Source organism: Molossus molossus, unplaced genomic scaffold (assembly GCF_014108415.1).
Source record: "Molossus molossus isolate mMolMol1 unplaced genomic scaffold, mMolMol1.p scaffold_m16_p_10, whole genome shotgun sequence".
Lineage (NCBI taxonomy): Eukaryota > Metazoa > Chordata > Mammalia > Chiroptera > Molossidae > Molossus > Molossus molossus.
Genome location: NW_023425345.1, coordinates 63,449,814 through 63,521,902, shown reverse-complemented (window position 1 = coordinate 63,521,902; position 72,089 = coordinate 63,449,814). Strand labels below are relative to the sequence as shown.

Here is a 72,089-nt window from a genome sequence, read left to right as displayed (position 1 = left end):
TCGAACCAGCCGCCCCTTGGTGTTTGGATGATGCTCCGACCAACTGCGCCACAAGGGCTAGGGCTCTATTTGTCTTTTCATCCTTTGATAGAGCCTTTTGCAGAGCAAGAGTTTTTTATTTTAAAGTAGTCCAATTTATCTGTTTTTCCTCTTTTTTTTTTTTTAATCCTCACCCGAGGACATTTTTCCTTTTTTGTTCTGGTAGAGTGGGAGGGAGAGAGGAACAGAGAGAGAGAGAGAAACATCGATGTGAAAGGGACACATCGAGTGGCTGCCACCCACACAACCAACCAGGGCCGGGGACAAACTGCAACCGAGGTACGCGCCCTTAGTGGGAACCGAACCCGGGTCTCTCGGGACTGCAGGTCGACGCTCTAACCGCTGAGCCAAACTGGACAGGGCTGTTTTTCCTCTTGAAATACGCTTTTGGTGTCAAGTATAAGAACTCTTTACCCAGTCCTAGGTCTCAAAGATTTTCTCCTATTTTCTTTTCTATAAGTTTTATAGTGTTACATTTAAGTTCATGATCTATTTTTAGTTTAGTTGTTTTTTTTTTTATCCTCACCCAAGGATTTTTTTTTTTCAATTTTTTTCCCCATTTTTTGTTCAGATAGAGTGGGATGGAGAGAGAGGAAGAGAGAGAGAAACATCGATGTGAAAGGGACACATCGAGTGGCTGCCATCCGCACGACCCAACCAGGGCCGGGGACAAACTGCAACCGAGGTACATGCACTTACGGAAACCGAACCCGGGTCTCTCTGGACCGCAGGTCGATGCTCTAACCACTGAGAAAAACCGGCCAGGGCTATTTTTAGTATTTTGGGTATAAGGTATGAGGTTTACGTTGAGATTTATTTATTTATTTATTTATTTATTTATTTATTTATTTATTTATTTTTGCCAATGGATGTCCAGTTATTTTAGCACCATCTCTTGCAAAGGTTATTCCTCGTCTGTTGAATTGCTTTTGCAATTTTGCCCAAAATTACTGGGCATATTTGTGTGGGTCTATTTCTGGGCTCTCTAGTCCATTCCATTGATCTATGTGTCTTTTCTCTCCTTTAATACATTACTATTGATTACTGTGATCAATTTTTTTCTTTATTTTCTTTTATTTTTTCCATCACCATTTATCCCCCAATACCCTCTTCCACCTGTGATCAGTTTTTAATATTGGTCTTTCCGATTGGTATCTTTTATTGTTTATTTTCGCCTCAAATCTTTCTAAAATTAACTAATAATTAGATGCCATGACAGTAACAAATTTTCAGATTTCTCCCATTCTTATTCTGGTAGGAGATTGATAAATCTATGATAAACTCTCATGTTGTCCATCTGGAGTCTTGGTTTATTCAGACAATCAAGAGGGTCTTATAAATAAGTACTAATGAAATGTGATGTATTAAAAGTCTGGAATGTTTCTCAAGTCTATTAAATTCATAGAATCATGAAATCATACCCATAAGCACTTAAAATAGTCTTTAGCACAATGTAAATGCTCAATCTATATCAGTTTACTTGGGCTGGTTACCTTATAATAACTTGTTTTTATTATTTAAAGAGGAGAATGAACTGGGGAGGGGACGATGACTATTTCTTGACTATTTAAAAGTTTCCAGAATCTTCATTGTATGGTTTCAACAAAGCTACAAAGTGAACATCAGTACTCTCATTTTATAGAGGAGGAAGCTGAGCTTCATGGAGAATGAAGAGCTGGCCAGGATCATAGAGATTAGTGCAGTTTTTGTTTTTGTTTTTATTGGAGGGTGGGAGAGGTACTTAGACAAATAAGTCTGAGGCACCTAGAGCCAAGTTTATATCATTCCCAGGAACTGTGGATCCTGATGGGGCTAAATCATATATGGATAACCTTTTCATGGTAGAGTGAGGATTTAAGGAAAAATATTTATCCAGTACACGGTGTCCTTCCTGCTTTGCCATCCAGAGGTGCTTTCCCAGGGAAGGTCTCGCTTGGCTACATTAGTGGAAAATCGTATTTGATCTTCTATAAGCCCACATTCTTTGTCAAGGAATCCAAGGATACGTACTCAGTTCAGAGTACCTGTCCTGTTTACTTTCACTTCATCCTGAATCTGGACAGCCCAGACAACTCAAGAAAAGGACCTGTTATAGCTATTGGCACTGTCGCTAAGCCTCAGTCCTTCTTGAGGAGAGGTCAGCAGACTAGCCCTTTCACCATCAGGAGCCAGTTACTGAAGCACATGGGAAGCCTAGTTAGGGAGAACAGATTTTCTCTTTGTCTTCTCTGTTGCGGATGCTGGTGCACGGTGACCCATGAATGGCCTCTTATGGGAGCTTCAGACTGGGGCCCCTCTCTTTCAGCCCCAAACAGGCATGTCTGTCCTCCAACAAAGCTGGCTCCTTCCAGACTACTTTTATTTCCTAGTCTTGTCCCCACAATCTCCACCAGAGTCTAGAAGGGCCCCAAATTTATCTTTATTGTTGAAAGTATTACAGATGTTCCCCTTAGAAGGTCCCCCTCTTAATGGGGCTGTCAGCCTTACCCAGACCGAAAGCATCAAAATGTGGCTATGACAGAAAGATACAAGGCCTGGATCACTGAGATGAAGAATAAGAAACAGAATCATCTTTCAGAAGCTGCCAAGGTGAGAGTGGGTGGACCAGGAAGGAGAGACCAGGAAGGCTCATAAAGCCCGTACCACTGTGCCCAAAACTAGGGTCATGTGCCCAGTGACATTTATAAGATGACGAGAAGGAAAACTGATTTCTGTGCCCAAAGATGCTTGGTAATCCAGGATAAAAATAAGTACATCTCACCTAAATTCAGGATGATAGTTCGTGTAACCAACAGAGATATCATTTGTCAGATTGCTTTTGCCCATATAGAAGGAAATATGATAGTTTGTGCAGCCTATGCTCATGAACTCCCAGAGTATAGTGTGAAGGTGGGCCTGACACATTTTACCGCAGTATGTTGTACTGGCCAGCTGCTGGCCCGCAGGCTTCTCCGTAGGTTTGGCATGGACAGGGTCTGTGAAGACCAGGTGGAGGTGATGAATACAATGTGGGGACCACTGATGGTCAACCTGGTGCCTTCACCTGCTATTTGAATGCAGGTCTTGCCAGAACTACTGCTGGAAATAAAGTTTTTGGGGCCCTAAAGTGAGCTGTGGATGGAGGCGTGTCTATCCCTCACAGTACCAAACGATTCCCTGGTTATGATTCAAAAAGCAAGGGATTCAAGGCAGAAGTACGTCGGAAGCACATCATGGGTCAGAGCGTTGCAGATCATATGCGTTATCTAATGGAAGAAGACGAAGATGCTCACCAGAGACAATTCTGTCAGTACATAAAGAACAACGTAGCTCCAGACATGGAGGAGGTGTGTAAGAAAGCTCATGCTGCTATACGACAGAAGCCAGCCTATGAGAAGAAGCCTAAGAAAGAAGTTAAAAAGAAGAGGTTAAACCGTCCCGAAATGTGTCTTTCCCAGAAGAAAGATGGGGTAGCTCAGGAGAAGGCAAGTTCCTCAGAGCTCAGAAACGGCTGCTGGGAGCTAGTAAACCAAACCACAACTTTCTACAGAGATTTTTCAAATAGACAATAAACATAAAATGTGTGAACTTTACTAAATGTAAGTTATACATCAGTGAAACAGCAGCAGCAGCAGCAACAGCAAATAAACAGACATTCAAATTCCATGATTTGAAGAGGGGGAGATTTGTAAGGAGAAAGACATGTAATTTCAACAAATTAGGCAGTGAAAACTTCATTCACCAAGAATTTCTAATCACACATAGGTAGTGGCTCTGGTTGGATCTCAGGGATTCTTACTCAGTCTGACTTCTCCCTTCCCTAATCCTCATTGTCTATATTTATTTCAAGAGATATAATGGAATTTTGTTTTAATTGTAATTTCTATGTATTGTTATAAAAGTTAGAGAAATCAAACTCTGAATGCCTCACTTTCCTAAGTTGGGAACTTATAGCTCCAATCCAGACCCTTTTTTCCGAGCTGAAGGAACTCAGGATCCATCTGCCTACAGGGCATACTCGCTTGGGATCTCAGACACATGTTCCAGATTGGATTTGTCATCCATCTCCTACCTGCCCTGTCCTCCTCCAAGTTTATCTGCCATCCCGCATTCCTCACAATTGGCCTACGAGAAACCCCCAAATCAAGCCAGCTTTTCCCCTCTACCTTACATCATCCCCATCCAAGCAATCAAAACATTCTGCCAATTCTAACCCCTTGCTGTCTTTCATCTGTCTCCTCCTCTGTGTATCTCCTGCATTTTTCTGTCTCAGCCTCTCATCATTTCTCTGTAGACTGTAATTGCAATTTCTCAAGGAATGATTTGTAGTCCACAGTCCTTCTAAGAGATCATGAATTGATAAAAAAAAAAAAAAAATGAAAGCTTTTTTCTCTATGTTTATGGACTAATGATGTACAATTTCATATATTTTCATTTGTACATGCAACAAAGAATTGTTAATAACCACCTAAGTGAATTGCTAAGGATTACTGAGATTTTGTATTATTAAATTAAAATGAGATATTGGTAGGATTTATTAGTTAAACTCCATTCTACAAAGAAGTCTGGCCGAATGCAATGTTACTGCACATACATAGTTGAAATTACCCTAATTTTCAAAAAGGATGCCTGTTACCAGTATCATGGTTTTCAGTTCCTGCTTTTTAATGCTTTTTAATTCTAACTTCCCATAAATATAGATTTATACCATGGTGAATTAGGTTTATAGTTATTCTTAAAGACCTATATACATTTTGATTCAAATATTAACCATTCACAACTCTAGTGCTAGAGTAGATGTATATGTAATCCCACCAAACCTTGGTTTAAGAAAATGACGTTTCATTGCAATGACTCATTACTTTTACCTCAGGGAAGTGGCAATGGTAGAGTAAAGTGGCTTATAGGATCATGTCTTCCCCCGAAAAGTGGACCACAGTCAAGAGTTTGAAGATCGCCCTGGCCAGTTTGGCTCAGCGGTTAGAGCGTCGGCCTGCGGTCCAGAGAGACCGGGGTTCAGTTCCTTCTCAGGGTGCATACCTCGGTTGCAGTTTGTCCCTGGCCCTGGTTGGGTGGCAGCCACTCGATGTGTCCCTTTCATGTCGATGTTTCTCTCTCTCTCTCTCCCACTCTATCTGAACAAAAATGGAAAAATATCCTCGGCTGAGGATAAAAAAAAAAAAGAGTTTGAAGATCACTTCTTTATTAATCATCTTGCCTTTAATTCCTGCCTGCCTTCTGCAATCACACACACACACACAATCACTTTAGACTGTACTACCAAAGGGTGATTTTTTTTTTATCCTCACCTGAGGACATTTTTCCATTTTTTTGTTCAGATAGAGTGGAAGGGAGAGAGAGAGAGAAACATCAACGTGAAAGAGACACATCGAGTGTTTGCCACACACATGACTTCTCTTCCTGGCACTGGAACCCTGAGCAGGGCACCTGGTGTGGGGCGGGGACCCCTCAGTCCTCAGGAAGGACCTTCCCAGCTGAGGTGTCCTCCTGATTTTTATCCGCCACATGTGGGTGTGGGACCAGCCCGTCCGCCTCCGCCCTCCTACCAGTCTGGATGTGGCTGCTGCTTTAATTCCGTAGTTGTAGGACTTCCATTCAGCTTGATTTCAGGCAGTTTTGAATGATGGTTGTTCTGTAGTTTAGTTGTAACTTCGATGTGGTTGTGGAAGGACCCGAAAACACGTTTACCTACGCCACCATCTTGACCGGAAGTAGAATGACCCTTAATTTGGATTTTTCTCATGATTAGACTAGGGTTATGTGTTTCTAGGAGAAACATATCATATCATATCTAGGATACAAACTATCAACATAATGTATCACTGTTGGCATTGACCTTGGTCACATGGCTGAGGCAGTGTTTATTAGATTTTCCCACTGTAAAGTCACTCTTCGCCACCTTTTCTATACTGTGCTGTTTGGAAGAAGTCACTATGCACAGTCCACAGTTAAGGAGTTGAGAGTTATACTCCACTTCCTTGAGGGCATAGTGTCTACATACATTACTTGGAATTTTTTTTTACATGGAGATTTGTCTATTCTCCCTCTATTTTATTTTTAAATATGTTTTACCTCTATTTGAAATGCTGGAATAACAGAACAATCCCAAAATTTCAATGGCTTCACTCATGCTTTATTTCTTGCCCATGCCACAATGACTATCATGGTTCAGCAAGTGGTCGGCTCCACATGTCTCTCAGGCACCCAGGCTGATACAGGTTCCACCAGCGGGTAACTACACCTTCTGATACATCCAATTTCACCAGTTGCCAAGGCAGACAAAGAGCAGTGGAGTATTTTGCACTAGCAATTAAATGCTTCAGCTTAGAAGTGACACAAGTCATTTCTAGCTATAGCTCATTGTTCAGATTTAGTCACATAGCTCTGCCTGACTATAAGGGAGTGGGGAATGTAATCCACCCCTGTGCCTGGAAGGAGGGAAACCCAGACATGGGTGTGCACTGAAGTCTCTACCACAAGTCTCCTACCCCAGCTGCCTACCAAACAAAATTCTATTGTTCTTCCAGTCTTCATTCAGCTGAAATGCTGTGAAGCCTTCACTCTTTCTTTCCTACAGAATTAGGGTTCCCTCCATGCTCCATCAGCACTTTGTAAAGACCAAGGTTATAGCAACTATTACATTGGATAGTAATTGTTGATTTGCATGTCTTGTAGGGAAAACAATCATGCTTTTTCACTTTGGGATCATCCTCAACATTAATACAGTGTCTCTTACATAGAAGATAGTCAATCAGCCCTGGCCGGTTTGGCTCAGCGGTTAGAGCGTTGGCCTGCGGTCTGGAGAGACCCGGGTTCGGTTCCCGCTAAGGGCACGTACCTTGGTTGCAGTTTGTCCCCAGCCCTGGTGGGGTCGTGTGGGTGGCAACCACTCGATGTGTCGCTTTCACATCGTTTCTCTCTCTCTCTCTCCCTCTCACTCTATCTGAACAAAATATCAAAAAAAAAAGAAGATAGTCAATCAACTTTTTTTTTACTTATTGAATTAATTAATGGACAAATTACTAAACTTTATAGCCAGGTGTTACAGAAGACCTTCTTCCATAATACAATTACTCATATATAATTTCTTGGCAATTGAAGTAGAAAAAAATTTTCCCCTGCTAAGTTTAAATCAAGTGTTGAATTATACATTCAAAAACGTTTTACGTACATTGTATTAAGGAATCCTGTGTCTTGAACGTGTGATCTTATTTCTAATTCATTCCAGAAGTCTAAGTTAACTTCGTTAAAAAATTATCCTCTCTTTTTTTAAAAGTCTAGGCTATCCTGTGCAATTGTTTTCTGATATTTGAGAAGTGCTTCCTTCCACAATTTGTGGTTGGTTTTTATATGTAACTTTGCTTTACTTTCTTGCATCATTTGTAATGTCAGAGTCCTATTTTAACACAAGTGGTCAAGAGAAGAGAGCAACTCCTTAATTGTAGGTGAAATGCATTTTTTACTTCATGACTTTAGCAATTTTGTTGAGTGTCTACATCTGAGTGTGCTTCTCACTGAAAAAGCAGAGGAGTAGCTTGAGCAGAGTGTAAGCCTCAAAGAGCTCATAGTGATGAACATAAGGACATTATGACAGTAAACCACAGCAATAGACAATAAAGTCTTAGATGACATGTGATTGATGTGTGTTCTAAATGCTGAGTTCTCTGTGTTCAAGGCCAGCATGGTCTAGGTGCAGAGAGCATTGGTGGGGAGAAAACTGGAGATAAGGAGACTACTTAGAAAGCCATGTCAATAGTCCCGTCATGAAATTCAGGTCTAAACAAATCCCATACACCACAGTACACAGATGATATCCAACTTGCAATGTGATTGCATTTTTTTAATATACGGAAGATAGTTTAAATGTCATTTTGCAATTTTTGAGTATTTAGGTTTATTTCACTCCCAAAATCAGTACTCATGTGTATATGTGTCTATGTGTGTAAACTTTCCTATTTCAGAACATAATGCATTTTTTAAAAAGAAACAAACATTCATTTATTTTTTTGAAAGCAGTTAATTTACCCGTCTATATTTTTATAACACTGCTAATTTACTAAGTTACTCTTTAGTTGAAAATTATCTTGAATCAGCTGTCAAATAAACTATTTTACAAAATAAATGTTTGAGAAACTGGTACCGGTCCCCGTCATCTTTGGGTCAGGTCATTGTGAGACCTGTGTGTAAATGGCGCTATGTTTGTGAGTCCAGTTCCTAGTCGACAGAGTTGGAAATAGACTATTCCTAGGCCAGCAATCAGTCACCTCACAAAGGTATAATACTGACCTGAGGTGGTGGGAGGGGGAAAGGGAAGGGTTAAGAAGATATTGTGGCTACAATCAACACAACTTGACATGATGCCAAAGAGAGAATAGCATCATCTTCAATGAAATGTGTACATATAAATTATTGCTAATGAGAAATTAAGCGTATTACCCGGCTGGTGTGACTCAGTGGTTGAGCATCAACCCATGCACCAAGAGGTCACCGGTTCGATTCCCGGTCAGGGCACATGCCCAGTTGTGGGTCCGATCCCCAGTGGGGGTCATGCAGAAGGTGACCAGTCTACGTTCTCTCTCATCAATGTTTCTATCTCTCTCCTTTTCCCTTCCTCTCTCTCTAAAACCAATAGAGAAAAAAAATTAAAAAGAAATTAAGCATATTATCTTATTTGTTTGCTAAGGATAAAAAAAAAGTTTCTGTTTGTTGAGAGGGAGAAAATACAACCTAAATATATTATCTTATTCCCCTATTTTCAACCATTTCTTCTCTCCTCCAATATTTTGTGATGTTATCAAGCTAATTTAAAGATTGAAATGAGTAATTTCTAGTTCAATGAAAGGTAATTTATGAATATACAGTTGCACTGGCACAAATGAAAAGAGCATAGAGAAACTTACACCCACAGATCTTACCTAATACAAAAATGAAATCCGAAAACTTCTGAAAAGAGGAAATTAAAACGGGAACATTTCCATCTCTTTGCAAACAAAATTACATTTCATCACATGTTTGAAAAATCTGTTAGCTGTTTCATTATGGTTTCTCAATGTTGAATGTCCAATTATTGTGCAAATTAAGAAGGGATTTTGTAACTTGACCAAAGTGGGAAGGAAAATATTTGTTTATAATGTGCGAAGGGGAAGTGAGATCCAGCCAAAATTCTAATCCTGGAAGCTTAAAGATAACATAAATAATAAAGTATTCAGAAAGTATTCACAAAGAAATCAAAAGCCATCCGGAATCACTTTATCAGTTGCTTGCACACCAAGCATATTGATTTTTTAAATAGTCTCTAATTGCTCAATGGCATTGCCCGGTGTTAGACCAACCTCTTAGAGAAAACTCACACTTTTAAAAATATATATATGTTTTTATTGATTTTTAGAGAGAGAAGAAGAGAAAGGGAGAGGAAGATAGAAACACAGATGAGAGAAACATCGATGGGCTGTTTCCCACATGCCCCTGCTGCATGTGCCCTGACCGGGAATCAACTAGCCACTCCTGGGTGCATGGGAAGATGCTCAACCACTGAGCCACACCGGCCGGGCAGAACACTCACTCTTTTAAAATAAATATATTAAAAAGGGGTTGCCCAACTATATCAGGAATTAAAATCAGACAAGAGGTAGGCAAAGAAGTTATAGTATGTAAATAGAATGTCTTCTCTTTCACTTCAATTTTACAAGCTAATGTGGTGCACTGAGGAGACTCTGGAATGGCCCTGAATCTGAACCCCAGCTCTGCCGCTTACTAGGTTATATTTCTGTGGGCAGATAACTCTTCTTCTTGGGGACATATGTTTTTTCATCTGTAAATGAAAATAATACCTATCTATGAGACCCCTGTAAGAATTATAGGTAATATTTGTTTGTTTGTTTGTTTGTTTGTTTATTTATTTATTGTTAATCCTCACTCAAGGATATTTTTTTCTATTGATGTTTAGAGAGAGGAGGCAGGAGGGAGGGAGAGAGAGAGAGAGAGAGACTTTGATGTGAGGGATCAACATTAATTGGTTGCCTCCCATACATGCCCCAATGGGGGACTGAACCCACAGCCTAGGCATGTGCCCTCATGGGGAATAGAACTGGCTACCTTTTCGTGTACAGGAAATGCCCCAGCCAACTAAGCCACACTGGCCAGGCTACTTGTCCCTTCTCTAGCAGCAGTCCCTGAATCCAATCTAGGGTGATTTAAAATAATTTTTAAATCCTGTTACTCTCCAGTTTCATATTTATGAATAGTTTCCCATTGTCTTGGGGATTATGTCTCAAATCACTCTGCCCTGCTCACCCCCCAACCTCATTTCTCTTTGCCAGTTTTGACCCAACAGCCTAGCACTTCTTACAGTGTCTGCTCGGCATATTGAGGAGTGAAGGCAGAGCAGAGGGTGAGCGCAGGGCTAACGCCAGCAGGCGTGACGTAGCTAACTGGTGGGGAAGCGCATGCAGATTTTCCAGGCTAGGACTGGTCAGTGGGCTTAGTGCTTGAGTGGTAGTTTTCAAACACGGTTACATATAGCTCTTGCAAGAGACTCAGTAGCACAGTATTGGTTGGCACTATAGTAGAAATAATTCCTCTGGTGTATGTTAAATCATATTATTTTCTCTCAGTATGAATCAGTTACCTGACTCAAAACACAACAACAGCAAGACCATAGAGTAAAGTAAATGCACAAGTTAAATGATCTCTGGATTTTGGATGGTGTTAGGAGACTCAGGAAATCAATTGTCTTGCTATTTTGCAAAAAGCAGGAGTTTAAAGTACAGGGATATTGAGAGCCAAAAGAACAGAAAGTGATCACTAATGCTTGGGGGGAAATACACTGGTCTGTATTAGGCAGACCCCAATTATTTACTATTTGCCAGCATCCCATGCATTCCAGGGACCAAGAGAATTTTGCCTTCAGATGGGGGTCAAGCCCTGCTCCTGAGGCAGGAAATGTTCCCACCAGAAGTCACTCTGACCCTCGGCCAGGCTGCTGAAGTTGCAGGGAGCAGCTGCCCGAGTGCTGGTCTTGTTTCCAAGGCTGTTACACAGCTAGGTGAAGGGCAACAGCTCCACTAGTTGAGTGAGGAATGACTTCAACTTGACCTCTTAGCGCCTGGAGAGCTAGAAGGTGTTTTCCTCCTCTACCCTCGTCCCCTACCCTCCCAACTCACCCACCCCTGCGTATTCTCCCAGGAGCCCTGCTGCCAAACTCCACAGGGACGGGATCAGCACAGCGGCCCTGACCACGGTGTCCCAAGGTTCTCAATGGCTCCAAGGAAACGACACTGCTTCACTGGCAAGTGATTATTTCTGCTCTTTGATGAAACCCATGCCAATGCCTCTTTCCATTAATACAATGTTGATCTACCAGTGTCTGTTACCTTAGAAGCCCTTTTCTTTGGTACAGTTTCCTTGTCCCCCATACACTAACACACAGATATTTTAGTTATTCAGTGCTAATAGAGAAAACAGGATTGCAGAAACAACCACAAATAGTGATGGCATACATTATTGTGAAAAAGACTATGAAGACAGAGAGGTCTGTCCCAATTGTCGGTCACTGAAACCAGAACACTAGGCTTAACTCCGGGGTTAATGGTGACCTGAATCATGGAACCAGAGTCATGTTCAGGAAACTAGTTTTATCGCGAGGGCTGCCAGGATCCATCCTATGTCCCACTCTCCAGTCACATTCTAATCAGAGCAGGCAAGTCTAACTCTGATAGTCTAGATCAACAGTGTAGTGGGTATAAATTTGCTATACCATACATGGGTGCAAAAACATCATTTTTGCCCTGGCTAGTTTTGCTCAGCGGTTAGAGCGTTGGCCTGCGGTCTGGAGAGACCCGGGTTCAGTTCCCCCTAAGGGCATGTACCTCGGTTGCAGTTTGTCCCTGGCCCTGGTTGGGTCGTGTGGGTGGCAGCCACTCGATGTGTCCCTTTCACGTTGATGTTTCTCTCTCTCTCTCTCTCCCTCTCACTCTATCTGAACAAAATATCAAAAAATGTTCTTAGGCGAGGATAATAAATAAATACCAAAAAACCCCTTCATTTTGCTTTATTTTTCTAAATCAAACAAAATGTATCTCGAAGCCCCACTTCCCTGAGTGGTGAGGCAATAAGGTTTTTTTTTAGCTTCTTTAGCTGATCCATTTTTAACACACATGGAACTGCCTTGGAGCTTCCAAGCACCTCAAGAAACTACAAAGTCCGGAAAACTTGGGGAAGACCGTAGAACGTCAGTACATCGTGGGCATACCTGAGATGGTCATACAGAAGTCAGTGCCCAAGCTGACGTGGTTCATTCAAGGCAAGCTCCTTTCCCGAGATTCACTGGCTCCCAAGGCAGGGCAATGAACATTGACTTTTCCCAGCAATTACATGCCATCCAGGAGACTCCTTGGCATTGCTCTGGGCCCCACATGGAAATGGGATGCAGGGCCCTGACACCCTTTGAACCAGGAAGTTCAAAGATCTGTCATCTTAGATTTGGCCAAATTGGCCTCCTCAGTACCCACTGCCTCAGTGAATCTCCTCCCCAGTTTATCTTCCCCACCAAAAGAAAGCCTGCATGAGATGTAGTGTTGCAGGAGCTTGGCAACTTGTGTTTCATTCCAAGAACTATAAATGCTATTCTTGTAAGAGCTTTTGTTAGTCTTTTTTAAAAATTAATTATGCAATAAAAATGATTCTATCAAAACAGCATTGTACTGAGATCATTCTCTCAAGTTACTTTGTTGTTGTTAATTCTCACCCGAGGATATTTTTCCATTGATTTTCAGATAGACTGGAAGGGAGGGAGAAAGGGAAACAGCAGTGTGAGAGACAAATCGATTGTTTGCCTCCTGCATGACCCCATATCGAACCTGCAACCCAGGGTATGTGCCCTTGACCAGGAATCAAACCCATGATCCTCTGGGCTGACACTCTGACCGCTGAGCCAAACCAGCCAGGGTTCTCAGGTTACTTTCTATAAAGCTTATATGCCATTTTACTGTTTAGTTAAAATTAATATTTAACTCCTTTCCTTTGAAATTTGAGAGACCACTGATCTGGGTACAGATGAGCTGCACAGGAGAAAAATTATGATAAAAATAAATGCAAGAATGTTTCTGATAAATATGACTGAGTTCATACATAGAGAAATATTGAAGACTTCAAAATAACCACCCTTTTTTAGTGATTCTGCACATTCTTGTGTGTGTCTAATTATTTATTATTTCGCTCATTGCAAAAGTCACATATGCCGAACAAAGAAAACGTAGAAAATGCAAAAAAATACAAAGTAAATAAAAATTTTGAGAGGTGGCCCAGCTGGTGTGGCTCAGTGGTTGAGCATCGACCCATGCACCAAGAGGTCACCAGTTCAATTGCCAGTCAGGGCACATGCCCAGGTTTTGGGCCCAATCCCCTGTGGGGGGCGTGCAGGAGGCGGCCAATCGATGTTCTTTCTCATGGAGGTTTCTATCTCTCCCCTTCTCCCTTCCTCTCTCTCTAAAATCAATAAAGAAAAAAAAAATTAAAAACAAAATTCTGAGAGGTGTTTATAAATAACCACTGCAAACACTTGGGTGTATGTCTTTTATTTCTTTCTCTAACGTATTTTAAAAAAAATTTTTAAATCACAAAATACATATGTATATTTAAAAATTCAAATAAAGTGTTATAAATTTGATGGTGAAAAGTAGCCCTAATCTTTCTCATCTAATGCCCAACATTAGAGGTAATTCCTTTTTCACTTTTCTAGCTATTTCTTCCAGTATTTACTGCCATATATTCTCAAGAACATGTTTATTCTACTATTTCTTGATTTTCAATCATAGACATTTTCTATGTATTTTCACCAATGGTTGTTTCTCTTTATAAGCATTCACATTCACAGATGAGTATAATATGATAGCATAATTTGGTCATGTTTCCATTGTTAAGTGTTTGAGTTTTCTTGGTATTCATAATTGTTTTTCTGTTTGCTTAGCTTTCCACGTACTTATTCATGGGTTGATTGATTATCCAGAGTCTCAGGCAGAGCTGTGAGCCCTGCAGCGGGCTCAGACACTCCAGGCAGCTCTGCTGGTTTCCCCGTGGAGCCCACTCTCCTCGAGCCCTGCTCTCTCCTGCTGCAGTCTGGGTCGGCTTCCCCTAATTTTATTTATTTATTTATTTTTATTTTTTAGAAAGAGAGGAAGGGAGAGATAGAAACATCAATGTGAGAGATACATCAGTCGGCTGCCTCCTTCATGCCCCCCACTGGGGATCGAGCCCACAATCCAGGCATGTGCCCTGACCGGGAATCGAACTGGGACCTCGCAGTCCATGGGACGATGCTCAATCTACTGAGCCACACTGGCCTGGCGGTCGGCTTCCATTTAACCTGCTGCACAGCTGTCATCACTGGACAACACTTCTCTCTTCCTTTGGTAATTCCCTTCCCTTCTGTGTTAGAACCTTGTTTCCTTTCTTACCTGCTCTTTTTAAAAAACAGAACACACCCTTCAGAGGCTTTCTGATAACGGTTGCAAAGAAGAAAAGCTTTTCTGTCCTTCCACATCTGAGAACGTGTTTCTCTTCCCTCCTCTCACACTTGACTGTTTGACTGGATATAGAATTCTAGGTTGAATATCATTGTCCTTAAATCTTAAATTTTCTCTTTGTCCCTGGTGTTCGGACACTGTATGATGTTGTGTATTGCTGTGGATTTTACTCCATCCCATTGTACTGGGCACTTCTGATCCGGAAACCTGTGTCCTTCAGTTTTATAAATTTATCTTTCATTTCTGTTTCCTCTGTAATTTCTCCTCCCCAATCTCCTCTCCACCACCCCCCATTTTAAAGACTAGTTCATTGATTTCTTGCGAGAGAGGAAAGGAGAAAAGGGAAACATCATTGGCTGCCTCCCACACATTCTCCACCATGTTCGAGCCCCAAACCAACACCCTTCAGGGCAGCAGACAACACACAATCAACTGAGCTACACTGGCCAGGGCTCTGTCATTATTGTTATCTCTTTATTCTCTCATCTTTTCTCTCCTGTTTTGTTTTTTTTTCCCCCCCTTTTTATGCTACATCTAGGAATATATCTCAAATTTATTATTTAACTCTTCCAGTAAATGTTTTATTCATCTCAGAGGTTCCTTTCTTTATTCTCTGATTCTTTTTTTTTTAAATGTTTTTATTGATTTTTAGAGAGAGAGGGAGAAATAGATAGAAACATCAATGAGAGAGAAACGTCATTGGCTGCCTCCTGCATGCCCCAAACTGGGGATTTGGCCCACAACCTGGGCATGTGCCCTGACTGGGAATCAAACCAGCGACCTCTCAGTGCAGGGGTCGACGCTCAACCACTGAGCCACACCGACCCAGCTGATTATTTCTGTATTATAGCATTCTTGCTTGTTCCGTGGATATGATATTTCATTACATCTCTGAGATATTCTACATGTTCTTTAGCATTGACTTGGAAAGAATATAAAGAGAACCAAAGATTACTTCTTTTAAATGAGTTTCTCTTTCTTTGGGTCCTGAAAATCTGTTCCATCACTTATTATTAAAGAATTAAAATTAGGCCTCGCCTGAAAAAAGGAATTCTTAATTTTTTATTAAATCACAAGAATCAAGTAGTCTCTTAGAGTCATACTAGTGAATAATCTTAGAAGCCTGCAGAAGAGACTGCAATGGAAAATAAGGGTAAGTACAAGATGATCGCATTTGTGTGGCTCAGTCTTTTTCATAAACAGATACGGAAGCACGATTTCTTCTGAATTCGGCCAGCATAGATATTTAAAATTGCACAGCATCCTCAAATGACCATTTTTAAAGGTAGCATGTTGGCCCTGGCCAGTTTGGCTCAGCGGTTAGAGCGTCAGCCTGCAGTCCAGAGAGACCCGGGTTTGGTTCCCAATAAGGGCATGTACCTCGGTTGCAGTTTGTCCCCGGCCCTGGTTGGGCCCGGCAGGAGGCAGCCACTCGATGTGTCCCATTCACGTCGATGTTTCTCTCTCTCTCTCTCTCTCTCTCTCTCACCTTCCCACCCTATCTGAACAAAAAATGGAAAAATGTCCTTGGGAAGGATAAAAAAATAAATAAAATAAAGGTAGTATGTTGGAAATACATGTTTAGGTAGTGTAGAGGAGGAAAAAAACCTTGTTTTTAAATTTTTTTTGTTTTCTAAGACATTCCAGTACTGTATTAAACAAAAAGTCATTAAAAAGTTATTAAAAACTTCATCAGTTCACGTAGTCTCATGTAATTAATTCTTATTCTGCTTGATTTGGGATTAGAAGTTTCAAACGTTTTCACAGAAAATCAGAGTAAAATAAAAACTATTATGATTGACAAAAAACTTTAAATGGTGTGGTTAAAGATCTGAAGATCTGATGAGAGTTCATTTAAATACAATGGCCAAAAAAAAAATTTGGTGATTTCTGTGACAGACAACATTTTAAGATAACTGGAATTATGACAGATAATGTTATATAACAGGACATCAAATTTCAGAAAATTTACACAGTTTCTGGAACACTTACATTAGTAACATATACAAATATAACTCAAAAAACTGTTAGACATCACTTTCATTTGACATTTTTCCCATGTTATTTAACATATCAAATAAACCTGATTAGTTTAACGTTTCCCTATTTATAAGGACAAAGAGCTAATCTTTGAGATTTTCCACAGGCCGTTTCGGAAATCTCAGTCAGTTTAAGGTCCAGAAGACTTTATTTAGACTATGATTTGGGGAAGCTGTAAAAAAACGTTAAAAGTTTTGAACACTGATTAAACAGGATCATAGGTTACTATGAAACAATACTTAGTTACTTATTTAACCAAAGTGACAATAAAAAAATTTCAAAGGCAAATGCACAATCACCTCCAGGCCTTTTGGCTAATAACAAGTGTAGTATCAAAGGCAAATACAGGAAGGAACACACTTGCGGAAAAAACCTTTATCTGTTTGAATATTGAAAAGACTAATTTTCTTAAGTAATCAAAGACCTGATAAAGAGCATGAAGCATAGATAATTATCCTGATAAGATATACAACCCTTGCTTCCCAGGCAAATTACTTAACAAATAAAAAGAAATCTTTTTGTTCATTAATTTTCTTTATTTTATTTTTCCCAACACCGCGTATCCCTCTCTACACGCCCCCACCCTGCAATCACCACACTGTTGTCCAAGGAAATCTGATTTTCACAGAGAGAAAATTGAACTCTAGTTTTGCACAGGCACACTACTGCTATTAAAGCTTATTTTATAAATCCTTTGAATAAATTAATTCAATTTTCACCAGCTTGACCACACAAGATAAGAATCCCTCCCTTTTTCTCTTCCACCATTTCTCTTTCTCTCCTTTCCTCTCTTTTTATACCTATGTAGCTTTTATCCTTTATCCTCTTCTTTTTTTCCTAGTCTAAAATAACCTCTAAATTAGGATAAAAGTACTCTTCTTCTTTTTTTTTTTTTCTTTATTGATTTTACAGAGAGAGGAATAGAGAGGGAGAGAGAGACAGAAACATCAATGAGAGAGAACATTGATTGGCCTCTTCCTGCATGCCCCCCACTGGGGACAGGCCCACAACCTGCGCATGTGCCCTGACTGAAATTGAACCGGTAACCTCTCTGTGTATGGGTCGATGCTCAGTTACTGAGCCCAACCAGCTGGGCCTCTTTTTTTTTTTCCCTCACCCGAGGACATTTTTCCATTTTTGTTCAGATAGAGTGGGTGGGAGAGAGAGGAAGAGAGAGAGAGAGAAACATTGATATGAAAGGGACACATCAAGTGGCTGCCTCCCGCACCACCCCAACCAGGGCCAGGGATGAATCACAACCGAGGTACATGCTCCTGACCAGAATTGAACCAATGAATGATTGGTCTGTGGGCCGGTGCTCTAACCACTGGGAAAACCGGCCAGGGCTAATAAAAATGCATCCTCATACTTCAAACCTTTTCTATCAAAAACACATCTTACTTTCCTTGCAAAAATCATAGAAACAAAGAACTTAGAAGTTAAACATATGGCTTTTTTCCTTGCCATGTTAACATACATTAAGGAAATCACTTATATTGTATGTTTTGTTCTTAGGTTGAATTTACAATGTTATAATCTCAAATATCTCACAAAGATAATATAAGCTCATTGAACTAGCCTTAATTATTATAAGTGCTTATATTTTCTTTCTTTCTTTTCTTTTCTTTTTTTTTTTATCCTCACCCAAGGACATTTTTCCATTTTTTATTCAGATAGAGCGGGAGGGAGAGAGAGAGAGAGAGAAACATTGACGTGACAGGGACACATTGAGTGGCTGCCACCCGCACAACCCAACCAGAGCCAGGAACAAACTGCAACCAAAGTACATGCCCCTAGCAGGAACCGAACCCGGGTCTCTCTGGATCGCAGGCTGATGCTCTAACCACTGAGCAACCGTCCAGAGCAGTGCTTATATTTTCTTTAAGCCAATTTTAAAAAGCTCTTTTACAAGTTAGTTTTTAGAAATAAAATCTGGAGAGACAAAAATATCACATGCATACATGTAGACATGCATAAAAATAAAGACATACAAACAGAGAGCTCATAGCTTTTATTTTAAACGTTAGCCACAATAATACAGGTACAATATCACAAAACTCAACTAGCTTATAAAAGAACAGTTGGATCTAAATGGCGTTTTTGGCAGATGGAACAAGTTAAGTTTATCTACTCAGATAAAGGTTTTTACCAATATTTGTAGAGAAGACTTTGAAATTTTTATTTGTCTTTATAGGTACTCTTATGGAGTCTGTGGACTAAATTTTGGTCAAGGGAGCTTATGAAAATATCAGGTAGCAGTTTGTTTTATTAGCTCTGCCGCCCTCAACACACCCACCCTCTGTCTAAGGGGTTGCCTTAGGCAACACTTACCTCCTTGGAAGCTTACCTTTTAAGGACATGGAAAGATTAATATTTCCACAGTGCTGAGAAAGGAAGTAGGTTTTATTTAAGAAGGAACTCAGGGGCATATTTGCCTATTATCAGAAATCTAGGGTAATACCTATTTAATTTTTCTTCTTTAAGAGTATGAGTCCATCGGCCCGCAGACCAGAGTCCCGGGTTCGGTTCCCACTAAGGGCACATACCTTGGTTGCAGTTTGTCCCCGGCCCCGGCTGGGGTCATGTGAGTGGCAACCACTCGATGTGTCTCTCTCACATCGATGTTTTTCTCTCTCTTGCTCCCTCTCTCTCTCTCTCTCTCCCTCCCTCTATATCTGAAGGTAAATGCAAAAAAAAAAAAAAAAAAAAATGTCCTCAGGTGAGGAGAAAAAAAAGAGTATGAGTCCAATGAATTTTTTTTTTTTTTTTTTTTTAGTGAAAGCTCAAAATATAAGTCCTGGACCTTGTGAGGTCTGCTTATGGAGTAAGGAACAATAAATCAAACCTTTGTTCCATTTTCTGGGCCTTTGTCAAAGCTATATCCTGGCTACCAGTATTTATGTAGGTTTCAACCTGCTACGGTGTCACTGGCAGTTTTGACATTTGTTTTAAGCCTGATCTCTACTTCCCAATCTTTTTTTTTTCTCCCAATTTTTATTAATTTATTTTCGTTACAGATGTTTCTCCCCCTGCCCCGGACACCCTCCTCCCCATTCCACTTCCCAATCTTGTTAAGGAAGTGTTTTGGGGTTTTCTTGGGGGTTTTTTGTTTGTTTGTTTGATTTGATTTTTGTTTGATTTTGCAGTTTAAAAAATTAAATTTATTGGGGTGATTTTTGTTAATAAAATTATATGGGTTTCAGATGTACAATTCTATAATACATCATCTGTATAAGGCATTGTGTGTCCATCACCCAAAGTCAAATCTCCTTCCTTCATATATAGGGTATCCCAAAAAATGTATACACACTTTGAATTAATTATAAAGCCAGTGTTTATTAAAACACATTTTATTTTCAAAATATAATAGAATCTGCAGACACCCTGTATACATTTTTTGGGGGGGACACCCTGTATTTGAACCCCTTTATCCTTTACTATCCCCCTCATCCCCTTTCCCTCTGGTAACCACCATACCGTTGTCTGTCTATGAATTTTTGTTTGTTTTTCTTGTTTGTTCATTTGCTGCTTTCAGTTTTATAGCCCAGATATAAATGAAAACTTATGGTTCTTGACTTTCTCTCTCTGACTTCTTTCTTTTTAAAAAAATTTTTTTTATTGATTTTTTTTTTAATCCTCACCCGAGGATATTTTTCAATTTATCTTCAGATAGAGTGGGAAGGAGGGAAAGAGAGAGAGTGAGAGACACACATTGACTGGCTGCCTCCCACACGACCCCGACCAGGACTGGGGACTGAACTACAACCGAGGTACATGCCCTTGACTGGAATTGAACCTGAGACTCTTTGGTCCACAGACCGACGCTCTAACCACTGAGCAAACCGGCCAGGGCCTCATTGTAGTTTTGATTTGCATTTCCCTAATAGCTAGTGAAGCTGAACACTTTCAAATAGTGGTTGGCCATTTGCATGTCATGTTGGAAGAGCTGTCTGTTCAGGTCCTCTGCTCATTTTTAATTGGATTGTTTGTTTGTTTGGTGTTGAGTTGTATGAGTTCTTTATATATTTTGGATATTAACCCCTGTGGGAGCTGTTGTTTGTAAATATCTTCTCCCATTCAGTGTTTTGTTTTGTTTCTCACACTAGGGCATTTTTCTGTATCTATTTTCTTTCTTTCTTTCTTTCTTTCTTTCTTTCTTTCTTTCTTTCTTTCTTTCTCTCTTTCTTTCTTTCTTTCTCTCTTTCTTTCTTTCTTTCTCTCTTTCTTTCTTTCTCTCTTTCTCTCTTTCTTCTCTTCTTTCTCCCTCCCTCCCTCCCTCCCTCCCTCCCTCCCTTCCTTCCTCCTCCCCTCTTTTCCTTTCTTCCAATAGGACATTTGTTTAGAATAAGAGCTCTCTTGAAAATCCTTTTAGATGTGAAAGTCCAGATCTTCAAAGATATATTTCAATTGTGACTGCATACCAATAAGTCTTTTTATGGCTTAACCATGGACACAAGAGCTGTCTCCAAAGAGTATGTAAAAGATGTAGATGTCTCAAGACGCAGAGCCGCTCCAAAGATAGCCTAAGAAAGCAAAGACCTCATTGTCATGGGTGGTAAAGAAACTTCTATCTCCCTCAAAGTGAGACACCTAAATCACAGACTCATTAATCTGTATTACTGGAAAGCTCATGCTGGGACGGGGATTTTTCTAGCACAAACAAGGCAACAAAAGTAGAGATGACAATGGTCGCTTATATACTGGGACTCTTAATGAAGATAAAGCTGGCATATTTGGATAAAGAGAGTGCTGCTTGTCAGATGTCCTAGGCTCTGGCCAGCTGGCTAGCTGCCTGATGCAAGCTTGACAGTGTACGCCCCTTCCCACCCCCAAGTGGCAGAAACCAGAGAGTATTCTCATTGGTTACAAAGCAAAGTTTTGAGTACATAAAATAAAGACAAATGGAGGGGCTTATCTGTGATTTTCATCCTTATGAAAAATGACACAAAAAACAGACAAGCCCTGGCCGATTTGGCTCAGCAGTTGGAGCGTCGGCTTGTGGTCCGGAGAGACCCAAGTTCGGTTCCCGCTAAGGGCACGTACCTCGGTTGCAGTTTGTCCCCGGCCCTGGTTGGGTTGTGTGGATGGCAACCACTCGATGTGTCCCTTTCACGTCGATGTTTCTCTCTCTCTCTCTCTCTCTCTCTCTCTCTCTGCCTCCTACTCTATCTGAACAAAAGATGGAAAAATGTTCTCAGGTGAAGATTTAAAAAAAAAAAGAGAGAGAGAGAGACAAAAGAAAACATGACTATTTCTGGCAGGCTAAAAATCAATAACCTAGGGTGCCCCAAACCAAATTTATAAGAGTCACAATACAAGATCTATTTTTACAGGTTTTTTTTTCCCTGCCATTATACATTTGGAAAGAAAGAGACAAGGAGAAATTTTTATCCTCTCCTCTTGACTAGTCAGATATGGGACATTGGCATGGCAAGAATTCTTACCTTTGCTGCCGGTTGTCACTTACAGCCCCTATCTCAGCTGCAGTCTCTAGGCAGAGTGGAGCACCCCAGTCTTATACTGTCCCTTCCTCGTTGCCAGAGACTGTACAGGGGGGGAAATATCTTCCCTGCTACCCTTTTAGGGTTTCAGTTGAAACTCTGTAACAAAAAGCAGATTAACAAGAGAAAACAAACCTGTTTATTCACATACACATCTCATATATACTTGGGAGCAGTGCAGGGCTGTGTAACTCAAAGAGGTGGCTAGAACTTGAGCTTACATAGTATCTTCACCAAAGACAATACATTTGTAGAGAAATGACAAGACAGAGGAAAGGAGTCTTTGGCTTCCAAGGGCAGTAAACTGTGAGAAGCTAAATATATGGGAAACTAATGGACGATCATAGCTAGTCAGTAAAGTTATGTGCTGTCTCGGGGCTGACAAGCATCTAGGATTTTAAGTTAGGAACTTCTGCAGAAATGTATGTTCTGCTTTCAGGCAAATAGTACAGAGAGCTTTTCATGGATCTGCTGCTTCTCAACTGCCTGCAGCTCAAAATAATCCTTACAACAAAGAGGCAGTTTTGTGTTTTTTTTTAAATCTTCACTCAAGGACATTTTTCCATTTTTTGTTCAGGTAGATTGGGAGGGAGAGAGAGGAAGAGAGAGAGAGAGAGAAACATTGACGTGAAAGGGACACATCGAGTGGTTGCCACCCGCACGACCCAACCAGAGCCGGGGACAAACTGCAACTGAGGTACGTGCCCTTAGCGGGAACCGAACCCGGGTCTCTCGGGACCGCAGGCCGCTGCTCTAACCGCTGAGCCAAACCGGCCAGGGCAGGGGCAGAGTTTTGAGAGGCATATTTTGTTATTCTTCTGTAGGTTTGATTATAAAGCTCCTCTACTTTATAATGACCTCCATGTTTTAACATGGAAATCTAAGGTAAGGCATTGTTAAAAAAGAGTTAGGAATGTTGCTCACATGAGTCTTATTTATAAACAAAAAATGTATCCCAGTAACAAAAAAAGTTAGAGTAGAACTCTGGCTGAGCAACACGGTGTTGTGCTAGACACCTGTCCAAACGACAGAAGATGTGTTACGTTCTTCTGTGCAGAGAGTACATGAAATACTTTTACGTGAAAAAGATGAAGACAATTTAATGGAATGAATGTTATCAAAGGTCAGAGCGTTCGTTTGTTCTTTTTTTTTTTTAATAATTGTTGAAATTCATGACAAAATAAGAGTTAAGTTCTTGTTTTGAAAACAGTGTGAAAACCAATTCTTCCTGAGCCAGGTCTTTAAATAATGTCATTTCACCGTTTTCCTGTGGGTTCAATTCTTTTAGCCTTTTAAAGTCAGTGGAATTAAAAATCGTTCCTGTTTTCCACATCTCAAAGGGTGGAGCCTCCAAACCACCAAGAGAAGAAGGAAGTTAAAAGATGTTAAATACTGGGGCCAGCCTACCCTGACCAGCCTAGAGGTCTGGCTTCCCAGGCAACATGAAGGCTCTCCTTATTCTGGGGCTTCTCCTCCTTTCTGTCGCCGTCCAGGGCAAGGTCTTTGAAAGGTGTGAGTTGGCCAGAACTCTGAAAAGACTTGGAATGGATGGCTACAGGGGAGTCAGCCTGGCAAACTGTAAGTTAACTCTTCTTCATACTTCCAAATAGTCAGCCAGGTGTGCGACAGATGCTGATAGAGGATGAATAATAAGAAAGGGGCTTTGAATGGTCATTTTTCTAAAATTCCTTGAGGATTTATACACTTAAAATGGTTTTAAAAACATCAGCTTGTTCCTTTAGAATCAGATATACCTGATGAAGAAATGAGGGCATGGGAGGGAAAAACTGTGTACCACTCCAAATAAACCACGACCCACTGTATGCTTTGAATGCCACTAAATTTACCAGTTGCCTCAGACTCAGTGGCACACGTAGGCTGACTAATACGTTTGAGCAGCTGAGAAATCTCTGCCAAGTCTTTGGTACTTGAGTCCAGCTATTTCCTGTGTGGTACTTGGGTTCTGTGAGCCTAGGGTAATGCAGTATTTTCTCTTTTTTAATTCCCTTGCATGACACGAGGCTTTTAGTAGCAAAGTTGGGGTTTTTTGTTGTTGTTGTTGTTTTAAAATTATGTTGAAATCTCATTACAGGGCCAGTAGGAACCCATTTCCCCTCAATCACTGTTTATACAAGGATCCCTGAAATGCAGCGTGAAATGACAGTTTATTATTTTTACTCACTCTAGTTGACTAATTGTTTTCATTTTCTTCCAAGCAATCCAAGATGTGCCTGTGAAAAAGTTATTTTATATTTTAGTCCATATTTGTCAATGTAATCACTGTATCTTTAGATTAAATTTAGACATTTCCCCTTAATAACTATTTTTAAGTGAATGAGTGAGTAGTTTGATGGATATATGGATGGATGGATGAAATAGTCTTTCCTGTTCTACATCTTATTCTTATAAAGGATTTAGTAAGATAAAATTAGCTATATGGAAATGATTGTGGTATGCAGTGTAAGTCATGTGGTGTTGCTATTTATTACTAAAATTACGTTCTTTTCAGGGATGTGTTTGGCCAGATGGGAAAGTAGTTACAACACACGAGCTACAAATTACAACCCTGGAAGCCAAAGCACCGATTATGGGATATTTCAGATCAATAGCCGCTACTGGTGTAACGACAACAAGACCCCCAGAGCAGTTAATGCCTGTCGCATATCCTGCAACGGTAAGACAAAATGACTGAGTGGTGACACAAGAACCATCTGGTTGTACTTACAAGAATAGAGACTCAGTACAAATGAAAAGGTTTTGAAAAGTTCATCAGGGTCCTAGAAAAAGCCTACCTTGCTCTGCCCTGGTGTCTCAGTTAGTTGAGCATTGCACCGCACACCAATAGGTTGCAGGTTCGATTCCAGGTCAGGGCATATACCTAGATTTTGGGTTTGATCCCTGGTTGGGGCATGTATGGGAGGCAACTGACTGATGCTTCTCTCTTTCTTTCCCTCCCTTCCTCTCTCTCTAAAATCAATTAAAAAAAACATATCCTTGGGTGAGGATTCAAAAATAAACAAAACAAAAAAACAGAGGTGACACAGACTTTAAAAAATAAATAAACTTGCCCTGGCTGGTTGGGCTCAGAGGTTAGAGCGTTGGCCCGTGGACCGGAGAGACCCGGGTTCGGATCCCGCTAAGAGCATGTACCTTGGTTGCAGTTTGTTCCCGGCCCCGGTTGGGGTTGTGTGGGTGGCAGCCAGTCGATGTGTCTCTCTTGCATAGATGTTTCTCTCTCTGTCTTCCTCCCTCTCTCCCTCCAGCTCTATCTGAAGATGGATGCAAAAATGTCCTTGGGTGAGGATAAAAAAATAATAATAATAAATAAATAAACTCATAAAAAGAGAAATATTGGAGAAGTATTGTACAATTGATATTGTTAAATGTCTCAATGTTAAAATTTCTAATAGAGATTATTCTTAGAATATTCTTTAGTATCCAGTTAATTTATTTAAAAATATTTTGTATTATATAATAATCTGTGGGCATTGAATAAAAATTCTTACTACCAAGAGATTTATGACTACTTGTAACTTTGGTATATATTCTTCTAGAATATATAGCATATATATGAATGTAAAGCCATATCATGTGCATATATACCTACATACATCATGTAAGTAATGTGTGTTTTAACAGAAATGAAGTTATACTATGTATACTGCTTTACAATTTACTTTTTAGCATATAAAATTTTTTCTGTGGTAACAAATACCAATCTTTATTATTTTTATTTTATTTATTTATTTATTTATTTTTATTAATTAATTTTTGTTACAGATGTTTCTCCTTTTCCCCCCACTGCAATCTTTATTATTTTTAAAGGATGGATAGAATTCCACTGGATAAATATTCCATAATTTATTGATTCAACTCTTACTGTTAAGCATTTAAGCTGTTTTCATTTTCTGCTTTTATTAATCGCAATGAAATGCCTTGTGAATACATCTTTGGGTGCATTTCTTATTATTTATTTAGGGGAAATTTCTAGTAGTAAAATTGCTGATTCAAAAATTGCTAGGTTGGCCCTGGCCGGTTTGGCTCAGCGGTTACAGTGTCGGCCTTTGGTCCAGAGAGACCCAGGTTCGGTTCCACTAAGGGCACGTACCTCCGTTGCAGTTTGCCCCCAGCCCTGGTTGGGTCAGGATCATGCGGGAGGCAGCCACTTGATGTGCCCCCTTCACGTCAGTGTTTCTCTCTCTCTCTCTCTCATCCTCTCTCTCTCTCCCACTCTATCTGAAAAACAAACAGAAGAATATCCTCAGGTGAGGATAAAAAATAAATAAATAAATAAAAATTGCTTGGTTGGTTCCTCTTTTTCTTATAGTGCCTATTACAAAAAGAATCATCTATCACATTAGTTAATAATTCCAGAGCTTCCAATAACTTTGGTAAAAGAGAAACAATGCTTTATTTCATATCAAATGAAATGGAATGAAGAAAACGTTTTCCCCCAACATTCACAGATACGTAACTCGTAGAAAATTTTAGTGTCTGTTCTTCAGCCTAAGAGAATAAAACTAGCTAAACCTAAACTTCAAATGAAATTTCTGTGAAAGTTGTTTTCATTCCTCACCACCTCTTTTTCAGTTTTGCTGCAAGATGACATCACTCAAGCTGTAGCGTGTGCAAAGAGGGTTGTCAGTGACCCACAAGGCATCAGAGCATGGTATGTGTTAAGCATTAACGGGGAAAGCTATTTTACCCCACTGTTATGAGAGAAGCGAGTGAAGATTTTCCAAGACCACGGAATGCTGGGAACTGAAAGATGCAGCTTTAGACTTATGCTAAACAATCTATCACTTGGAAGCGATCTACTTTAACTGATTCAGAATTGTTTCTTTTACTCCTCTATTAATTGTAGGGGATTTCTAGAACTTTTAAGATTTTTCACACTCCCTTAATTCCTTGTGATATTTTGAAATGGTTTGGAATGAGGTAAACGTGCAATGCACTGTGCAGTCGCTGTCGGGGATGCAGGCTCAGCATTCTATGCTTCAGCGAGGGCTCTGGGAGAAGCGAAGTATTTGGTGTACATATCTCCATTTAATAAACAGCAGTACCTGGATCTATCAATAGCCTGTATTTCGTATATTGATAAACTATTTTGTTGTCCCCAAAGACTTGATGTATGTATATTGCAATGAAGATATGCTTTAACCGTACCACCTTTTGTTACACCTCTCCCTGCAGGGTGGCGTGGAGAAATCGCTGTCAGAACCAGGATCTCACTCAGTACGTTCGGGGTTGTGGAGTGTAACTGGAATTTCCCTTCTTCAGCTCATTTTGTCTTTTTTTCATATTAAGGGAGTGGTACTTGAGTGAAAGTCCACACTACTGTTCTTTCAAACAAATAATGTTTTTACGGAAGCCAGGAACAACATATGATCTTTCTTCTAAGAGGCTAATATTTTCTAGTGTGTTTCTTATTGGATAGTAAGCCTACAACTCGTTTCAGTTTGCTAATAGAACTAATGCTGGTGAAAATGTACCTAAAAATCTTGATTATCAAATATGGCTCCAGTCCATTCAGTTCTTAATCAAAGAAATAAGCCAGACCTCATCTTGAATGATACAAGTACTCCTCAATATTCGAGAGACTATTTTAAAACACATTGATCTTAGGCAAAATCTCAGCCACGTAGGCATTTGATGTGTTCATCTGTTCAGTCGACTCCCCAAATAGTAAAAGATAATCATTCTTTATTGGGAAATATAAAATTTACAAAGGAGCAGAATGCCAAATGCCTGGAAATGGAGACAACCTGAATTAAAAACTTTGTTTTCATTAGGTACAACCTTTGGTTTAAATGTTTTCTTAGAAATGTTGCTTTTATACAGCTTTAAGAATGAACTCACAATTTATATAGCCCTGTAAAGAACTCTTCTATGCATCTTGCTGATCATGAAGGAATATCAAGAAGGATTAGATGAGCTGTTGTTGTTTCTTAGTTTTATCAGTTTAGATCCATGCATTATGACTAAAACTAGAGGCAGATGAGTTTGAAAGTGGTAAAATAATTGCCAATTAACCACCAGTGTGAAATTTTCATGTTGTAAAAAAAAAAAAAAAATTTCATTAAAGGCTTTGTAACGCATACCTTGTCTAACTTTGTTTAAACTTCTCTAGTGTCTTTGACTATATATAAATATATATATCTCAATGACTGGGCCCTCTTACTATTTCCTTATATCCTCACCTATACCCAAACAGCTGGATATTGCTGGAAAAAACCCACAAGCAGGGATGGGGATGAGGGGGGGAGATAAACCACAGAACTTATATGCATGTATGAGTAACCAATGGACATAGACAACAATGCTGGGGATGGGGCAGGAGTGGGGGTTTGAGAGGAGGGTGTCAGTGGGGGGAAAAGGAGAAACATCTGTAACAAAAATAAATTAATTTTTAAAAATTACAAAAAAAGCAAAAACCCACCAGCATATTGACAGATCTCACTTCAAATTCATAACCACACATCTCACTTGGGCCCTCAAGTTTGCTGGGCCATCTTAGTCACGTCTCTGCAATCCTTCAGTGTTGGTGTCCCCGCTCCAAAATGTCTGTTACTATTTTACTTTTCCTCCTCTTCAAAGCCCCAGCACACATGCCTGACCACTCACCTTCTACCCCTCTCTGCTCTTCGTATTGGCCGCATGTTATACTGAGAGAACAGAAACAATCTCATACAAAATTCCCCCCTCCTTGTCACCATCACAGGCGTCACACCTTCCCCTCGGTCCCTTCTTCCTTCCTTCCTTCCCTGCTATTACTGGGATGAAGAGCCTGTGCTCCTGTCAATGGTGATGTCTCCACATGGAGTTTCCATCGCATCCCTTCCACTGCTCCAGGTTAGGCTGAGTGTTTCCTGCATCCTGACTTTCACCCTCTTTGCTGAATTACCCCTGTCATTGTCCAAACTGCCCCAGAAAACCTCGTTGCAAAGAACTCTCCATTGAGTCTACAGAACCCTCCAACTACTGCATCATTCTCTGTTCCCTTCTACAGCAACTCTTCTGGGTTTAGGTATCCATACTCGCCGGTTCCACAGCCTCACCTCCTGTTCTCTTTTCAACTCTTCTTAATCTGGCTGCTATTCTCACTGTGCCAAACTGCTCATCTGTGACTTCTCTCACGACTCCTCGGGGCCAATCCCAGTGATCACCTGCTCTCTGTTCATCTACAAAGTGAATCACTTTATACTTCTAGGAGACGTTTTCTCCTTCAGCTTCTCCTCATTCACATCCTGCCTCAATAATTGCTCCTTCTCAGTCCTTGGCTGGTTCTTCTTCTGCTATTTGATTTCTAACTGTGGAGGTGCCCCATGACTCAAGCTTCTAACCATCTGATAGACTAAATATTTTACTTATTTTTTTATTTTTAATTTTTAGAGAGAGAGGAAGGAGAGGGAGAGAGATAGAAACATCAATGAGCGAGAACATCGATTGGCCACCTCCTGCAGGCCCCCCACTGGGGATTTGGCCCACAACCTGGGCGTGTGCCCAGACCGGGAATCAAACCGGCAACCTCTTGGTGCATGGGTCAATATTTGACCACTGAGCCACACCGGCCGGGCTATTTTACTTATTTTTTAATTTGTCTCTTCTTGCTGAAGTATAACTTCCAAAGGAAGACATTTTTTCCACTTTTTAAGACATTGAAATAATATTGATCTTCCCTAAAATGTGAAAGTACAGTACAGAACCCTTTTGTTTTTTCTCAATAGTCTGAAAGTAAATTGTCAATGTATAGTCCAGTTTCCTGAATCATTCAGTGTGTAATTCCTAAATAATCTCAAAACATTATCCAAATCAGGAACTTAACATTGATACATTACTACCACCTAATCATCAGCAGATCTCATTCAATTTCATCAATTGTCCCCTTAAGTTCTTTATAATAAAAAGATCTAATTCAGAATCATGTGTTGTATTTGGTTGACATGATATTTTTTGTTTATTCCCTTCTATCTGGATCATTTCTTCAGGTTTTTTTTCTTTCTTGATTTATGACTTTAACACTTTTGAAAACCACAAACCAGTTATGTTGTAATATGTCCTAAGGTTTTTCTGACGTTCTCTTCATTAGATTAGGGTATGCATCTTTGGCGGGAATACCACAGAAGTGATGCTGTGTTCTTCTCAAGTGGCATGTAGTTTTGAAATGTTCTATTACTGATGATATTTACTCTGATCACTTGATTAAGGTGATGTCTACAAGTTACCATCACTGTAATGAATTTACAAGGGGGTTATGGTATTTTGAAGCTGTTCCTCATCAGAATTTCAATTTATGTTTTATTTATTATATCAGTATAGCCCCATGGCTTCATACTTTATTCAAATGATAATGAATTATAATCCAGTACTGTCATTTGTTTTGTTGTTCACATTGTCCCTGATTTGGCCAGTAGAACCTCCGCAAGCTAGCTTCTGTGTCATTTTGGAATGTCCCCACAATTCTTTGAGCACTTTCTCATTTTCTGGCACAAGATGTTCCGATGCTCACCTTGTTCTGTTCCTGCTCCAGCCCTGAAATCAGCCATTTCTCCAAAAGCCTTGGTTCCTCAGAGTGGATAACACTTTAAGAAAACAAGATCTGGGCACTAGAGTTTCACTGCCCCCATCAATGGACAGAGCTAGAAGATATATGCATTTACACAATATTTATCTATTTATATTGAATTCATACCAGTACCTCCCATTCTAATCCCACACCACAGTGTTTATTCAGTTTTCTTCTCTGACAGTGAGAAACCTGGTTTCCATTGTCCTTAGTATCTTTAAAATGTACTCTTAGTACATGTCTGTATTTGATTAATTTGCCTGTTTGTACCAGTCTCCCAACACTGCCACACCATGGAACAGATGCTCTCCACTCAGGTTCCAATACCCGTCACTGGGCTTCCTCTTTCCCCACATCTGGACACTCTCATTACCTTGTTACATCTTTCACATGCCATGCTGGGTCATTGTCCCAATAGGAAGGAGGACAAAAATTGTTTACTCTTGTTTTTGCTCATTTTCCAAACACCTGGGACAGGGCCTTGAACGTGATACATGCTCAGTAAATATCAGTTGATTTAATACATTTAAAAAAATTATCTAGTATATCCCCCGAAGTTGAGCATTCTAAGATTTTTCTAACTCATCAAGCCCACATGATTCCAGAACAAGAGCTTCTGGGATTCCAAGGGTCAAGTCTCAAGTCTATGTGAATGTAGTACATAGACTAGCCATGGGAAGGCAGCAGCGGGACCCAACACAGGCTCAGCCTTGGGCTTCAAGATTCTGGGACCATTTGGGTATGAGTAAACCCAGAAAGAATATAGGTGTATTCATATCAGGATATCCAGAGATGTAAGAAGAATGGGTCAAGGTAAGGGAGAGAGACATGAAAAGTGACATCTCAGCCCTGGCCAGTTTGGCTCAGCGGTTGGAGCGTCGGCCTGCGGTACAGAGAGACCCGGGTTCGGTTCCCGCTAAGGGCACGTACCTCGGTTGCAGTTTGTCCCTGGCCCTGGTTGGTCGTGCGGGTGGCAGCCACTCGATGTGTCCCTTCACATCGATGTTTCTCTCTCTCTCTCTCTTCCTCTCTCTCCCTCCTGCTCTATCTGAACAAAAAATGGAAAAATGTCCTCGGGTGAGGATAAAAAAAAAAAAAAAAAGAAAAGTGACATCTCAGATGCAGAGATGGGATATGTCGAAGAAGCACCAGGGTAGTCCAGCAACACAGGTGACTGAAGAAACAACCAGAGATTAGCAAAAGTTGGCTGAAGAGAAAAAGCAATGTTTGTTGGAGATTTTGCTTAGGGTTTTTTGATAAAATATTATTTCCTTTCTATACCTATTATTTTAGTACATCAAGTTCCCAAAACAAATTCCTATTTTTATTATGGGGACAGAATAAAAATCAATATCAATATTTGATTGTTTTTTTTTTTAAAAACTCAATTCCTAAGTTGCTTACCTTTACCCCAGGATATTATTAGAAATGTAGAGTGATTTCCAGATAACTGAGCTCTTCATGTGGCTATAATTATAATTAAGCCCTAAGAGCACATTTCTTGCATTTCTATTTAGCAGACTCATTAAAAAAATATTTTTTTCTTAGAAGTTGCTAAAGGGAATTACCAGAAATTATAATCAAGAGGGACTAATATCATTCACAGACATAATGTTTTTTAATTAAGTGCATGTCTCATGCATATTATCTTTTTAAATCTGTTTTAATTTTACAAGGTTATAAATTCTCAATATTTATAGAGTAAATAGTTCTGAAAGGTTTGTTATGAAAGATGTGCCTCTCCATCCCCTCCCCACCCCCCGGCTCCGTCACATTGCAACCACTTTCTATTCTTTTAGCCTAATATAAATATTTTTATATTTACTTCTATGCTTTTAAGTATTAGGCTTATATTGCTCCTTCCTGATTTTTCCATTTTTAGGACATTGATTTCCCACTGTGGAAGTTAAGGATGAAGTTCTATTTCCTCCTTCCCACCTCCATCATACATGGCAACCTTCCCAGAAGCCCATTCTCCCAATGTAATTATTTTATTTCCAATGTATATTATTTTTTGTTAAATAAATACTCAGCATTTACATAGCCATAAATAAAGTTACTTTCTTCTCTTACACAATATTTTATTTGCCCCAAAGCTAATAACTGCATTATACTCAAATTTGCTTCGTTTTCTGTCTTTAGTTCAACTCCCAACTCTAGGTCCAATGTTTAAATCTCCACTCAAGTCTTCAGATGCAGCTAGAATTTTGTCAATTTCATCTTTCTAAAGCAGCAATTCCAAAAGATTTCTGACCAACTCTAATTGGGACTGGGTGCTATCCATGCCTAACACATAACTATCACCCTGGGTTCCTTCAGCATCATCTTGTAATCTTCTTCTTTTCTTCTCATATTTGATATTTACTGTGTTTCCTGGATTTCATAATTCCCGCTTTCCTGGCTTATTCCTTTATTTTGTGGATCACATATCCAGAATCTTCTTGCAAAAGGTGCACGAGAGGTACTTCATTTATTTATTTATTTATTTGGCTTAGCATGTCCTAAATTGTCTTTATTCTATTGATACACTTAGTTGAGAGTTGGCGAAGTGTGGAATACTAAGTTGGAATTCATTTCCTTTAGAATTTTTTTTTTTTTTTTTAATCCTCACCCGAGGACATTTTTCCATTTTTTGTTCAGGTAGAGTGGGAGGAAGAGAGAGAGAAAGAGAGAGAGAGAAACATCGACGTGAAAGGAACACATCGAGTGGCTGCCACCCGCACAACCGACCAGCGCCGGGGACAAACTGCAACCGAGGTACGTGCCCTTAGCGGGAACCGAACCCGGGTCTCTCAGGACTGCAGGTTGACGCTCTAACCGCTGAGCCAAACCGGCCTCCTTTAGAATTTTGACGGTGGTCCATTGCAGTGGGACCAGCTAGGGAATGGAATCTAGAGAACTCCATTGGTCCCTAGATTCAAGTGTTGCTAGTGAGCCACGTGAAGCCATTCTGATTTGGGAGTCTTTATAACCTGGAAGCATGGGGTACCTTCTCTTTATCTCCAATGTTCTGAAAGTTCACAATGATGTGCTTTGACATGGATCAGTCTTCTTTGTTCTGGGTACTTGGTAGGATCTTTCAGTTTGGAAAGTAATATCCTTAAGTACTAGAAAACTTTCTTGAATCATTTATTATTTGCTTTCATTTCTTTGTTCTTTCTGGAATTCCTCCGTTGGTCCTCTGATGTAGTTATGGACTGAAGTGTGTCCCTCGAAAATTCATTTGTTGAAGCCCCGATTCCCAATGTTACTGTATTTGAAGAGAGGGTCTTCAAAGAGGTAATTAAGGTTAAATAAGCCTGGCCGGTGTGGCTCAGTGGTTGAGCATCGACTCATGCAACAGGAGGTCACCAGTTTGATTCCCAGGTTGTGGGCTTGATCTCTGGTGGTGGCGGTGTGTGCAAGAGACAGCCAATCGATGTTCTCTCTCGTTGATATTTCTATCTCTCTCTCCCTTCCTGTCTCTCTAAAATTAATAAAGAAAAAATATTTTTTAAAAAGATTAAATGAGATAATTAGAGTGGGGTCCTAATTCAATAAGACTGGTATTCTTATAAAAAGAGGAAGAGCGCCCTGGCCTGTTTGGCTCAGAGGTTAGAGCGTCGGCCCATGGACCAGAAAGACCCAGGTTCAGTTCCCGCTAAGGGCATGTACCTCAGTTGCAGTTTGTCTCCAGCCCCGGTTGGGGTCGTGTGGTGGCAGCCAGTCGATGTGTCTCTCTCACATTGATGTTTCTCTCTCTCTCTTCCTTCCTCTCTCCTTCCTGTTCTATCTGAAGATAAATGTGAAAATGTCCTCAGGTGAGGATAAAAAAAAGAGGAAGAGCCACACCCAGCTGGTATGGCTCAGTGGATTGAGCACCCTCCCATGCACCAAAAGATCACCAATTTGATTCCTGATCAGGGCACATGTCTGGGTCGACGGCTCCATCCCCAGTAGGAGGCATGCAGGAGGCAGCTGATCAATGTTTCTATCTCTTTCTCCCTCTCTAAAAAATCAATTAAAAAAATTTTTTTAAAGAGGACGAGCCATAGCCAGAGAGCTTAGTTGGTTAGAGTGGTTACAGTGTCATCCTGATACACCAGCATCTGGTTTGATCCCCAGTCAGGGCACATACAAGAATCAACCATTGAATGCATAAATAAGTAAAACAATACATCAATGTCTCTCTCTCAAATTAACAAATAAAATAAAAAAGAAGAAGAGACATCAGGGATTCCTGTGCACAGAGAAAAGACCATTGAGGACACAGAGACAACATGACCATCTGCGAGCCAAGGAGAGCAGCCTCAGAAGAAACCAAACCTGACCTTGATCTTGGACTTCTAGAATCCACAATTGTGAGAAAACAAAATTCTCCTGTTTAAATCACCCAACCTGTGGTATTAGCTCTGACTGCTTAGCTCTCAGGACTGCCCTCTACCTCTTGCCATTTGTATTCCAGATTTCAATTTTGTTTTCTGTCTTCTCTCCACTCTCTCCACCATTGTAAGTTTGAAAATCTTTTTGTTTTAAAGGAGTTTGGGGAGGAAGTAAAATATGTGTCTTCAGTCCATTATCTTTCCCCAAAAGTTCTCAGTGTGTTTTGTGTATTTGCTTAATTTTATTTTATTACATGTTATTTTACTTTAAAAATACTTAGGATAACATTTCAAGCAAAGAATAAAAAATCCTCTGAGAAACAGAGGAAAAGCAGAAATAGAAAAGTTGAAGAAATAATAAGGGGCAAATTTGAGGTCCAGACATCACATTCTGAAAGCCATGATTAGAAAAAGGTGACATCTGGGAGAGGGTTCAGGGGAAAAAAGTCCTGAGTTGTGGTGTGAAGGATGTTGTGTGACACATGCTTTAATAGATCTCACTGAGTTCAACTACCTTTGGGAAAAAAGCTTCAAGTGTTCGTGACTTCTACATTTTTCATTTATTCACTATTCAACAAACATTGATTACTAGCCACAAGACATGTTCACTTGGGCCTAAACATACTATAATGCGAATAAGATATGGTTATTGTCCAAGAAGTCAAGTGAATTAAGGGGAAGTGACTAATGGATTTAGTGATAGGAGAAGTCAGTAACTCTGGTCAGAGAGGTTTCAGTGAAGGTGAAATTCAAAAGGTGACAGATTGAGGAACATATGGAAACAGGAAATGTTGACAGCCTTTTCAAATTTGATTTTGAAGGAGAATATAAAGATAGAAATATGCAGGATTAAAGATGTATTGGTTGACTTTTTTTACCATTTTAAAATTCAATTAGTTAATTAATTTTTACTAAAGTATAGTTGATATACAATATTATATTCGTTTCAGGTGTACAACATAGTGATTCAACATTTATATACCTTATGATGTGAGCACCACAATAAGTCTAGTCACTATCTGACACCATACAAAGTTATTACAATATTATTGACTACATTCCCTGTGCTATATATTGTATTGTCATGACTTATTTACTTTATAACTGCAACTTTGTTCCCTTTAACCTTTTTCACCCATCCCCCACTACTCATGCCCCTCCCCTCTGGGAACCATCAATCTGTATCCATGAGTCTGTTTCGTTTTGTTACTGTAGTTTGTTTTGTCTTTTTAGGTTCCACATATAAGTGAAATCATTAGGTATTTGTTTTTCTCTGTTAGATTTATTTCACTTAGCATAATATCCTCTAGATCTATCCACATTATCACAGATTGGAAAATTTCATCCTTTTCTATTGCGTCACATACTTTTATTTATTTATTTATTTTATCCTCACCCGAGGACATTTTTCCATTTTTTGTACAGATAGAATGGGAGGGAGAGAGAGGAAGGGAGAGAGAGTGAGAAACATCGACGTGAAGGGACACATCGAGTGGCTGCCACCCGCACGACCAACCAGGGCCAGGACAAACTGCAACCGAAGTACGTGCCCTTAGCGGGAACCGAACCCGGATCTCTCCGGACCGCAGGCCGACGCTCTAACCACTGAGCAAAACTGGCCAGGGCTGCATCACATACTTTTAAAGAATATGTTTTATTGATTTTTTTGAGAGAGGGAGAGGGAAAGAAAGAAACATTGACGATGAGAGAGAAACATCATGGACTGCCTCCCCCACCCCCCCTACTGGAGATTAAGCCTCTCAAGGCATGTGCCCTGACCGGGAACTGAATTGGTGACCTCTTGATGCATGAGACTGCTCAACCACTGAGCCTCACCAGCTGAGCACATCATCTTTATTCATCTGTAAATAATGCTGCAATGAACACAGGATGTTTGTATCTTTTCACAAGAGTGTTTTTGTTTTCTTCAGATAAATACCCAGAAGTGGAATTGCTGGGTCATAGGGTAGTTCTATTTTAATTTTTTTGAGGAATCTTCATACTGTTTTCCACAGTGGCTGCACCAATTTACAATCCCACCGACAGTGCACAAGATTGATTTTCTCCACGTCCTTGTCAACACTTGTTTGCTGACTCTTTGATACTAGCGCCTTCTGACAGGTGTGTGATTTAAGCTTAACTCTTCTTATGGGAAAGAGCCAAAGAAGATAGAAGGTTGAAGATACAGGGCAGATTGGGGATGGTTAATGGGGCAAAATCCCTGAAAAAGCCAAAAAAAAACCGAGATCAAGAACACAGCCTGAGGGATGGGGAGGGAGGTGTCAATGAGGAAAAAAGAACATCTGTAACAAAAATAAATTAATAAAAATAAATAAATAAAAAAGAAAGTTAAATTCTCCACCCTATTTTCTGTTTGAAAAGGCAAGAAAGCAATATAATTTTTTAACCTATATAAAATAATAAAGCTAAAAAGAAAAAGGAACACAGACTGAAGGATTTTAAACGGAAAGATTTAGCACTGCACTAATCTGCACTGTAGTTAGAACCACAGAAAGGCCATGGGGGTGGAGGAGGCTTGTGTCCAGTTATGCACCTTGGATAGCAAACTGAGTAGAAAAGTAGCCGGTTCAAGCATTGGGGTCTGAATGAAGGCAACAAAACGCTGTGCGTGGGCGAGATTTCATGAACTTGATTTCAGAATTAGAACGCTTTAGCGATGACAAGCTGTTGCCTCCAAAAGCCATTTCTTAGTCCTTGGGAAACTGAGGCGTCTGCGTTGGTGACAGATGAATTGGAGACTCCCACTTTGCAAACGATCGTGGAGAGAGAAAGGCCCGTCCCACCGCCGAGGAGCGGCTCGGCGCGTGCGCACTGCGCGTGTGCCCGTCGCGCCTGCGCACGGCGTCAGCGGCGCCCCTCCCGTTCCGCTCTCCTCCGGCGCGGGCTGAATGGGCGTCTGGTGCACCACCCCGGCGGCTAGACGGCGGTTCCTCGTCCCCACGCGCGCCAGTGATTCGCCCTCCCTCGGCCAGAAACCCTCCGCCTGGGCCCGCGCAGGAGGAGCGGGGCCTCTGAGGGCAGCGGCGACCCCGCCGGCCTCGGTCTCTTTCCCTGGCGGCGGCGGCGGCGGCGGCTTCTTCCGTAGGACAATATGTTCAAGAGAATGGCCGAATTTGGGCCTGACTCCGGCGGGAGAGTGAAGGTCAGTGCCCGGCGCGCCTTCCTCCGCGAGCGGCTCTCTCGCCTCGGCTCCTCCCTGCGCCGCGTGGGGAGGGCGCGCGTGTTTGAACCGTGGTTTCCAGGCGGAGAGCGAGTGAAAGCCCCGAGGGGACATCTGTTTCTCTGGGCCCACTCTACGGCATCACCACCTCCCTTCCATCCCCGCCAAAAACAAACAGCGGTGGCTTAGGGAAAGCCGGGCAGTGTTGCCCAGGAAACAAGCCCCTCCAGGGCTGGGAAGTCGTGGCTTGGTGCTGTCATTGAGGTCCCCGGTAAGCAGGGGTGCACCCACCTGGTTGTGAGGGTAACAGTGGCAAATGTTTGATGAACGCTTCCCGCCTGCCAAACCCAAAGGCCAAAAGCTTTACCCGATTCAGCCCCTGCAGCAGTCTTACAATGGCAGTGTTACCCACAGTACTTACAAGTGCGATAACTAAAGAACTGGGAGGTAGAAAGAGCAGAAAATTTGCCCAAGTTTATGGTGTTTCCAAAGCCCCAAAGCTACAGCCAAGACACTAATCAGGGCAGGCAAAGAACATTGCCTGGCACACAGGGAACATCAATTCTAGCTTCTTTTCATTAAAGTTCTCATAGAGCCTAACATAATGTTTGACAGGGTAACACATTTCCCTCCCACTTTCTTAACATCCCCTGGTACATTAATTTTTAAGACAGGACAAGCTGGTTCCCAATATAACACCTATTTCTGTCCCTTATTATTTTTATTTATCCTAGAAAGGAAATTCTTCTTTAAAAGAAATCACCTACTTTTGTACCAATCTAGCTAGTATAGGTTTTTAAAGAGTCCTTATCTGTCAAATGGTTTTCACATAATATTAACTATATATTGTGTTTATAACTATACACAGTGCTTTAATATCACATCACATATAAAGTGGGAATTCTTTGAAGATTTCAAAAGCTACTGAATTTTTTTTCTGTTAATCCTCACCCAAGGATATTTTTCCATTGATTTTATTTATTTATGTATTTGGTCCGTACACCTAGCGGGAAGTGAACCCGGGACTCTCTGGTCCTTAGGCCCACGCTCCAACCACTGAGCCATACCGGTAGGGCTCCGTTGATTTTTAGAAAGAATGGAAGGGGGGAGGGGAGGAGGGAGAAAGAGAGAGACATTGATTCGTTGCCTCCTGCATGACCCCAACTGGGGCCAGGGATCGAACCTGAAACCCAGATGAGTCCCTGACTGGGAGTCAAACCCCCCTTGACCCTTCAGTTCATGGACTGATGCTCTAACTGCTGAGCCAAACTGGCCAGGGCAAATGCTACTGAAATGTTAATGTAAGGGGAAATAGATGCCAGGTAAATTTATAAACACACATTTGCCCAGACTTTTTGGGCAAGGTTTTGGACTGATAGGAAAGTATTAACAAACATGGGGTTAAAACAGATTTTGGAGAAGAACTTAACAGAACTTTCTGTACTTGCAATCATGTTAGTGTCTAAGTATTTGTAATTTTAAGTCCCAAGTGACTTGAGGAGATTAGGCCTGTAGTTCTCAAATGCTTTTCTATAAAAACGGGTGTGAGTTAGTTATATAATGCTTTAAACCATCTATTTTCAACATTTTTCATCCCATGGTGCACACAAACTAATTACTAAAATTCTGCAGCACACCAAAAATGCATTTTTTGCTGATCTGGCAAAAAATAGGTATAATTTTGATTCATTCACACTGTTGGCTGCTGTCATTTTTTCATTTGACAATCTAAGGGAAAATACGTCAGTGCCACTGACTAGTCACATATTGCCTATTTTAAGAATTGTTGAGGCAGGCCAGTTGAAAATCGCTGCTTTAAACTTAGAGATTGTTATGTGGTCTTGTACGCATCTTTTTCCAATTTAGATAAATTCTATCCAGGTAGAAAGTCTGTTGACAGATGAGCCCCCTTTTTATCATTGAGGAACTCTGCAAGTTCCTACCAACACCATAGCAGCCATGGGATCTATTATGTACTCCTTAGACTCATTCATTCAGGACTACAACCTGAGGCCCCATCTATGGTTGCCACAAAAGTGTCAGTAGCACTTACTGTGATTAGTTAAGTTTTCATACAGTTTAACTTATTCTGGACTAAATTTAGGCTAATAGATATTGAATTTATTTGTTATTCATTCAGCCACAATTAAGTTTTTCCATTTGTTCAAAAAAGAAATGCTTTCCCTCATTTCTTATTAATTATTGATTACATTGGGACAGCACTTATCACATGTGGTATATCTTGCTCTTTGACCTTCAGATATATTCTTACTATTGAACAATTGGTCTGAAATTCATGTGTAATGTTCAGCATTTTGTCTTCATGTGAAATTTTTTTCTCTCTCCTCTCCATCATAATCTGTCAACACTCACTGCCTTTACACTTACCAGATGTGATGAGAGACATGTATGTACATTCCAGAACTGAGCACGAATATAGCAAGCATGGCCATTGGCCAGTGTTAAACTAGCATCAGTCATCCAAATGCCCTTTATCATGATCTGAATCCAGTTGTAATATTTAACATTTTTATTTAGATTATTATTTTTTTTAATGTTTTTATTGATCTTTTTTTTTTTAGAGAGAGAGGAAGGGAGAGGGAGAAAGAAAAACATCAATGAGAAACATCAATTGACTGCCTCTTGCATGCCCCCTACTGGGCATAGAGCCTGAAACCCAGCCATATGCCCTGACCAGGAATCGAACCAGCAACCTCTTGGTGCAGGGGACGATGCTCAACCAACTGAGCCAGGCTAGATTAATTTTTAAAAGCCTGTTCCTAAGCATTAATATTTGTGAAATTATGGGTTTGAATTGCTATAGTTACGATTTTTCTAATACTGATTAAAGTAAACCCCTAAATAATAATATGAAAAATGTTTGCCCTTATTCTACCTAAAATCCTCTCCCAAGCTGCCTTTTATGTTTGTACTGTGCTTTGGAAAGCACTGCCATAAGCTAATAACATTACTATCAGATAATTGCAGTTGAAGTTGGCGACCTGTATTCCAGAGCCTTGCTTTACAGTTTGTGAATAAAGAGCCTTTTGTGTTTCTTTTCAGAAAAACTCTCAAAGTATTTTCCATGTTTTAAATAGATATTTTCAAAGTGGGAACATTATAATTAATCTGTTGTTTAGTTGTTCGTATTAATATAAAATGAGGATAATTGTCTAAAATTGCTTTACTGAGAAAAATGTTACAACCAAACTCTAGTTTTTTTAAATTTTAATTTTTCAATTACAGTTCACATACAATATTATATTAGTTTCAGGTATATGACATAGAAGTTAGAAATTTATATAACTTATGAAGTGATCACCCTGATGTAGCTAGTACCCATCTGACACCATATATAGTACAGTATTGATTATTCCCTAAGCAACTTTATTTCCCTATGACAATATTTTGTAACTACCAATTTGCACTTAATTCTTTCACCCCTCATCATTTACCAGTCTGACAACCATCAAAATATTCTCTGTATCTATGAGTTTGTTTCAGTTTTGTTTGTTTTTTAGTGCTTTTTTTTTTTTCTTTATTGACTTTAGAGAGAGAGGAAGGAAGAGGGAGAGGGAGATAGAAACAATGATGAGAGAGAACATTGATTGGCCACCTCCTGCATGCCCCACATTGGGGATTTGGCCCATAACCTGGGCATGTGCCCTGACTGGGAATTGAACTTGGTACATGGGTTGATGCTCAACCACTGAGCCACATAGGCTGGGCTGTTTGTTTTGTTTTTTAGATTCCACATATAGGTGAACTTATATGGTATTTTTCTGTCTCTGACTGACTGATTTCACCTAGCGTAATACCCTCTAAGTTCCATTCATGTTGTTGCAAATGGTAAGATTTTATTCTTTTTTATGGCTGAATAGTATTCCATTGTATATATGTACCACTTCTTTTTTTTTTTTTTTAATCCTCACCTGAGGACATTTTTCGATATTTTGTTCAGAAAGGAACACATCGAGTGGTCGCCACCCACACAACCCAACCAGGGCCGGGGACAAACTGCAACCGAGGTACGTGCCCTTAGTGGGAACTGAACCCGGGTCTCTCCAGACCGCAGGCCAACGCTCTAACCACTGAGCCAAACCGGCCCGGGCTATGTACCACTTCTTTATCCATTCATCTATTGATTGACATTTAGGTTGCTTCTGTATCTTAGCTACTTTAAATAATGTTGCAGTGAACTTATGGATACATATCTCTTTTCTTTTTTTTTTTTTTATCCTCACCTGAGGACATTTTTCTGTTCAGATAGAGTGGGAGGGGGAGAGAGAGAGAGAGAGAGAGAGAGAGAGAAACATCGACATGAAAGGGACACATTGAATGGCTGCCACCCACACGACCAACCAGGTCCGGGGACAAACTGCAACCGAGGTACGTACCCTTAGCGGGAACCGAACCCGGGTCTCTCTGGACCGCAGGTCGACGTTCCAACCGCTAAGCCAAACTGGCCAGGGCTACATATCTCTTTTCAAATTAGGGTTTTGGATTTCTTAAAATAAATACCTAAAAGTGGAATTGCTGGGTCTTCCTTTGTTCCTTAGAGTCTTTATTTTAAAGTCTATTTTGTCTAGTATAATTATTGCTACCCCAGTTTTTGTTTGTTTGTTTGTTTGTTTGTTTCCATTTTCATAAAGTATCTTTTTCCATCCCTTTTCTTTTAGTCTGTGTATCTTTTGATCTGAAGTGAGTCTTTTATGTGCCTGGCATTTCTTTTTTTTTTTTAATTATTTATTTATTTTTATCCTCACCCGAGGACATTTTTCCATTTTTTGTTCAGGTAGAGTGGGAGGGAGAGAGAGGAACAGAGAGAGAGAGAAACATCGATGCGAAAGGAACACATCGAGTGGCTGCCACCCGCACGACCAACCAGGGCCGGGGACAAACTGCAACCGAAGTATGTGCCCTTAGCGGGAACCGAACCCGGGTCTCTCCAGACCGCAGGCCGACGCTCTAACCGCTGAGCCAAACCGGCCAGGGCAGTGCCTGGCATTTCTTAAAACAAACTTTCAGAACTCTTGTTCTGTTTATTTGGACAATAATACAATATTAATTGGTGTTTAAATTATTTTTCTTTTAGGGGGTTACTATCGTTAAACCAATAGTTTATGGCAATGTTGCTCGATATTTTGGAAAGAAAAGAGAAGAGGATGGGCATACCCATCAGTGGACAGTATATGTAAAGCCCTATAGAAATGAGGTAGGCACTGTTTTTTCCTATAACATTTTTGAAGCTACAATTTGTTTTTATTAAAGATAAATTGTAATATTATTTTATAGTGATGTTATGATTATAAAATTGGTCCTTTTTAGAAATGTTATCCCAAAAAAGTCGAAAGAATAAAGCAAGAGTTGTCATCTTCATATAATTGTTCAGTAGAAATCAATTTTCCAAAAATGTTTTCTAATTAAAATTAAGTTACAGTAACAAGAACTATGCTATAAACACAGCATATCTTCCAGTCACCACGTTTTAAGTTAGTCTGGTATTTAATCAGGTGTTTCAGGAATAGTAGCTAATTTTTTAGATAATTTAGTAATAAGACCAGAGAAGATGAAAGACAAAACTGCTATATAATCTGGCTGCTGGCAATTTTGTTTTGTTGGTGAATCTCTAATGCCTGGAATGCAGCCCAAACGTATAGATATTCAACAGATATTTTTTGAATTAATGAACTGTCCCTCTATTTAAATCCACACAAAAACTTCTCTGTGAATATTTATAGTGGTATTATTCACAATAGCCAAAAGAATGGAAACAAATGTCTTGAATAAATAAAATGTGATATATCCACGCAATGGAATATTATTAGGCAAAAAAAAAAAAGGAAATAAAGTATTAGGTAAATACTACTACCACATGAGGAAATTTAGAAACATTATTGTTGGAGAAAGAGGCCAATCACAAAGACCACATATTCTATGATACCATTTTTTTAAAATAATTCAGACACACAAAATAGATTAGTGGTTGCCACTGGATGAAAGGAAGAGGAATATGAGAATGAGTGCTAAGGGTATGGGGTTTCTTTTTGTATGATAAAAATGTTATAAAATTGATTGTGGTAATAGTTATACAACTCTGAAAATATACTAAAAACCATTGAGTGGTACATTTTAAATGGGTGAATTATGTGGTTTGTGACTATCTCAATAAAGCTATTATTTTTTTTAAAAGTTCAATGGCTACCTATGACTCTAATAAAGTTAGAACTATCTTATTTTAGGAGGCATGTGATGGTCTTTCCTTACCCTGTCTCTGCAGCATTATGTCTTGTCTGTGCTTGCTTCATCCTTTCTTTACACCTTACATTCTACCAATACTGAATCACTTTCGGTTCCAAAGGAGCACTCTTAACCCACTTCATTCCTTCACACGTACTCTATTCTTACTGTTTCCTAGTTCACCTATTTTCTTTAGAACTACTTTCTTGATCTCCAAAGTCTATTATATTAGGTGCCCTTCCTACAGTCTTGTACCTCATGCTCTCAGTAACACAGATTACTAAAATGCTGATTTTCTTGTCTGCCTCCTACTCCCTGGAGAGATCCTGAGGGCAAGTCTCTTATTTACCATCTTGGCCTCTGGTCCCTAAAAGGGCTGAACTGGCAGATCACATGCACAACACAAGGCCAATGTAGAGCAAAATGGCTTTATTGCATGTGCTTGGGTGCAGGTGGGCTGAGCTGAGAAGGGTTCAGCTTCGAATCAGGGTTGGGGTGTCGCTTATATACCCTACTTTTAGCTTCCAGCAATTCCTGCTGATGTACTCTGCCTGGCCCATTGTCCACTTTACAGTTGGACTGGTCTAGTATCACGTCCGGCATCTGCTGGGTTATCCATTGCCTTGCTGCCTTGCGGATAATCCAGATAATCCTTATCCGTACTCAACAGAAGGCTGAGCAAAGGTCATGCAAGCAACACAATTTCCACAGTTTCCGCCTTTTGCAAACTTTCACCTTTACCCTTTAAAACGCTATTAACACCCTACCCGGTTTGGCTCAGCAGTTAGAGCATTGGCCTGCTGTCCAGAGAGACCCGGGTTTGGTCCTTGCTAAGGGTGCGTACCTCGGTTGCAGTTTGTCCCCCGCCCTGGTTGGGTCGTGCAGATGGCAGCCACTCAGTGTGTCCCTTTCACGTCAATGTTTCTCTCTCTCTTTCCCTCCCACTCTATCTGAACAAAAAAAAATGGAAAAAAATGTCCTCAGGTGAGGATAAAAAAAAATAAAATAAAAAAATAAAACATTACTAACCCTTTCAGTCCCCAATATTAGTAGCCACTCATGTATGTAGAAAAAAAATAAATGAAAGTATTTTCAAAAGAGTCTTCAAAGGTACTTATGAAAATCTGCCTCAGAAAAAAATGTTAATATAGATGGTGTGTTGTAGAATTGTGCATCTCAAACTTGTATAATTTTGTTAACCAATATCACCCAAATAAATTCAATAAAAAGGAGGAAAAAGAAAAAAAAAATGTTCATAATATCATGTTAAGTAATGAAAGCAGATATTAATTTATCTTTACAATATTATTCCATTCTAAAAGTATATATGTAGATAATAAGCACACAAAAATTCCTGAAGGTGCCTGGCTGGTGTGGCTCAGTGGTTGAGCTTTGACCCATGCACCAAGAGGTTGCTGGTTCAAATCCCGGTCAGGGCACATGCCCTGGTTGTGGGCCAAATCCCCAGTGGAGGGGCATGTAGGAGGTGGCCAATCGATGTTCTTTTCTCTCATCGATGTTTTTATCTCTCTCTCAGTCTCTCTTCCTCTCTCTCTAAAATCAATAAAGAAAAAAAATTTTTTTTAAGTAAGAAAAGGAGGAGTTTTATATACAACAGTTTTAGTTTCTTAGTTTAGTTAATCTTGGCTTTGTATGATATAATTTTGTTCTTTGAAGTTGTGTAGTTCTTAAATTTGCTTTGGATTATATGGTTATTATAAAAAATATTGGAAGTGTATTTTTATGGAAAAAAATGGAGTGTTGTATATAGATAAATATATAAAATGATTTGCAAAACAAGTGAATTGCTATGTATAGTTCTATATATTGTGAATTATGAAAGAATTCAGCACAGGCTTCCTTGTTTAAAATAAAAAGCAAACCTCCTAGGTATAATTCATGGTTTTTTTAGAAAATTGAATTCCATATTTGAGGGGAAATGTATTTTATAAAATAGATACATATGCTTCGTGTATTTTCCTCCTAGTTTTTATATGTAGATAGCAGAACTAACTAATTCCCCTGTATTTTAGGATATGTCAGCATATGTGAAGAAAATTCAGTTTAAGTTACATGAAAGCTATGGCAATCCCTTAAGAGGTACAGTATAGTTTTTCTATTTATAATATACAGATTTAAAAAGAGCTAGGAAACAGCATCAGTAATTTACAATTATAATTGTTTTATTTTTTTCTCTTCTTCAGTTGTTACTAAGCCTCCATATGAAATTACTGAAACAGGATGGGGTGAATTCGAAATAATCATCAAAATATTTTTTATTGATCCTAATGAAAGACCTGTGAGTAATAATAATCTTTGTATATATAAAATAGATTTTTTTTAGTAATTGTGAAAATAGCAATACTTAATGAAGAGCATATTCTATGTTGACATTTTTATTCATCTATACTTTATGTATACTTATGGCATGGTTTATCTTGCCATGAGTTAAGATTTTTCATTTTAAGTGATGTGCCTTCTAAACTTTTTATTTTTCAGTATAGAAAGAGGGAATACAGTGTGAACATTTATTGGAAAGAAACCATGAAAATCATATGATTACTACAGCAAAACTTTTATTTTGTTTTATTTATTTATAGTTAGGAAGGAGAGAGACAGAGGGGAAAAAAGCCATCGGTTTGTTGTCCCACTTAATTATACATTCATTGATTGCTGCTTGTATGTGCTCTGACTGGGGATTAAACCCACCACCTTAGTGTGTATGGATGATGCTCCAACCAACTGAGCTACCTGGCCAGGGCTACTACAGCGAAAATTTTAAATTCATACTATCATTTGGTTATTAGTAATAAACAAGTTGAGTCCACATGCTGTCTGAAATGGGAATATCCTGCTTTTTATAGTTAAAAGCCCTAGAAACAGCCCTGGCCAGTTTGGCTCAGCGGTTAGAGCGGACCAGAGAGTTCTGGGTTCGGTTCCCGCTAGGGGCATGTACCTCAGTTGCAGTTTGTCCCCCGCCCGGTTGAGGTTTTGTGGGTGGCAACCAGTCGATGTGTCTCTCTCACATCGATGTTTCTCTCTCTCTCTTCCTTCCTTTCTCCCTCCCTCCCTCCCTCTGGCTCTATCTGAAAATAAATGCAAAAATGTCCTTAGGTGAGGATTAAACAAAAGAGCTCTAGAAACAGTCTTTTAGCTTTTTCAAGCCGCCATCAGTACTAGCAGCTTTACTTTATATCGTATTCATGAGTCTTTTTTGATAACTACCAACTTTTTTATCTCTTGATTCCTTATCAGATTGTTGCTTGATAATGTAAAACCTTTCAGTTTGATCCCTCAGCAACTTTGTGAAGTTGATGATATCCTCATTTTAAATATGAGGATACTAAGACTCAGAGATCAAGTCACAGGCTCAAAAATAGTTGTGGCAGAGCTAGTTTTGAACTCAAGTGTTTGCATTTAGACCCCACACTCTTTCCATTACTCTTTCTTTTGACAAACCCCTAAGCCTGTTTTTATTAATTGATTGGTTAGTTGATTGATTTTCTAGAGTGAGAAAGGGGGAGACACAGAAACATCAATTTGTTGTTCACTTTTTTATGCATTCATTGGTTGACTCCTGTATGTGCCCTGACCAGGGATCAAACCCACAGCATTGGCATGTGGGAATGACCCTCTAACCAACTGAGCTACTCGACCAGGGCTCTGTATATGGTTTTAAAGGAGTTGAGTATTACCTGGGCCAATTAGCTTCTAACTGACTGCATCAGAAGTACCTGAAGTGTCTTAAAAATTCAAACTAGCCCAGCCTGTGTGGCTCAGTGGTTGAGCATCGACCCATACACCAAGAGGTCGCTGGTTCAATTCCCGGTCAGGGCACATGCCCAGGTTGTGGGCCAAATCCCCAGTGGGGGGCATGCAGGAGGCGGCTAATTGATGTTCTCTCTCATCGATGTTTCTATCTATTTCTCCCTCTTCCTTCCTCTCTCTCTCTAAAACCAATAAAGAAAAAAAAAAAAATTAAAAAAAAAAAATTCAAACTAATAGGCCCAATTCCCTGGAGAATCTGATTCAGTAGTTTGGAGAGGAGCCAGCACCCCAGGTGATTTAGAACCCATTAATGGAAGCCATACTCTTCCTAGGTAGAAATGTCTTCATGCCATCTCTCAAATAAGAATCTCCTTTGGATTTGCTGGCTTCAGTGTGGAGAATATGGACTTTTGTCATTAAGTGAAACATCCTGTTCAGGTTTGGGGTAGTTCGAAAACTAGTTTTAAGAAAACTCTACTTGCCCGGCTGGTGTGGCTCAGTGGTTGAACATCGACACATGCACCAAGAGGTCGCCAGTTCGATTCCCGGTCAGGGCACATGCCCAGGTTGTGAGCCTAATTCCCAGTGGGGAGCAGGTGGGAGGCAGCCAGTAATTGTTCTCTGTCACTGATATCTCTGTCTCTTTCCCTCTCCCTTTCTCTCTCTCTAAAGTTAATAAAGAAAAATTATTTAAAAAAGAAAGAACGCTCTACCTTATTTAAACTTGCTTCAATTTTTTATTGATAATTGTTCATATATTTTCTTTTTTTCCAAATAGCATCTATAGCTCATTTAAATATTTTTCATGTGATAACGTTTCCAGATTGCCTACCATTTTTGTTTTCCTTCTAGAATATTCTCACAACCATTATATTTATTTGGTAAGAAATTATTATTATTATTTTTGTTGTTGTTATTTTTCCATTGATTTTTAGATAGAGTGAAAGGGAGGGAGGGAGAGAGAGAGAGAGAAAGGGAGAAACATCAGTGCGAGAGAGACATATTAATTTGGTTGCCTTCTGTACAACCCTGACCAGGGCTGGAGTCAAACTGCAACTGAGGTATATGTCCTTACCGGAGTCGAACCCTTTGGTCCGAAGACCAATGCTCTAATTGCTGAGCAAAACTGTCCAGGGCAAGAATTATCATTATTATTATTATTTTTTTTAAGAAAGCAAAACAGTGTGAAAGCACTTTGTAAACTAAGCAGATATGCCATTGGTGATTTTTTTTTTAATCCTCACCTGAGGATATTTTTCTATTTATCTTCAGATAGAGTAGGAGGGAGAGAGAAACATCAATGTGCACAAAACATCAATCACCTGCCTCCTGCACACTCCCTACTGGGGATTGAGCCTGCAACCCGGTATGTGCTCTGGCTGGGAACCAAACCAGTAATCTTTTGGTGCCTGGGATGATACCCAGCCAGCTGAGCCACCCGGCTAGGGCTTGGCCTGAATTTTATTTCCCCAAAATTGTTATAGTGTTCTTTTAGTATAATGAAACCATTTTTCGATAGATGGTTCTTGGAGAAAATGTCATATAAAAGTTTATTTAAAATATAAAAGAAAGACACAGGTAACTTGTGATTTACTTCTGTTATCCAGTAACCTATTATAGGTCAAGCCTTTATAAAAGGAACAGTTTCTAAAAGCAAAATGCTAAAATTGGGTTTTTATGCATAGAAATATTTATAGCAAGTACAGGCATTTTCATTGCTCTAAAACTCAGCAAACACAGCTCAAAATTGGAGACATCTGTCTTGAAATTTTCTGTTGCCTATATTTTCATAAATGCCTCTGGTAGTCTAAATAATAAATCTAAGAGAGGACATTGTTACGATCTAGTTTTATATTTTTCTTAAATTATAAAAGTCAAACATACACATACTTTTTTTTTTTTTAATCCTCACCCGAGGATATTTTTCCATTTTTTGTACAGATAGAGTGGGAGGGAGAGAGAGAGAGAAACATCGACGTGAAGGGACACATCGAGTGGCTGCCACCCGCACGACCAACCAGGGCTGGGGACAAACTGCAACCGAAGTACGTGCCCTTAGCGGAAACCGAACCCGGGTCTCTCCGGACCGCAGGCCGACGCTTTAACCGCTGAGCCAAACTGGCCAGGGCCATACTTTTTAAAAAAGTTTTCAAAAATAAAATGTACAGGTCTTTTGTATTAGTTTTCTAGGGCTGCCATGACAAAGTACCACAAACTGAGTGATTAGACGACAGAAATTTATTCTCACAGTTCTGGAAGCTAGAAGTTCAAAATTAAGGTATTGGCCATGCTCTCTCCAGAGCCTCTAGGGGAGGATCCTTCCTGGCTTCTTCTAGTTCCTGGTAGCCCAGGCATCCTTCGTTTGTGGCAGCGTAACTTCATTCTCTGCCTTCGTTGTCACATGGCCTTTCTCTGTCTCTCTTCTTATTTTTTTTTTTCCTCATTCGAGGACACTTTTCCATTTTTTGCACAGACAGAGTGGGAGGGAGAGAGAGGAAGAGAGAGAGAGGGAAACATCGATGTGAAAGGGACACATTGAGTGGCTGCCACCCGCACGACCAACCAGGGCCGGGGACAAACTGCAACCAAGGTACATGCCCTTAGCGGGAACTGAACCCGGGTCTCTCTGGACCGCAGGCGACGCTCTAACCGCTGAGCCAAACCGGCCAGGGCTGTCTCTCTTCTTATGAGGACGCTAGTCATATTGGATCTGGGCACACTCTAATGGCTCCATCTTAATTTGAGTACATTTGCAAAGACCCTGTTTCCATGTAAGGTCATATTCATAGGTATTGAGGGTTAGGACTTAAACATATCATTTTGGAGGCACAATACAACCCATAACATCATCTTTTCTTCCATATCTTGATACTTTTCCCCAGGAAAACCATAGTTACTCTTTTCTGTTTCTATAGAAATTATTCCTGTGCATATCATGTATTTAAATCCCTAAGTTTGAATTTTTCAATTTTAGATAGTACCTGTCAACTCCTAATGATGACAGATGATTCTTTTTCTTCATCTTTTCAGGTTTCTTTTTTCATTTTGCTGGAGGAATTTCTTCAGAAAGGATGCTTGAGAAATAAACTTTCAGAGCCATTGCTATCTGAAAATTGATTGCTATCTTTATTTTTATTTTATATTGATTGTTTGGGTGAGAAATTCTAGGTTCCACAGGAGGACATGCTCTTGTCTATGAGTGAAGGGGGGAGAGGAAAGGGACATTAACAGGTCCAGCCACCCACAGCATTCTTGATTTCTACACCTGCCAACTTTGAGCTTGGAACCTCTCTGGGGCTTCCCTGGGACGCTGGTTCCCACCTGTGACCAGTTCTCTTTCTTATGTTTTCAGGTTGTAGATTTCCCTGTTGTGGAGTATGCACCTGTGTAGTCTCATCTACTTTCGGTCTGTTCCATAAATTTGTCAAATTATCTGCTTGAAATATGGCCTATGATTGATGCATGTTCCTTATAATGATTTTTGCTAAGTTTTGGAAAATTCTTTGAGGCCTCTGAATTGGTTTCTTGAACTTCAACATGAACTCTGATATTTAGCCAGCTAGCTTTTATTTTGCTCAGTAATCACACATTATGCTACAAAACTTTTCCTTTGATGTCTTACTATACTTGTTTTTAAGTATTTTGAAGACATGTTGCTCTTGCAAAGTGAATTATCACTGACTTTGTTACTTATGTAATAATCTTATAGATCACCAAAGAAATTATCTTGCCCTGCCCGACTGGTATGGCTCACTGGTTGAGCATCATCCCATGCACCAGGAGGTCACTGGTTCAATTCCCGATCAGGTTACGTGCCCAGGTTGTGGGCTAAATCCCTAGAGGGGGACTTGCAGGAGGCGGCCAGTTGATGTTCTCTTTCATCGATGTTTCTGTCTGTCTCCTCCTCCTCCTCCTCCTCCTCCTCCTCCTCCTCCTCCTCCTCTCCTCTCCTCTCTCTCTAAAAATCAATAAAGAAAAAAAAAAATATCTTGCCCTCACTGAGCATTTTAGTATTAGTCATTCCTTTTGAAAGTATCAAATCTTTTTTCCCATAGCAAATTTGTGAACTTCAGTTTTCACAGAACAACTGTCACAATCTAATTTCGCTTGGGCTAGTAAAAGAATTTGTGTTAGTGGTTTCCCAGTTTAATTTTCATAGCTGTATCTTACGTTATTTTTATATACAGTCACTTTCTAGACATGCCCTGTAATAGATCCTTACTTACTCTCTTCAGAATGTTCGTGTTTAGATGTGGATGGTAATACCTAATAGGAAAATAAAAATACAGAGTTTGAGTGATTTGCCACAGTTAAGTTGTAGTTGAGACAAGACCTGAATTTGATATGTTTACTAATTCCAGTCTCTAATTCAATTACAGAAATGACAGTGTTTCACAGTGATGAAGGTAACCTACAATTGCATAGATGTGATGTCTGTTTTTATTTCACAGGTAACCCTGTATCATTTATTAAAGTTGTTTCAATCAGACACCAATGCAATGCTGGGAAAAAAGACAGTGGTTTCAGAGTTCTATGATGAAATGGTAAGAAGATTTTATAATGAGCGTTAAAAGCATTTAAAATTTTAGAACTTTGAAGTTATTGGGCCTTTTTTGATTTTATTCCATTAGATATTTCAAGACCCAACAGCAATGATGCAACAATTATTAACAACATCTCGTCAGCTAACATTAGGAGCCTATAAGCATGAAACAGAATGTAAGTGTCCTGAGTTCATAATGAATCCTGAAAAATAATGTGTTATGTAATAGAGAAAGGATTGTATGATTAGTGACTTCTATTTTATTTTTTTTACACTTATCTTTATTGTTGAATGTATTACAGATGTCCCCTTTTTTCCCCCATTGACCTCCTCTTTCCCAATTCTGCCCCCCTCCTGCCTTCCCCACACTATTGTCAGTGTTCATTGGTTATGCATATATGCATAGAAGTTCGTTGGTTTATCTCTTCCTGCCCTCCCTCTCCCCCTTCCCTTTGAGGTTCATCAATCTAACAACCAATTTGTACTTCTTTTTTTTTTTTTTATCCTTACTTATTGTTTTTTGTTCAGATAGAGTGGGAGGGAGAGAGAGGAAGAGAGAGAGCAAGAGAAACATCGACATGAAATGGACACATCTAGTGGCTGCCACCCGCACAACCCAACCAGGGCTGGGGACAAACTGCAACCAAGGTACATGCCCTTCATGGGAACTGAACCCTCTGGACCGCAGGCCAACGCTCTAACCGCTGAGCCAAACCGGCCAGGGCCAATTTGTACTTTTTAATTCTTTCATCTTCACCCATCCCCCCAATCCCCTCCCCTCTGGCAAGCAACAAAAAGTTCTCTGAATCTTTGAGACTGTTTCTGTTCTGCTTGCTCATTTTGTTTGTAGATTCAGTTGTTGATAGGTATGTATTTATTGCCATTTTATTGTTTATATTTTTGTTCTTCTTCAAGAAGACCCTTCAACATTTCATATAATACTGGTTTGGTGGTGGTGAACTCTAGCTTTTTCTTGTCTGGGAAACGATATGTCCATCGATTGTAAATGATGGCTATGCAAGATAGAGTAATCTTGGTTGCAGGTCATTGCTTTTCATCACTTTGAATATATCTTGCCACTCCTTTCTGGTTTGCAAAGTTTCTTTTGAGAAATCGGGTGACAATCTTATCAGTGCTTCTTTGTAGGTAATGAACTGCTTTTCTCTTGCTGCTTCTAAGATTCTCTCCTTGTCTTTAACCTTTGGCATTTTGATGATGATGTGTCTTGGTGTGGACCTCATCTCGTTTGGGACTCTGTGCTTCCTGGACTTGTATGTCTGTTTCCTTCATCAAGTTAGGAAAGTTTTTTTTTTTTTTTTATTGCTTTTTAGAGAAAGAGAAAAACATCAATTTATTGTTCCACTTATTATTTATGCATTCATTGTTTGATTGTTGTATGTGCTCTGCCTGGGGAATTGAACCCAAAATCTTGGTGTATCGGGATGATGCTCGAACCAACTGAGCCACACCAGCTAGGGCTAATTTAATTTTTTTTTTTTTTTTTGTACAGACAGAGTGGGAGGGAGAGAGAGGAAGAGAGAGAGGGGAAACATCGATGTGAAAGGGACACACTGAGTGGCTGCCACCCGCACGACCAACCAGGGCCGGGGACAAACTGCAACCGAGGTACATGCCCTTAGCGGGAACCAAACCCGGGTCTCTCCGGACCGCAGTTGGACGCTCTAACCGCTGAGCCAAACCGGCCAGGGCGGCTAATTTAATTTTTTAATTACAGTTTACATTCAATACTATTTTGTATTAGCTTCAGGTATGTGGCATAGTGGTTAGACTATCATATACTTTATAAAGTATTCTCCTCAGTGTTTCTAGTACCCACCTGGCACCATGCATAGTTTTTACAATACTATTAACTATATTTTGTAAGCCCTACTTTACATCTGTGTTAGATAAAACTTTTTTTGATAGAGGTGAAAATAATTTTACAAATGAAAGAAATTACATAGAAAAATATGGATTGTTTTGGCAATAGACATACTTACCTGTCTTACAAAATGTATCACAAAAAGAAAGTTACCAGCAATGAGCAAACTAAGAAAACATTATTGCATGTTTTTAATGTGCTAGATGCTTTACATATATATGCAGTCCTCCCTTGGTATCCACTGGGGATTGGTTCCAGGACACTCAGAGGATATGATAATCTGCTGATGCACAAGTCCCTTATATAAAATGGTATATTTGCATATAACCTATGCATATTCTCCTGTATGTTTTAAATCATCTCTAGAGCCCTGGCTGGTTTGGCTCAACGGTTAGAGCGTTGGCCTGTGGACCAGAGAGACCTGGGTTCGGTTCCTTCTAAGGGCATGTACCTTGGTTGCAGTTTGTCCCCAGCCCCGGTTGGGGTTGTGTGAGTGGCAACCAGTTGATGTGTCTCTCACATTGATCTTTCTCTCTCTCTCTTCCTCCCTCTCTCCCTCCCGCTCTGTCTGAAGATAAATGCAAAAATGTCCTTGGGTGAGGATATAAATAAATAAATAAATAAACAAATAAATAATCTCTAGATTACTTATAATATACCTAGTACAATGTAAATGCTATGTAAATAGTTGAACTGTTTTATTAGGGAATAACGGGGGTGGGGTGGGGAGGGAGTCTGTATGTGTTCAGTGCAGATGCAGTTATCTAGGCCTAATTGCATAGTACACATTAGCAACAACATAACATCCTTCCCCCTCCCCCAATTTTTGTCTACAGGTACAGAACCCATGGATACAAAGGGCCAACTGTATTGATTAATCCTTATAAATCTTCTGAGAAATACAGTTTTAACTGTATCATAAAGACCAGATTGAGGGAGACTTAGAAATGTCAGCTTTCAGCTAATAAAGAGCCAAGGGTATATTTGAACTCAAGTCTTTCTGATTTCAAAGGTGTTTTTTTTTTTTCCTTCACCAAAATATACTTCTTCCAATTAAAGATCATCTTATGCTATATTTAAAGCGTTAGTACTGTATGTACTTTAATGGTCATCAGCAGCAATTACCTGAAATGTCCACAAGATGGAGATGTTGAGTGAAAGTAGGCATTTCTCCTTGTAAAACATAATGCTGCACTAAGTGGACTATTTAAATAGATGAATTCTGTTTTGCAGTAGTGATATTTTTTTTTTCTTTTTTCTTTTTTAAATCTTTATTGTTGAATGTACAATGTATTACAGATGTTCCACATTTTTCCCCCATTGACCCCCTCCTCCCCACTCCCGCCCCCCTCCCATCTTTTCCCACACTATTGTCTGTGTCCATTGGTTATGCATATAAGTTCTTTGGTTTATTTCTTCCCACTCCCCAACCCCTTTCCCTTTGAGGTTTGTCAGTCTAGCAATGAATTTGTACTTCTTAATCCCTTCACCTTTTTCACCCATTCTCCCAACTCTCTCCCATCTGGCAACCAACAAAATGTTCTCTGTATCTATGAGAATGCTTCTGATCTACCTGTTCATTTTGTTTGTAGATTTCATTGTTGATAGATATGTATTTATTGCCATTTTGTTTGTTCATATATTTTATCTTTTTCTTCAAAAAGACCCTTCATCATTTCATATAATAACGGTTTGGTGGTGATGAACTCCTTTAACTTTTTCTTGTCTGGGAAAGTCTTTATATGGCCATCAATTCTAAATGACAGCTTTGCAGGATAGAGTAATCTTGGTTGTAGGTTCTTGGTTTTCATCACTCTGAATATTTCTTGCCACTCCCTTCTGGCCTGCAAAGTTTCTTTTGAGAAATCAGCTGACAGCCTTATGGGAACTCCCTTGTAGGTAACTAACTGCCTTTCTCTTGCTGCTTTTAAGATTCTCTCTTTGTCTTGAACCTTTTGCATTTTGATGATGATGTGTCTTGGTGTGGGCCTCTTGGGGTTCATCTTGTTTGGGACTCTCTGTGCTTCCTGGACTTGTATGTCTGTTTCCTTCACCAAGTTAGGAAAGTTTTCTGCCATTATTGTTTCAAACAGGTTTTCGATTTCTTGTTCTCGCTCTTCTCCTTCTGGCACCCCCAAGATGCGAATGTTGGCACGCTTGAAGTTGTCCCAGAGGCTCCTTACACTATCCTCATTTTTTTTTATTCCTTTTTCTTTTTGCTGTTCTGATTGGGCGTTTTTTGCTTTCTTATATTCCAAATCGATGGTTTGCTTCTTGGATTTACGTACTCTAGTATTGAAACTGTGTAAATTATTCTTTATTTCAGTTAATGCCTCCTTCAATTCTGACTGCTCCTTTTTTATGCTCTTGAGGCCCTCACTAAGTTCACTGAGGTTCTCACTGAGTTCATTGAGTATCCTTATAAGCAGTATTTTGAACTCAGCATCTGTTAGGTTGCTTATCTCCATTTGGCTTAGTTCTTTTCTTGGGGTTTTGTTCTGATCTTTCATTTGGGACCTGTTTCTTTGTCTCCTCATTTTGGCTGCCTCCCTGTGTTTGTTTCTGTGTATTACTTAACGAGCGGTATGGGGCTAGCTGAGACCAGACGCTGCTTGTTTGAAAGAATTTAGGAAAAACCTGAAGCAGGATCCAAGACAGGCCAATCCTATGGTTAAGCAAGTGGCAACAGCTTGGGTGGGCCTGGAAGTTGGGTGGGGCGGGGCCTCAGGGAGTCACCAGGGCGGGGCTACCAGTGAGAGCCAGGTTGCTGGAGTCCCAGATATGGTGACTGTCTGCCGCCCCAGGGAAGGGCTCACCAAAGGAACAAAGGCCTTTGACAGCACGTTTGTCCCGGAGAAAGCCCCCTCTCCAGCTCTCGCTCCAGTGCCAAACAGCTCAGTTGTTCCCTGTATGTCTGGTGCCCCTCGAGCTGCCTCCCCTCCAAGCTTAGAGGGAGAGAGTCCGATAAGTCCGTGCGCGGGCCCTTTAAGGGGCTGCCTGGGGCTCCAGCCGCTTCAGCTTCCCTGAGCCTTAGTTCCTGCTGGTTTTTCCAGCCAGAAGTTATGGGGACTTCTCTTCCTGGCACAGGAACCCTGGTGTGGGACAGGGACCTCTCAGTCCTCAGGAAGGACCTTCCCAGCCGAGGTGTCCTCCTGATTTTTATCCACCACACGTGGGTGTAGGACCAGCCCATCCTCCTCCGCCCCTCCTACCAGTCTGGATGTGGCTGCTGCTTTAATTCCGTAGTTGTAGGACTTCCATTCAGCTGGATTTCAGGCGGTTTTGAATGATGGTGGTTTTGTAGTTTAGTTGTAACTTTGATGTGGTTGTGGGAGGATGCCATACCGCGTTTACCTACACCACCATCTTGATCGGAAGTCAGTAGTGATATTTTCTTTAGTAATTTTTTATATATAGCCAGCTAGAATCTTTTAAGTATCATTTAATGTTCCTTTGTCATCATAGTAGTTAATATGGCTTTTTATGTACCAGATGGTATTCTAGATACTTTATATATATGAATTCATTTAAAATTGCCTCAAGCCCTGGCCGGTTTGGCTCAGCGGTTAGAGCGTTGGCCTGCGGTCCCGAGAGACCCGGGTTCGGTTCCCGCTAAGGGCACGTACCTCGGTTGCAGTTTGTCCCCAGCCCTGATTGGTCGTGCGGGTGGCAGGCACTCGATGTGTCCCTTCACATCGATGTTTCTCTCTCTCTGTTCCTCTCTCTCCCTCCCGCTCCATCTGAACAAAAAATGGAAAAATGTCCTCGGGTGAGGAAAAAAAATAAAATAAAATTGCCTCAAAAAATAATAATGAGGTAATTGCTATTATAATATCCATTTTATAAATGAGGAAATTAGCGTATAGATAATAAATTACTGAGTGGCACAGCTAATTAATGGTTGCTGTAATTCCATTTAATTCAAACCTGGACTCTTACTGCTCTCTTTTTTGTTTTAACAGTGTGATTTTGTTTATGTCAGTTTTACCTCTACATAAATGTAAGAGCCTTGTATATTAGTGTTCTTGCTAGCAGGATGTCTTTTGGATTATATGCCCCCTTATTTCCAGATTAACATGAATATGGAGAAAAACAAGGATATTGCTGTAAAATTCTAACTATGAATTAAAATATCAGTGGCCATAATTTTATTATTAGTTACAGAAAACATCTGAGATACTCTCTTGGGAGTCTACATTTTCTTACTCACATGCCTGTATTTAATGTTATATATCTTAAGTTGCCCACATTTCATCATGGAAACATTGAACTCAGGAAATGCCTTATATATTACTCTGTGATGTATCCTAGATATGTAAGAAAAATGAAATAATTTAATAAAAGTGTATATTTTTCTTAGTTGCAGAACTTGAAGTGAAAACCAGAGAAAAATTAGAAGCTGCAAAGAAAAAAACAAGCTTTGAAATTGCAGAGCTTAAGGAGAGATTGAAAGCAAGTCGTGAAACTATAAATTGTTTAAAAAATGAAATCCGGAAACTCGAAGAAGATGATCAAACAAAAGAGATATAAATAGCTCTGAAGAGACCTTGATAGGAAACTAAACTTAAAATAAGGTGGACTTTAAAGGAGAAATGGACTGCAGATGCTTCTTAGAAGAACTGCATATATAGTAGAGCACCGATTTCTCTGCAATGGGGTCAAAGTATTTGTACTTTTCAAGCAATATTTAATGTGAAATATATGTATATAATACACATCAATGCTGTATAGGCATTTTATCAACCCATTTTAGGGTAATTCTATGATGTTAAGCACAATTTAAAAAAATTTTATTACATTGTATATAGCTTATCCTTTTGACAGGCATCATTCATTTATTATAAAATATAACTTAAGCACATTTTGTACTTCCCTGGTAGTTAGAATTAGTGGTAGAATTGTTGTATATGTTTAATTTAAGTTCTTAGCTGCCCTCGTCTGGATTCTTTTGTCTCTGATGTGCCAGTACCCGGTAAATACTCAATAAATGCAGTGGACAGATCCTCTTCCTGCCTTGTGAAGTGTTTCTTTTTTCCTCTTTGATGCACCTGAAGCTCTCATTACAATGACTGGGTCTTGATGCTACTGTGGTCGCACAGCTCTTGTTGGCATCCTTTGCAGTAGACAGAAGCACTTCAATGGCAAAGCTCATATCTTAAGTCTTGTTCTAACTACCATAGTGTCATCAGTTTTCACATAGAAAAAATTAATCCCTCATGCAACATGCTGATGTACAGGTGTTTCCAGAGATAAACAGGAAACACCTGTACATCAGCTTCACCTATTACCCTGATTTCTCTGCCTTTTCCCCAACCTCTCCTGTTCAGATCCACATGGTGAGCCCTCTACCTTTGGTAGTACTTAATGTTTAAGGCCAATTGGCTAAACTATCTTGGCTACCTAGGGACAACAATAGATAGGAAAGTACTTTGAAAAACAACATTAACACCCTTGCTGGGTAGCCCAGTTGGTTAGAGCGTCTTTCTGATACACCAAGTTTCTATTTCTGGTCAGGGCACATACAAGAAACAACCAATAAATAAATGGAACAGCAGCCCAGCAGTGTGGCTCAGTGGTTAAGCATCGACCCATGCACCAAGAGGTCACCAGTTTGATTTCCAGTCGGAGCACATGCCCAGGTTATGGGCCCCATCCCCAGTGGGGGGCATGCAGAAGGCAGCCAATCGATGTTCTCTTTCATCGATGTTGCTCTTTCTCTATAAATCAATGAAGAAAACATTTAAAATAAGTGGAACAACAAAATCAACACCCTCTCTCTCCCCCTCCCTCCTTCCTTCCCTCTAAAATCAATTTAAAAAGAGAAAATGTTACACAAGTTACAAAGCTCCTAAAAATGGCAACCGTGCCTTTGCCTAATGCATTTGCCTAATGCAGGGCTTCTATATTCTCTGTCGAGTTATAACTAGCCACTCTAGCACTTTCAGACACTTTTCTATCTGCCCTGGTAAATTGGTTACTTTTCACTTTGTCGCTTTATTTTTTAAGTTGTACCATTTATAAGCATTATGGAGGTCATACAAAGGTCTCTGTGGTCTTAGGTTTCTGCCAGGGGCCCTCTGTGGATTGGGGATAGCACTTCTAATTGTGCCAGGCACCATTCAGCTTTCTTCTACCTCTTATCCCAGTGTCTACAGTATCGGTTACGGCCTGGGGATGAATCAGAAAAACCGACGTGGGAAGAGCCTCGTTCCTGCCATAATGCTTCAATGAATACAGGAGTTCGAAATTTGTCGTCATGTCTCAATCTTACCCTCTGTCAACTCTTCTGCATTGGCATGAGTATGCAGAGAGAACTCTTACAACTCAAAAATAAAAGGACAATCCAATTTTTAAATGGGCAAAGGGATGGCCAGCCAGTGTGGCTCAGTGGTTGAGCATCGACTCATGCACCAAGAAGGTCGCTAGTTCTATTCCCAGTCAGGGCACATGCCCAGGTTGTGGGCCCGGTCCCCAATGGGGGGCATGCAGGAGGCGGCCAGTTGATGTTCTTTCTCATTGATGTTTCTATCTCTCCCTCTCCCTTCCCCTCTCTCTAACATCAATAAAAGAAAAAAAAGGCATTACATTAAAAAAATATATAAATAAATAAAAGGGGCAAAGGATTTAATAACTATTTCTCCAAAGAAATACAAACAGAAAAAAAAAATACTACTAAATAAATAAATAAATAAACTACAAATGGAAAGTAAACATGAGGAGATGCTCAACATGATTAGTCGTTAGGAAAATGCAAACCAGAACCATAAGATACTACTTTACACCCACTAGAATGGTTATACTTCTTTTTAAATATTTTTTAAGATATGTTTTTATTGATTTTTTTAGAGAGAGAGGAAGGGAGCAAGAGAAACATGGATATGAGAGAGACACATCGATTGGCTGCCTCCTGCACACCCGCTACTGGGGATCAAGCCGGAAACCTGGGCATGTGCCCTGACCGGGAATCAAACCGGATCATCTCAGTCCATGGGACGACACTCAATCCACTGAGCCACACTGCCCAGGCTAAAGATTTTTTTTTTATCCTCACCTGAAGACTTTTTTTTTTTTTTGCATTTATCTTCAGATAGAGTGGGAGGGAGAGAGAGACACACACACACATCAAGTGGCTGCCACCCACACAACCCCAACCAGGGCCGGGGACAAACTGCAACCGAGATATGAGCCCTTAGTGGGAACCGAACCTGGGGCTCTCTGGTCCATGGGCCGACGCTCTAACCGCTGAGCAAACTGTCCAGGGCAGATTTTTTAAATTGATTTTTAGATAGAGAGGAAGGGGGAGGGAGAGAGACAAAGAGAAAGAAGGAAACATGGATGTGAGAGCAAAACGTTGATTGGCTGCCTCCTGCGTGCCCCCTACTGGGGATCGAGCCCACAGCCTGAGCATGTGCCCTGACTGGGAATGGAACCGTCAGCCTTTTGGTGCATGGGATGACACCCAGCCAACTGAGCCACACTGGCCAGGGTAGGATGGCTATAATTTTAAAACAAAAATAAATAGGTGAGCGCTGGCCATTTGTCTCAGCAGTTAGGGCATCAGCCTGAGGACCAAAGAGTCACAGGTTTGATTCCCAGTCAATGGCAAGTACTTGGGTTGCAGGTTCAATCCTCAGCCCAGGTTGGGGGCATGTGTGGGAGGCAACCAACTGATGTGTCTCTCTCATTGAGGTTTTTCTCTCTCTCTCTCCCTCCCTCCCTTCCACTCTGTCTAAAAATCAATGGGGAATATTCTCTCTCTCTCCCATTTTTTTTCGTGTGGGAGGCAACCAAATTTTTCAGCAAGGCAGAAAACGAAATAAAAAATAAAAATCAGCCCTGGCTCAGCAGTTGGAGCGTCGGCCTGTGGACCAGAGAGTCCCGGGTTCAGTTCCCGCTAGGGGCACGTACCAAAAAATAAAAATTAAAAAAATTAAAATCAATGGGAAAATATCTTTAGGTGAGGATGTAGAGAAATTGGAATCCTCATGTTGCTGGTGGTAATGTAAAAAGGGTACAGTTACTTGGAAAAATAGTTTGGCAGTTCCTCTAAAAGCTAAGCCTATTATCCTAATGACCCAGCAATTCCACTTCTAGGTGTGTTTTCAAGAGAAATGAAAGCATGTTTACACAAGAACTTGCACATGAATGTTTGTGGCAGACATGCATAATAGCCAAAAGGACACAACCCAAATATCTATCAACTGATGAATGAATAAGTAAAATGGGGCAGAGCCATGCCATGGAATGTTATTCAGCCAGAAGGAAATAAGTACTGATTCTGCTACAACATGAACGAACCTTGAAAACAAATGTAAGTGAATGAAGCCAGACACAAAAGTCACATTTGTATGATTTTATTTATATGAAATATCCAGAATAAGCAAATTCATAAAAACAGAAACTTGATTACTTGTTGCCAGGGAATAAGAGGAAAGAAATTTCCACTTGGGGTGATGAAATGTTCTGGAATTAGTGGTGATGATTGCGCAATCTTGTGAATGTACTAAAAACACGGAATTGTACATTTTAAACATGGTTTTAAGACTATGTGAATTTATCTCAATAAAAATTTTTGAAAACATGTAAGTGACAAGTTTTGTTCAGAATTTTAAAGTAAACTTTAAAAATACAAGGTTCTGATTTCTATTTCCCCATTCTTGTACAAGTGGAAGAAAATATTTATTTACAAAGAATTAATTACTTTTGAGATTAAAAAAACTAAGAACAACTAAAGGAAAATCAGCTAATTAGCTTCTTTAAAGAAGATCAAAGTATAGGTCTAATGTTTCTAAGCAGTGACTAGTAGGTAGGTAGTTCTGCTATCCAGATTCTCCTATAGGAGATGGGAGATGAGGGATTAGTCATCTGGCAAGGTGACTCACACTAGTAATCGACAGCCTTTTTGCCTCAATGATACTTAATTCTTCTCATGTTCAAAGCCTCAGGCCATGCCTAAATACTTCTCAAATCTCTTTTCTTGGAGTACTTTAAGACTGCAGCAAATATGAACATCAGGTGGCCTGAATACAAGACATTGAGATAAAAATCTTGCTAGCATTAGTAACATGTAAGAAGATTCTGGTGTTAAATCCTGTTGGATGGTGTTAAATCCTGTTGGATGGAGCGAGGCTGCATGGTTAGCACGATGGCCCTCACATCAACCGCAGCCCTCTCACTTTGAAGTCTCTCCCTCCCTCCCTCCCTCCCTCCCTCCCTCCCTCCCCCCCCCTCTCTCCCCTCCCTCCCAGTCTCTCTAGAAAAAAAAAATCAATGAAAAAATATTTTTGGGTGAGGATTAAAAAAAAAAAGAAAAAGGAAAAAAAATCCTGTTGAATGGCATATTAAAGAATAGATTATTTGAAATCTCTTGTACAAGACATTCAAGGTACATATTCCTTAGAACTACTCCCAACGTCTCCAGTTGTTGTTTTTTAAATAGTAATAGCCCTGGCTGGTTGGGCTCAGTGGATCACAGGCCCAAGGTGTGTATGCAAGAGAAATGCAGGTTCGATCCCCAGCCCTTGTCAGCGTCGTGTGGGAGGCAACCCATAGCTGTGTCTCTCTCACATCTATGTTCCTCTCTCCCTGCCTCCCATTCTATCTAAAAATCAATGGAAAAGTGTCCTCAGGTGAGGATTAACAAAAATAAAATTAAAATAGTAATAAACTTTAAACTCTTGAGATTGAAACCAGAGACGGGATTACCTTCTGAGAAATGCATTGTTAGGGCGTTTTGTCATTGTACAAACATCACTGAGTGTACTGACACAAACCTAGATGGTACAACCTACTACACACCTAGGCTATGCGGTGTAGTCTATTGCTCTTACATTACAAGCCTGCACAACGTGTTACTGTGCTCAATACTGTAGGCAATTGTAACACAACAGAACGTATTTATATATCTAAACATATCTAAATTCAGAAAAGGTACACAAGATGTATGAGCCTGCTGCCCGAATAATGCGGAACACTGTTTTACAGCAAACCTTTTCTTTTTTTTTAAGTAGACAGAGTACACTCTAAAATGATGGTAAAAAGTATAATCTAGTAAGTATATAAACCAGTAACATAGTCGTTTGCTATCATTATCAATATTATGGGCTGTGCATAACTGTTTGAGCTACACTTTTAAACACCAGCATCACCACAAACACGTCCCAGCAGCTCTGATGTCACTGGGAGACAGGAAGTTTTCAGCTCCATTATAATCTTATGGGACCACTGTGGTATCCGTCAGCTGACTGAAACGTCGTTATTTGGAGCATGACTCTAGATATGTGTATCACTCATGTTAAGAACAAAATTCGAGTAGATTTGAAGCTCTAATTGGCTTTATTAAGCAATTCATGAGTCTCTGTATTTCATCTAGCACCTAGAAGGGCACTCGGAGGGTTGTACAAAATAGAAAGTTTTTGTAGGAAGAAGGTTGAGGCAAAGGAACTGTTAACAAAAAAAAAAAAAGGAAGAATTATTTTTAGACCAGGACATCTTTTGGGGAGAAGGGAATGAAGAGAGCTCCTGTGACAGATGACGTCATTGGTGTTGACGAGAAAATCCCAGACTGCCTGATTAAGATTACATTTCTGTGAAGGTCAAAACTGCAATTATGTCATGGGCTTTAGCACAAGTGATGCCACTGGGGGCCTGTGGTTTTCTCTTTAACACCCACAGATCAGTGGGAAGTCAAAAGAAAAATGGACAAAGAGTATGATCAAGTAATTCACAAAAGAAAAAATACAAATGGTGGTCAATAAACATTTTTAATTAAATTTATTGGTGTGACATTGGTCAATAAAATTATGCAGGTTTCGCCTGGCTGGTGTGGCTCAGTGGTTGAGTGTTGACCCATGCACCGAGAGGTCACCTGTTCGATTCCTGGTCAGGGCACATGCCCAGGTTGTGGGCCAGATCCCTAGTGGGGAGCATGCAGGAGGCGGCCAATCGATGTTCTCTCTCATTGATGTTTCTATCTCTCTCCCTCTTTCCTTCCATTCCTCTCTTTCAAATCAATAAAGAAAAAAAATTATGTAGGTTTCAAGTGAACAACTCTATAATATATGATCTGCATATTATATTGTGTGTTCACCCCAAGTCAAGTCTCCTTCCATCACTGTTTATCCCCCTTTACCCTCTTCTACCCCCCCACCTCCCTTTCCCTCCGGTAAACATTATGCTGTTTGTGTCTATGAGTTTTTGTGTTTTTTTTTTGCTTAATCCCTTCACATTTGAAAAGATGTGTGAGCTCACTAGTAATCAGGGAAATGCAAATTAATGCAAAACCATTTTTCACTCATCACAGTGACGAAGTTTTAAAATTTCTAATACACAAAGAGAATGAAGGGGAATTGCTACTCATACATTATTGGTATGCATTGAAGATTACCATCAATTTAATGTTATCTACTAGCATTGTTTTTATTTATTTTTTATTTTTTGTTAATCCTCACCCAAGGATATTTTCCCATTGATTTTTTTAGATAGAGAGGAAGGAAGGAAGGGAGAGAGAGAGCGGAAAACATCCATGAGAGAGAGACACATCGATGGTTGCCTCTGGCGTGATCCTGACCAGAGCCAGGGATGAAGTACAACCAAGGTATGTGCCCTTGACTGGAGTCGAACCTGAGACTTAATGCTCTAATGGCTGAGCCAAACTGGCCAGGGCTATCTATCAGCATTTTATTATTATTATTATATATATTTTTTTAATCCTTACCCAAGGATATTTTTCTATTTATTTTTATCTTCAGATAGAGTGGGAGGGAGAAAGAGAGAGACATCGATTTGAGAGAGACACATAGACTGGTTGCCTCCAGCACAACCCCGATCAGGGCCGGGGACAAACTGCAACCGAGTTAGGTACATGCCTTTGACTGGAATCGAACTCGTGACTCTTCAGTCCACGGGCCAACGCTCTAACCGTTGAGCAACACCAGCCAGGGCTCTATCAGCATTTTATATTAACCTATCATCTAACCAAATAATTGTACTGCTAGGAAATATTCTCATATATACATAAGGACATCCCTTGCTTGTTTGTAATAGTGACCAGTTGAATATAAACTAAGTGCTTACCAATACAGTGTAATGTCAATTATTAGAAACTTTATTAACAGGAGCTACTTTTGAGGAAAACACTGAAATTGGAGTGGGTTTGGGGGAAGATGGGTAAAGTTAACAAATCCTCTTCCCTTCTGCAGGAGAAGGTGACCCTGGTTAACTTTGTAGTTCGGCTTCTCAGGCACCTGGACAAGGAGAGTGCCGACCAAGCTGCCGCAGCGCGCCCGAGGGGCAGGGACCCCGCTTGCTAAACTGCACCCTCAGTGAGAGAACTACCAGACCCCGCAGGAAGTCACATTTTGGGACTTGCCTGAATGCTGTGACTCTAGTTAGTCACTGGCGTGTCTCTCACCGAAACCCTGGAAGCTGTTACGAGAGAGACCAGCTCCTGTAGGGAGTAAGGCCTGTAAGCCAGACAGATTCCATGCCCACCTGGTGGACGCCTTGCTTCCTTCAATTTGAGCTGCAATGCCCTGGACAGTTTTGCTCAGCGGTTAGAGCATCAGCCCGCGGACCAAAGAGTCCCAGGTTCAATTCCAGCCAAGGGCACGTACCTTGGTTGTGGTTCATCCCCGGCCCCAGTTAGGGTCATGCAGGAGGCAACCAGTGGATGTGTCTCTCTCACATCGATGTTTCTCTCTCTCTTTCTCTTTCTCTCTCCCTCCCTCCCACTCTCTCTGAAGATAAATGTAAAAATATACTCAGGTGAGAATTTTTAAAAAAATTAAGCTGCCACAGACCCCTGGAACACTTGCCCACCCGATGGGGAGCTGTGGTCCCCGTGCTGTGCCAGACAGAGTACCGAGTGCAGTAGACAGTAGAGTTGTCAGTCAATGTGTAATTAAGCCTCGGAAGACCTCCCCTGTTGGGCATAATTGGAAGAGCTTTCATGGCCAATTGGAAATAAATTTGTAAGTTAAAAAATTTGTTTGTAGATGCCCTCCATTTCAACCTGTAGAATATTCATGCTGTTTCTTCTTTTTTTTTTTTTATCCTCACCCGAGGACATTTTTCCATTTTTTGTTCAGGTAGAGTGGGAGGGAGAGAGAGGAACAGAGAGAGAGAGAAACATCGATGTGAAGGGGACACATCGAGTGGCTGCCACCCGCACGACCGACTAGGGCCGGGGACAAACTGCAACCGAGGTACGCGCCCTTAGCGGGAACCGAACCCGGGTCTCTCAGGACCACAGGCCAACGCTCTAACCGCTGAGCCAAACCGGCCAGGGCCATGCTGTTTCTTAAATATACCCTGCACTGTCCCATATTTCCTTCTTTCCAGTTTCAGATTTCCCTTCCCCCACTCCCAAGTAAGTCCACCTTCCTCTGAACCACCTACCATGGCATCTTGTTTGCCTCTCCTCCGTGTTGTAACTCACTCTCCTGGAGAGGGGAGCTGGAATCCACGATCTCCCAGGTCTCGCTGTGAAACTACGAGTTAACCTTATATTCGTGTTACCATTTCTGACTTTTCACTCTTGGTGAAAGAGGGGGAGTTAGTTTAGTTTGTCTTGATGATTACATGGAAAGCACTTGGCCTGCCTAGCCTACAGGAAGTGCTCAATAAATGTTAGCTGGGAAAAACACACATATACACACAAAAATGCCCCAAAACAAAAACAACAAAAAATGTTAGCTGGCATATTTTTCTCGGCCTCTTAACTTCCGTGCCCGCACTGGGTGTGTTTCACTGAGGCACAAGGCAGGTCGAGATCTGGGCTGTCCCTCAATCTGGTCGAGCCTGCCCCAGCGCTAGGCACAGAGTCTTGATCAGCTGTGTCCCAAGATATCACAAGTAAGTACAAATAAACCAAAGGTGAAAACCTCCCTGGATTTGGCCTAAAACAGGGGCATTAATGAGGGTCTACATAGGCAGGAGTTACTATACTGAAGAATTTAAGAGATTAGACACATTCGCGCTGGCCAGTGTGGCTTACTCAGTTGGTCCCAGGCTCCAAAAGGGCACATGCCTGGTTGCGGTCTCAATCCCCAGTAGGGGCGTGCAGGAGGCAGCTGATAGATGTTTCTCACATCGATTTTTTTCCCTCTCTCTCTCCATCTCCCTTCCTCTCTCTAAAAAATCACTAAAAATATATTTTTTTTAAAAAAGGAAGAGATTAGCTCTGGCTGGTTTTGCTCAGCAGTTAGCACGTCGGCCTGTGGTCCAGAGAGACCCGGGTTCGGTTCCCGCTACAGGCATGTGCCTAGGTTGTAGTTTGTCCCCAGCCCTGCTTGGGTCGTGCCAGTGGCAACCACTCGATGTGTCCCTTTCATGTCCATCTTTCTCTCTCTCTCTTTCTCTCTCTCTCTCTCTCTCTCTCTTTCTCTCTCTCTTCCTCCCACTCTATCTGAACAAGAAATGGAAAAATGTCCTCGGGTGAGGATAAAAAAATTAAAAAATAAAAATAAAAAAGAAGAGATTAGACTCATTTATAGTAAGTTTTCATTGAGGTTTGGTCACCAGAACTAAGCTATTTTTATATCTCTAGAAGCAACCTAAAATCCCAGTACTTCCCTATTCAGTAATCTAGGGTAGACATTTTCTTTTCTTTTTCTTTTTTCTCTTTTACCTTTATTGTTGAAAGTATTACAGATGCCCCCCTAGGACAGACGTTTTCTGAGAAGAGCCAGATAGTAAATATTTTAGGCCCTGTGAGCTATACACAGTATAAGATAAACCCTGAAAACTGCCCAGCTGGACATGGCCCCAAGGCCTCTGGTGATGTGCGTCTCAGAGTGAAGGAAGAAACCAAACTGCAATGATTTAGGAGGTTATGAAACAAATTCCCCATGGCTTTCCGTAGAATTATCAACTCTGCTAATGTGGCACGAAAGCAGCTACACCTAAACTAACGAGCACTGTGTCCTGTGTTTGTTCAATGCCACTGAAATTTGAATGTAGTAATTTTTAAATCACAAAATATTTTCCTTCATTTGATGTTTCTTCAAACAATAAGACATGTAAAACAAACTAACTAACTAACAAAAAAAAACCCTTAGTTCACAGGCTATATACAGACCCTAGACCATAATTTTGTGGACCCTTGTTTCCAAGGCTAGTCATGTACAAGGATCACCAGCCTCAAGAGGGAGCTCTAGGATGTGCACTGTGAGTTCAGAGTGAAAACCTGAGATTGGGCCATTGTAAATGCCCAGAGCTGACTAGGTTAGTCCAAGTTACTCTATTCAAAATATATTTGCAGAAAGAGAGAGAGAGGTTGATTTGCAGAAGAACTTTGAGGCAGAAACACCTGACTTATTTCTTCTATTCACCAAGGCTGTGTCATGACTGGCCACAAAAGCATTCATTCTCTGTGCAGTTAACTTTGTTTATCTTGATAATTCTACGGAAAGCCATGGGGAATTTGTTTCATAACCTCCTAAATCATTGCAGTTTGGTTTCTTCCTTCACTCTGAGACGCACATCACCAGAGGCCTTGGGGCCATGTCCAGCTGGGCAGTTTTCAGGGTTTATCTTATCTACAAAATTGACCACTTTCTTTTCCTTAAACATTTCTCTCTTCTTTTTATGATTTTTTTCCCCTCACCAGTCCTTTTGGCCAGTTTTTCTGTCTCTTTTAGTCTTTTATTTCCCTGCTTGTCCTGTAAATATTTTTTATTCTCTAGAGTTCTAGCTTGAATCAGCACTATATTTTTGTTACTTACCCATGGTTTCAAAATTCTGTTTTTATTGTCCAAGCCTAGATTTCCAGTCAAAATTCCCATGCTGAACTTTGGACTCTATATTTGTTTACTTCCTGGACAATGTATTTGGATGTCCTGTGGGCATCTCAGTTGAACAAGTCCAAAATGTATGTTGTCATCTTTCATCCCGCTCTCCCTGTCATGAATTCCCCACCTCAGTAGATGGTTTCAGTACAATCCAGTTTCCCGTGATGTCAATAGTGGTCAGGATCGCCCCAGTTTAGGCCCCTCTGGTGAGGACTTCAATCTCCACTCACAGAGGTGAGTCCTGTGGCCCTTCCCCCTGGCTAGAGATGATTGGATTTGGTGGGTGCTTAACCCAATCTGGATCAGTCAGGTTATCTCCTGGGATTATCTTCTTCGGCTTGAACTAGGGCTGGTGCAGCTATGTGCATGGAGAAGAATAGAAAGTTGGTCTACAGCCCTGGCCAGTTTGGCTCAGCAGTTAGAGCGTCCAGGCCCACAGACCATAAGGGTCTCAGGTTTGATTCCTGGTCAAGGGCACATACTGGTTTGCAGGTTTGATCCCCGGCTCTGGTCTGGGTCATTCTGGAAGCAACCAATCCATGTGTCTCTCTCACATCGATGTTTTTCTCTCTCTCCTCTTCCTCCTCTCTCCTTTCTACTCTATCTAAAAATTAATGGAAAAATATCCTCAGGCGAGAATTACTAAGAAAAAGAAAGTTGGTCTGCAGAAAGACATTGAAGTTGATACCCAAAAAGAAGCAGAGAGAGTAGAAGAAATGGCCTTCAATAGACCAATTCTGACCCTGCCTTCCCAGCTCCACTCTTGCCTGTGCCTTGTGTGCAAGGCTGCCTATGTCCCTGGGTCACCACCTTGGGATGTACGATAGTTTACCTCTGATTTTTTTTTTAATCCTCACCAGAGGACATTTTTACATTTATCTTCAGATAGAGCAAGAGGGAGAGAGGGAGGAAGAGAGAGACAGAGACATCGATGTGAGAGAGACACATCGAGTGGTCGTCACCCACAAGATCCCAACCAGGGTGGGGACAAACTGCAGCTGAGGTACGTGCCCTCAGCGGGAACCAAACCCAGGATTTTCTGGTCTGCAGGCCAACGCTCTAACCACTGAGCCAAACTGGCCAGGGCTACCTCTAAAGTTTTGTAATTCCTATATTTCCTCTACTGAATTATCTAACATGAGTTTTGTGTTCCTGGCTGGATCCTGACTAATGTAAATATCTTTGCCAATAATCACATAGAGATCTACATCATTTATTTTATTTATTTATTTTTAATATTTAAAAAAATCTTTATTGTTGATACATCATTTATTTATTTTAGAGGCTGCCTATGTTTAAGGTATAAATGTTCTACCTTTTACTTAAGTACTTAGCTATTGGTGAACATTTCCTTGTTTCCAAGTTTTCTGCTACTACAGTTAGTACTGTAATGAACATCTTTGCATGTGCAGGTCTGTAGGACAAAGGAAAATTGTCCTATAGTAAAATTGTTAGAAGTAATATTGCTAGATTTAAAAAAGGAGGTATGGACTTTTAAATTTTAGTGATATTGCTAAATTTCCCCTAAAAATTTATATCAATTTATACTTGAAACAATTGTGCATGAGTGCCTGTTTCCCTACCCCCTGGCTCACGGACACTCTCATAGGTGAAAGATATTTCACTGTTTGGACAGGCATTGCTTTAAATTCTGA

General features: G+C 40.3%; 2 protein-coding genes and 1 pseudogene across 2 annotated transcripts; all 3 read left to right on the top strand.

Moving 5' to 3' along the window:
- Positions 1-2,677: 2,677 nt before the first annotated feature.
- Positions 2,678-3,590, top strand: LOC118623725 (annotated as a pseudogene).
- Positions 3,591-23,505: 19,915 nt separating this feature from the next.
- LYZ (lysozyme) lies at positions 23,506-28,193 on the top strand. The gene is made up of 4 exons (XM_036251998.1): positions 23,506-23,680; positions 24,612-24,776; positions 26,693-26,771; positions 27,296-28,193. The coding sequence occupies exons 1-4, from the start codon at positions 23,545-23,547 to the stop codon at positions 27,360-27,362; spliced, it is 447 nt and encodes a 148-aa protein (XP_036107891.1). The 5' UTR covers positions 23,506-23,544; the 3' UTR covers positions 27,363-28,193.
- Positions 28,194-38,013: 9,820 nt separating this feature from the next.
- Positions 38,014-59,648, top strand: YEATS4 (YEATS domain containing 4). The gene is made up of 7 exons (XM_036252080.1): positions 38,014-38,192; positions 43,306-43,425; positions 46,484-46,550; positions 46,655-46,749; positions 52,670-52,762; positions 52,850-52,937; positions 59,004-59,648. The coding sequence occupies exons 1-7, from the start codon at positions 38,142-38,144 to the stop codon at positions 59,171-59,173; spliced, it is 684 nt and encodes a 227-aa protein (XP_036107973.1). The 5' UTR covers positions 38,014-38,141; the 3' UTR covers positions 59,174-59,648.
- The last annotated feature ends 12,441 nt before the right edge of the window (positions 59,649-72,089 follow it).

Coding starts and splice junctions, on each gene's coding strand:
- LYZ (XM_036251998.1), top strand. CDS start 23,545: ATGAAGGCTCTCCTTATTCTGGGGCTTCTCCTCCTTTCTGTCGCCGTC. Junction 23,681..24,611: donor GGGAGTCAGCCTGGCAAACT/GTAAGTTAACTC, acceptor CGTTCTTTTCAG/GGATGTGTTTGGCCAGATGG. Junction 26,772..27,295: donor CCACAAGGCATCAGAGCATG/GTATGTGTTAAG, acceptor CTCTCCCTGCAG/GGTGGCGTGGAGAAATCGCT.
- YEATS4 (XM_036252080.1), top strand. CDS start 38,142: ATGTTCAAGAGAATGGCCGAATTTGGGCCTGACTCCGGCGGGAGAGTG. Junction 46,750..52,669: donor TTGATCCTAATGAAAGACCT/GTGAGTAATAAT, acceptor TTTATTTCACAG/GTAACCCTGTATCATTTATT. Junction 52,763..52,849: donor CAGAGTTCTATGATGAAATG/GTAAGAAGATTT, acceptor TTATTCCATTAG/ATATTTCAAGACCCAACAGC.